The sequence below is a fragment of the Ascaphus truei genome, chromosome 5 (genome assembly GCF_040206685.1).
Source record: "Ascaphus truei isolate aAscTru1 chromosome 5, aAscTru1.hap1, whole genome shotgun sequence".
In the NCBI taxonomy this organism is placed as follows: Eukaryota; Metazoa; Chordata; class Amphibia; order Anura; family Ascaphidae; genus Ascaphus; species Ascaphus truei.
Window position 1 is genome coordinate 286,082,688 of NC_134487.1, and position 66,515 is coordinate 286,149,202.

The 66,515-nt window shown below is 49.9% G+C and overlaps 1 protein-coding gene across 2 annotated transcripts; it reads left to right on the top strand.

The window, feature by feature from the left end:
- The first annotated feature begins 35,058 nt into the window (after positions 1–35,058).
- On the top strand, positions 35,059–60,431 carry LOC142496090 (protein mono-ADP-ribosyltransferase PARP12-like). Of its 2 annotated transcripts, XM_075602480.1 has the most exons (11): positions 35,100–36,042; positions 41,551–41,686; positions 42,404–42,695; positions 44,303–44,408; positions 45,748–45,922; positions 46,806–46,926; positions 47,430–47,514; positions 47,907–47,988; positions 56,574–56,704; positions 58,795–58,946; positions 59,200–60,431. In XM_075602480.1, the coding sequence occupies exons 1-11, from the start codon at positions 35,360–35,362 to the stop codon at positions 59,460–59,462; spliced, it is 2,226 nt and encodes a 741-aa protein (XP_075458595.1). In that variant the 5' UTR covers positions 35,100–35,359; the 3' UTR covers positions 59,463–60,431. The 2 variants fall into 2 exon arrangements, with proteins under 2 accessions (XP_075458596.1, XP_075458595.1); XM_075602481.1 differs by lacking the exon at positions 59,200–60,431 and having other exon boundaries at positions 35,059–36,042; positions 58,799–58,941.
- The last annotated feature ends 6,084 nt before the right edge of the window (positions 60,432–66,515 follow it).

Here is a 66,515-nt window from a genome sequence, read left to right on the forward strand (position 1 = left end):
AGTGTCAGGACACAGAGGAAGACGCCGCGCGGTGATTGCGGCCTGCGGTCTGGGACCAGACCACTTCTACATACAGAGACTGTCAAAGGTGGGAACCTCCTACTGGAGCTCACCCCATGCAGTGGCGGATGCCTTCGGGGTATTATCCGACGTGTCATAATGCATTCCGCTGACCGCATTGTCCAACGTTGGAACGGATTACCCGTCACTCTTAACATTGGATTCGTAATCCAACGTTTTCAGCAGTGGTTAGGGTTGGGGTTATCAGCAGTGGTTAGGGTTGGGGTTATCAACAGACGTTAGGGTTGGGGTTATCAACAGATGTTAGGGTTGGGGATATCAGCAGAGTTTAGATTTAGGGTTATCAGCAGGGGTTAGGGTTGGGGTTATCATGCAGGGGTTAGGGTTATCAGCTAAATTTAGGGTTGGGGTTATCAGCAGAGTTTATATTTAGGGTTATCAGCAGAGTTTAGATTTAGGGTTATCAGCACTGGTTAGGGTTGGGGTTATCAACAGGGGTTAGGGTTGGGGTTATCAGCAGTGGTTAGGGTTGGGGTTATCAACAGGGGTTAGGGTTGGGGTTATCAACAGGGGTTAGGGTTGGGGTTATCAGCAGTGGTAAGGGTTGGGGTTATCAACAGGGGTTAGGGTTGGGGTTATCAGCAGTGGTTAGGGTTGGTGTTACAAAGGGAAAGGAGATGAGTAACACCACTCTACAGATAACAAAGTACAATTAATACAAATCCATGGAAGTATGTAACATGATTATTGCCTCTGTAATGGAAATGGGGTCCTTCCTATCTACTGGAAGACATAGTGTTAACGAACAAGAAAATCACATGACAGGAGTCACAGATCTTTAAAAAACAAAAACATATATTTGTCCCAATAGTTAACATATACCCCCTTCATATAATACAGTTTGACATGGAATTGTCATGGTGCATTCAGATATGACTGTACCTATGGATTTACAACCTTAATATGAGTGTCTATTGGCACCTAGAGGTCAGACATCTCTACACAGACTCTGTATTCAAAATGATTGCACTCGATTGTCGGTCCATGCAATCTACCTCTGCAATTACTACCACTCTTTGCAATGAAATATTGTATTTTATGTTATATTGGACTACTATCCACCAAACAGTCATTGAGTATGTATATCCCTGTACACTATTAGAAAAGTGTTGTAGTAACAACAACATAAAGAAAACAAATAATTTAAAATCATTTTTACCATGGTTTGTCACATCACTAGAATCACATTTTGAGAATCGGGTGATTTTATTTAACATTTGTTTTAATATTATGCTAAACAGGGGGGTTATCAAGGTTATCCTGCACCTAACTACACCGTGATCAGCCTCTGAGTGACAGCGGTTTGCACCATTATCAGTCGCCATAGCAGCGACAATGCTATTTAAAGCAGGGACCTGGATCCCTCCGCTTGCCCACCCCTGAAGAAGCTCCGTTAGGAGTGAAACGCGTAGGACATAGTGACCTGTTGACGTCACTCCAGGAAATGTTGGCGGGGAGCAAGTTTGTTTGAGCACTGAGGGCTGAACTCGGTGGATCAGCTACTATTCCCTTAATACCATATTATTAGTATTAGACTACTATAGTCAGTTAGACCAGGGGTGCTCAACTCCAGTCCTAAAGCTCCCCCCCCCCCCCAACAGGTCAGGTTTTCAGGATATCCCAGCTTCAGCACAGGTGGCTAAATCAGAGGCTCAGTCGAAGCAGGGACGGATTGACCCACCTGTGCTGAAGCAGAGATATCCTGAAAACCTGACCTGTTTGGGGGGGCTTGAGAACTGGAGTTGAGCACCCCTGAGTTAGACCACAATAGTCAATAGGCAGCATGTTAAGCTGCGTTTTTTAGGTTCTGGCAGGTTACACTCATACCATTGGTTTAATAACGTGAGTCTAGCTCCTATTATAACTGCAGGTCGCAAGGATTTGTGAGTGCTATGAGGGGTAACTGTAGATATGCTGGGTCGCACTTCCATCCAAGGCTGCGCTTATAGTGCCGGCGACGCGACCGATGACGTCACCCATCGCCGTCGCCATTGCGATAGTTGTATTTGAAGTTTAGGCGACGTCGCTGGCTACAAGGCCAGTGACGTCAGAAAGGGGGAGGGCAGAGGGACGAAGAAGCTCTCCGATTGGCCACAGTGACTACCAGATTTTTGGTAGCGCTGTCACTTGGTTGCGCCGTCGCATGCACTATAAGCGCCGATGATGGCGACAATGCATTTGTTTTTGATGCGACGTCGCTGTCACCGGCACTATAAGCGTAGCTTTAGGCTAAGGCCCCGGTATCTCCGCTGCAACGCGCGCCCGCGAGATTGGCGGCGCGTGCAGCCGATTACCTGGTCTCCAGCTCACTGCAGGAAGAGAGACCGGGGGGGGGGGGCGTGGCGGGGGAGTGACGGGGGCGCGGCCATGACGTCACCTGGCAGGTTCGCCCTCATTGGCTGAACCGCCGGGGGCGTGCCTAATCGCTCGACGCGAGTCCTGCTCTCAATTCTATTGAGAGCAGGAGCAGCTCTCGCCCCAGCGCTGCGGCCCCCCCTCGCAGCGGGCCCGGCGCCATTGAGGGGAGGGCTCTCGTCCCTGCAGCGTCCGCCACAGCGGACGCTGTAGTAGGCAGCGGGGACAAGCCCTTAGTGACAAATCAATCACTGCCTCAGCCAGCTATATATACTCACTAGCGACTCAGCAGCATGCTAGAGCTGGATTCCATTTATAGCCACAGATATTGCATACATAGGGGGGGTGTGAATGCTGAATATCTGCAGATTTATTATCTGTATACTGTATACCATTTAGGTAAACCAATCAGTTATTAGTCACATGCTGTGATTTCACTGATATATTATTTTTTTTATCATTATTACTTTATCCATACAGCTGTAGGGTTTATCTATTGATCTAGCAGCCTGTTAGAGCTGTATCTTAATATCAATTACTTAGAGCTAATTAATCAGCATCAATTGCCCACAGCCACATTCATCTGCCTTCTTTACTATATGTTTCATAACCATAGTTGTCTATTGCAGGAGTGCGCAAAGTGGGGGGCGCTAGATTTTGGGGGGGGGGGGGCAGCTTTTACAGAGGCCCCGCGCTTCCCGGAATGCATTTAAAATAAATGCCGGGGATCGCGTGAGGCCTCTGTAACTTCTTAACTTACCTTGGTTCCAACGACGCGTCTCAATGGCAACTGGCGTCAAATGCAACATGACGCCACATGACCCAGCGACATCGGGTCTGTGCAGGGGGGGGGGGGGGCGCATGAAGGTAAGTTTGCGCACCCCTGGTCTATTGAATGAAACTAAGGCCTGGCACATAGTGCTATGACCCGGGCTGAGGCACGCTGAGGCTCAGGGAAAGCGGTGCTTTCCCTGGCCTTACACAGTGCGCCGTCAGGGGCGGGCCAGTGATGTCACGGAGCTGGTTCGCCCTCATTGGGCGAACCGCTCACGTGACCGGCCCTGCGCACCGACAAGCAGGAAAATCTCAAGACTCGGTGAGACACACGCTTCCGCAAGCGTGCGGAAGCGTGTGCGAGCCCCTGCTAAAGCCGCTCTCATTGCGGCTGCAGGGGCTCAGTGCCGAGCAGCAGCGCGTCTCAGCATGGGTCAGCGCATAAGCGCTGACCATGCCCGAGGCCTAAAGCTGCTTCCAGACATGAGTCTAATATGTAACTAATGTAACCAAACAGAGACTTTGCTACAGATCCGAGAAGTGACCATATACATTTGGATACATTTGGTGCGCTCAGGGGACCAATGTCACGGTGAGATTATGGCAGGCTGTATAAGGTCACATAAATATATATAACAGATGATATATATTTATCACTGGGTCTGAACTGAAACGAGTCTTAGATATAATAAAGTAAATTTATTCCTTTGGATAGGTGAACACACGAATAATACAGTAACAAACAAGAAGTACACTTACTTTGGGGTTGGGGAATGAGAAGTATATAGCATAGCAATTCTCTCGCAATCAGGTAGCCATCAGATGATAAATTGAAGACCAAAGATACAGGGTGAACATCAGTTTATAAACCTTTTGTGCCCTATCCTTAACCTTGCGTACCGTGGATTGGTTTTCAATTAACTCCAGCCAGTGGTTAACGTGGGAACACTTTTTGACCCATGCCCCCCGGCCAGTTGGGATATGCGCAGTAGAGCTCGGGGGTCCCATTTCTATAATCCCTCCTCTATCTCAGGAATGCCAGCTAGTCTATCAAATGGAGTACAGGGCAGGAAATCCTTTGTTGTGAGGTGTGAAATGGAACACTTGAAGACTACTCTGGTTTGAGGAGTCTCCACCCTCATGCATACAGTGGAGGTGACAAAATCTTTGAAACATACTCAGGTCCTAGACATGGGGTCGCCTTTCTGGCCATATGCTACTCTGGTATGCAAAGGAATTTCCTCTGAGTTTTACCCATATCTGGGAATACAGTATGTTGGATAAAACATGAACATTTTAAAATATCCGGTTCCTTTGGGTCCAGCAGGTCCAAACTTCCCAGTTCTCAATGCCGGAACTGGGACAACCTATGGTCCAATTTGCGACCTGCTACGACCTGGGAAACCGGAGATACACAAATACACTTAAAACCGTTTTACATTTTAATACAAAAGTCTCCGCTAAAAGAAATCACGATTTTTCACTAAATCCCCATTGAAAACAACGGGTTCCGCCGAAATAGACTTTCAATGGCAAACCACCGCCATTGGCGGCTATGGGAATCGCCGCCATAGACTTTCAACGGGGCGATGCCGCCGTTGAAGTCAATGGGAGTTTTCCGCCGTAGCCGGTCAATGGGGTTTGGCCGCCATTGAAGTCTATGGGAGAAATCCCGAACTTTCAAGGGGGTCCATACTCCGTCGGGTTGGTCTCAGAGGGTCAAGGATGGTTCTGCAGCGATGCCGGAGCAGTGGCTACAGATACCCCAAACCCTGACTCTCTGGACCCTCCGGAACCGGAGCTATGGAATACCAAACTTCAGCTTTTCACACTTAGCCGTTTTCCTGAGCCGGTTCGGCCGCCGCCATTGGAACCTATGGCGCGGCCCGCTCTTATGGGTTCGACCCTTATCAGGTGTCCAGGATACGGGGACCCGGTTGTGGTTGAGTGGGGGGAAGTCTAGGAACTAGGAACAGAAAGAATTTTATTCCTAGGGGCCCTAGAACTGTTTATTCCCACGCCACTTGTCGTTGAACTTGACTTGTAAGTGATCAAAGCTCTTCTATTGAAATTGTATCCGCTTTGCGGTTAAGCGGTTTGGACGGCAGCCAACTTGTTCGTGGAAAGCTCTCTCGAGGGTTTCTCCATTGAAGTCAATGAGCCCATTGACTTTCAATGGGAAACCGCCGCTCTCCCTCTCGGACGCCATCTGCTGGTCTTCTCAGGAACCAGACTCCCCAGCAAGATTCACCATTAAGAAGCATTGAGCCCTAATGGCGGCCTATGGGAACCTGCAAAATGGTGCCTGAAAAGGCGGGAAAATTACACAAAGGGCTATAATCACTATACCACTATTAACCCTTGTGCTCCCGGATCCCAGTGTGTGTGCTGCAGACCAGATGTTACAATAAAACAGGAAAAAACAGGGGAATACACATGTACATGTCATTACAGGGGTTAAATCACCGTTCTGGGTCTTAGCCCAGTTAACCCTTTGACTCCCGGGGGAGGTCAGGGGATGGCCAAATGGGGTGTAACCCCTTTAATCTCGGGCCACCCCCTTTCTCCCTCTACAACCACACCAGTTGGAGCCAGGACGGAGAAGGGGAAGGTAGGGTCTGAGTGTCAGTGGCACTCAGACTAGGCCAGAGTACCCCCTTAGGTCCCAGATAGGTCCCACTCAAGTGAGCTTGTGGTTGCTTCAGGGAAGGCCCTAGATAGGGACGCTTCCCCATTTACTGAGTAGTGTCAGGACACAGAGGAAGACGCCGCGCGGTGATTGCGGCCTGCGGTCTGGGACCAGACCACTTCTACATACAGAGACTATCAAAGGTGGGGCCTTCCTACTGGAGCTCACCCCATGCAGTGGCGGATGCCTTCGGGGTATTATCCGACGTGTCATTATGCATTCCGCCGACCGCATTGTCCAACGTTGGAACGGATTACCCGTCACTCTCCGCAGATTAACATTGGATTCGTAATCCAACGTTTTCAGCAGTGGTTAGGGTTGGGGTTATCAGCAAGGGTTAGGGTTGGGGTTATCAGACAAGCTCACGTGACCGGCCCGGCGCACCGACAAGCAGGAAAATCTCAAGACTTGGTGAGACACACGCTTCCGCAAGCGCGCGCAAGCCCCTGCTAAAGCCGCTCTCATTGCGGCTGCAGGGGCTCAGTGCCGAGCAGCAGCGCGTCTCAGCATGGGTCAGCGCATAAGCGCTTGCCAGTCCAGTCTAATATGTAACTAATGTAACCAAACAGAGACTTTGCTACAGATCCGAGAAGTGACCATAGGCTTACAGCTATTGCTGTTGTCTTCATACAATGACACATTAACACATCTACCAGAGACATTGTGTCAACCCAATGGTTATACATTTCTGTCTCTCAGAGAAATGGAAGCAATAATTGTTTCTCTCAACATTCATTGTACTTCCCAGTCACACACTCCTATGTTTTAATTATAATTTAATTTGTACAGATGTGGCCTGTCTGTTTTCCCGCCACACCTTGCGGTTTCCTGAGCCGAGCCTGCGCCTTTTGCGATATTTCGACCACAATTTCCGCGAGTTATCCGCGGTATAACCTGGGTTAACAGTGGGCACAATGCAGGCAGACACTGAAAATTGGCGTCGTCCGCAATACCGTCCGGAAACCCAAGTTGACGACCAAGAGTTTTTTGTGTCTTTAAAATCTAATTCCCTAGACCTCACAGAACCGCTTTCTTTTAAAGGCTTCCCCCATGAGCCCCCCAGCCCCCCCTAGTATTTTATATGTACAGTACTGATGACATACAGTATATATTACAGTATGTGTGTGTATAACTGTACTGTCCCATCACCATACAGTATATATGTTTAAAAATGCAAGGATTAGAACACATTTCACCCCATACATTGGGGGGGGGGTTATTGTTGTAAAACCCTTTGTAAACGTGAGACTTATTGGATCTACCAGCTTGGCACTATGGCACCTGGAGATTTCAATGAGTCTCTCGATACCAGCACTATCGTCTAGGTGTTCTTCTCCTTCCTTTGAGAGATGGGGGGATACACTGTGATCTCTGACCCTGTCTACCTCTGGCTCTTTGGGCTTTCTGTGCTCGTTGTTCTCTCTAAGACCCGTGGGTCTGGTATTATAACTAATACTGGTGTGTGTATTGGTGTGGACGTTAGTGGTTTAGTGCCTATTGTTTTTTATTTGGCTCTTTGACATGTGAGATATTGAGTCTAGCTATCTATCTATATATTTCTCAAAACGTATGTCTGTCCCAAAGGCCAATCTGATAAGGCCAATCTGATTGGTCAGTTGGTCTGTCACTAACCCTCTGGCCAATCAGATTGGTCCGTGGACCAGCCCCGACACGCACGCCTCATTGGTTACACTCACCCGTTGGTACTAATGCTGCCCGCTCCTTGGTGCCGCCACCACCTCCTCTCCCCACATCCCCCAGCAAACCCCAGCCTCTGCACCGCTACCCACGGCCAGCGGCGCCACAGCCTCACCTCTCCCCACATCCCCCCCCCCACAGCAAACCCCAGCCTCTGAACCATGGGGCCAGCGGTGCACGCTCCTCGGCGCCACAGCCTCACCTCAAACGCCCCCCTCCTCCACCTCCACCTCACCTCTCACCGCCTACCGCCGAGTAACCGACGCCGCCGCCTCTCACACGTGGTGGCCGCCGCCTCTCACACGTGGTGGCCGCCGCCTCACATACAGTACTACCGCCGGGAGCACCAACAGCCAGGTACCTTATCCCCCCCCCCTCCGCGGCCGGGCCGGGAAGCCGGGTGGCGCCAGCAGCTATCACCACCCCACACCCCCCCCCCCCACGGCCGAGGTGGCGCCAGCAGGTATCGACCCCCCACCCGGACCAGCGGCCAGGCCGGGAAGCCGGGAACGTGAGCAGGTATCAACAACCACCCTCCACCCCCCCCCTTCGTGACAGGGCAGAGGAAAAAGCAGAGGGGGGGGAGCAGAGGAAAAAGCAGAGGGGGGGGGAGCAGAGGAAAAAGCAGATGGGGGTGCACACAACAACAAACACAAACTGACTGACACACGAACTGCCTGTCTGAAACACACACACACTGACTGACGCACACACACTGACTGGCGCGCACACACACACTGACGCGCACACACAGACTGGCGCGCGCACACACACCCACTGACTGACACGCACACCCACTGACTGACACACACACACACACTGACTGACGCACACACACACACACTGACTGACACACACACACACACACACTGACTGACGCGCACACACACTGACTGACGCGCACACACACTGACTGACGCGCACACACACTGACTGACGCGCGCACACACTGACTGACGCGCACACACACCCACTGACTGGCGCACGCTCACACACCCACTGACTGGCGCACGCACACACACCCACTGACTGGCGCACACACACACCCACTCACTGGCGCACGCACACACACACACACCCACTGACTGGCGCACGCACACACACACACACCCACTGACTGGCGCACGCGCACACACACACCCACTGACTGGCGCACACGCGCAGACACACACCCACTGACTGGTGCACGCACACACACACACACACTGACTGACGCACGCACACACACACACACCCACTGACTGGCGCACGCACACACACACCCACTGACTGACTGGCGCATGCACACATACACACCCACTGACTGGCGCACGCACACACACACACACACACACACTGACTGACGCGCGCACACACACACACCCACTGACTGGCGCACACACACACACACCCCCACTGATTGGCGCGCGGACACACACACACCCACTGACTGGTGCACGCACGCACACACACACACACACCCACTGACTGGCGCACGCGCACACACACACCCACTGACTGGCGCACACACACACACCCACTGACTGGCGCACGCACACACACACACCCACTGACTGACGCACACGCACACCCACACCCACTGACTGGCGCACGCACACACACACCCACTGACTGACGCACATGCACACACACACCCACTGACTGACGCACACACACACACCCACTGCCTGACGCGCACACACACACACCCACTGACTGGCACACGCACACACACACCCACTGACTGGCGCACGCTCACACACACACACACTGACTGGCGCACGCTCACACACCCACTGACTGGCGCATGCACACACACACACCCACTGACTGGCGCACGCACACACACCCACTGACTGGCGCACGCACACACACACACCCACTGACTGGCGCACGCACACACACACACCCACTGACTGGCACACGCACACACACACACACCCACTGACTGACTGGCGCACTCACACACACAAACACCCACTGACTGGCGCACGCACACACACTCCCACTGACTGGCACACGCACACACACACACCCACTGACTGACGCGCGCACACACACACACCCACTGACTGGCGCACGCACACACACACACCCTCTGACTGGCGCGCGCACACACACACACCCACTGACTGGTGCACGCACACACACACACACAGACTGGCGCACGCGCACACACACACCCACTGACTGGCGCATGCGCACACACACACACCCACTGACTGGCGCACGCACACACACACACACACCAACTGACTGACGCACGCGCACACACACACCCACTGACTGGCGCACGCACACACACACCCACTGACTGACGCACGCACACACACACACACACCCACTGACTGGCGCACGCACACACACACCCACTGACTGACGCACGCACACACACACACACCCACTGACTGGCGCACGCGCACACACACACCCCCTGACAGACGCACGCGCACACACACACACACACTGACTGGCGCACGCACACACACACCCCACTGACTGGCGCACGCTCACACACACACCCACTGACTGGCACACACACACACCCACTGACTGGCGCATGCGCACACACACACCCACCACCTGATGCGCACACACACACCCACTGACTGGCGCACGTGCACACACACACACCCACTGACTGGCGCATGCACACACACACACCCACTGACTGGCGCACGCGCACACACACACACACCCACTGACTGTCACACGCGCACACACCCACTGACTGGCGCACGCACACACACACACCCACTGACTGTCGCACGCGCGCACACACCCACTGACTGTCGCACGCGCGCACACACACACCCACTGACTGTCGCACGTGCACACACAAACCCACTGACTGGCGCACGCGCACACACACACACCCACTGACTGGCGCACGTGCACACACACACCCACTGACTGGCGCACGCGCACACACACCCACTGACTGGCGCACGCACACACACACACCCACTGACTGGCGCACGCACACACACACACCCACTGACTGGCGCACGCACACACACACACCCACTGACTGGCGCGCACACACACACACCCACTGACTGACGCGCACACACACAATGCCTGACGCGCACACACACCCACTGACTGGCGCACGCACACACACACGCCCACTGACTGGCGCGCACACACACCCACTGCCTGACGCGCGCACACACCCACCCACTAACTGACGCATGCCCACACACACCCACTGACTGGCGCACGCACACACACACACCCACTGACTGACGCACACACACACACACACACCCACTGACTGGCGCACGCACCACACACACCCACTGACTGGCGCACCCACACACACACACACACTGACTGGCGCGCACACACACACCCACTGACTGACGCGCGCACACACACAAACCCACTGACTGGCGCACGCGCACACACCCACCCACTGACTGGCGCTCACACACACACACCCACTGACTGGCGCACACACACCAACTGACTGACACGCGCACACACACACACACCCACTGACTGACGCGCGCACACACACACCCACTGACTGGCGCACGCACACACACACACACCCACTGACTGCCGCACGCACACACACACACCCACTGACTGGCGCACGCACACACACACACCCACTGACTGGCGCATGCACACACACACACACACACACTGACTGACGCACACACACACACACACTGACTGGTGCACACCCACACACTCACCCACTGACTGGCGCACACACACACACACACACACCAACTAACTGACACACGCACACACACACACACACCCACTGACTTGCGCGCGCACACACACACCCACTGACTGACGCGCGCACACACACACCCACTGACTGACGCGCACACACACACCCACTGCCTGCCGCGCACACACACACCCACTGACTGCCGCACGCACACACACACACCCACTGACTGACGCACGCGCACACACACACCCACTGACTGGCGCACGCACACACACACACACACACACACTGACTGGCGCATGCACACACACACACACTGACTGGCGCACACACACACACCCACTGACTGGCGCACACACACACACCAACTGACTGACACGCGCACACAACCACACACACACACACACACACACACACACACACACACACACACACACACACACACACACACACACACACTGACTGCCGCACGCACACACACACCCACTGACTGACGCACGCACACACACACACACACACACACACACTGACTGGCGCACGCACACACACACACCCACTGACTGGCGCACGCACACACACACACACACACACACTGACTGACGCACACACACACACCCACTGACTGGCGCACACACACACTCACCCACTGACTGGCGCACACACACACACACACACCAACTAACTGACACGCGCACACACACACACACCCACTGACTGGCGCGCGCACACACACACCCACTGACTGACGCGCACACACACACCCACTGCCTGACGTGCACACACACACACACACACACACACCCACTGACTGGCGCACGCGCACACACACACACACATTGACTGGCGCATGCACACACACACACACACTGACTGGCGCACGCGCACACCCACACCCACTGACTGGCGCACACACACACACACACACACCCACTGACTGGCGCACGCACACACACACACCCACTGACAGCCGCACGCGCACACACACACACACACACCCACTGCCTGACACACACACACACACACACTACCTGACGCGCACACACACACCCACTGCCTGACGCGCACAAACACACACCCACTGACTGGCGCGCACACACAAACCCACTGCCTGACACACACACACACACCCACTGCCTGACGCGCACACACACACCCACTGCCTGACGCGCACAAACACACACCCACTGACTGGCGCGCACACACAAACCTACTGCCTGACGCGCACACACACCCACTGACTGGCGCGCACACACACACCCACTGACTGGCGCACGCGCACACACACACACACACCCACTGACTAGCGCGCACACACACCCACTGACTGGCGCACACACACACACCCACTGACTGGCGCACGCACACACACGCACCCACTGACTGGTGCGCATACACATACCCACTGACTGGCGCACACACACACACCCACTGACTGGCGCACGCGCACACACACCCACTGACTGGCGCACGCGCACACACACACACCCACTGACTGGCGCACACACACACCCACTGACTGGCGCACGCGCACACACACACCTACTGACTGGCGCGCACAAACACACACCCACTGACTGGCGCACGCGCACACACACACACCCACTGACTGATGCACACACACAGACCCACTGACTGGCGCACGCGCACACACACCCACTGACTGGCGCATACACACACACCCACTGACTGGCGCACACACACACACCCACTGACTGGCGCACGCGCACACACACACCCACTGACTGGCGCACGCACACACACACACCCACTGACTGGCGCACGCACACACACACACCCACTGACTGGCGCACACACACCCACTGACTAGTGCACGCGCACACACACCCACTGACTGACGCACGTGCACACACACCCACTGCCTGACGCACGCGCACACACACACCCACTGCCTGACGCACGCACACACACAAACTGACTGGCGCGCACACACACACCCACTGACTGACGCACGCTCACACACACACCCACTAACTGGCGCACGCACACACACGCCCACTGACTGGCGCACGCGCACACACACACCCACTGACTGGCGCACGCACACACACACACACACACACCCACTGACTGGCGCACGCACACACACACACCCACTGACTGAGGCGCACACACACCCACCCACTGACTGCGCACGCGCACACACACACCCACTGACTGGCGCACGCACACACACACCCACTGACTGGCGCACGCACACACACACACCCACTGACTGGCGCACACACACCCACTGACTAGTGCACGCGCACACACACCCACTGACTGACGCACGCGCACACACACCCACTGCCTGACGCACGCGCACACACACACCCACTGCCTGATGCGCACACACACAAACTGACTGGCGCGCACACACACACCCACTGACTGACGCACGCTCACACACACACCCACTAACTGGCGCACGCACACACACGCCCACTGACTGGCGCACGCGCACACACACACACCCACTGACTGGCGCACGCACACACACACACACACACACACACACTGACTGGCGCACGCAGACACACACACCCACTGACTGGCGCACGCACACACACACCCACTGACTGGCGCACGCGCACACACACCCACTGACTGGCACACGCACACACACACACCCACTGACTGGTGCGCACACACACACCCACTGACTGGCGTACACACACCCACACACCCACTGACTGGCGTACGCACACACACCCACTGACTGGCGCACACACACCCACCCACTGACTGACGCGCGCGCACACACACACACACTGACTGGCGCGCACACACACACACACAAGGACTGGCGCGCACACACACACCAACTGACTGACGCACACACACACACCGACTGACTGACGCACACACACACCAACTGACTGACGCGCGCACACACACACCCACTGACTGGCGCGCACACACACACACCCACGGACTGGCGCGCACACACACACACACACCGACTGACGCACACACACACACCCATTGATTGGCACACGCACACACACACACCCACTGACTGGCGCACGCACACACACCCACTGACTGGCGCGCACACACACACACCCACTGACTGACGCGCACACACACACCCACCCACTACCTGACACGCGCACACACCCACCCACTGACTGACGCGCACACACACACACACTGACTGGCGCACGCACACACACACACACACTGACTGACGCACACACACACACCCACTGACTGGCGCACGCACACACACTCACCCACTGACTGGCGCACACACACACACCAACTGACTGATGCGAACACACACACACACACCCACTGACTGGCGCGCACACCCACACACCCACTGACTGGCGTGTACACACACACCCACTGGCTGACGCACACACACACACACCCACTGACTGGCGCACGCACACACACACCCACTGACTGGCGCACGCACACACACACCCACTGACTGACGTGCACACACCCATCCACTGACTGACGCGCACACACACACACACACACTGACTGACGCGCGCACACACACACACCCACTGACTGACGCGCGCACACACACCCACACTGACTGGCGCGCACACACACACACCCACTGACTGGCGCGCACACCCACACACCCACTGACTGGCGCACGCACACACACACACCCACTGACTGGTGTACGCACACACACACACACCCACTGACTGACGCGCACACACACCCACTGACTGGCGTGCACACACACACACACACACACACACACACTGACTGACTGTCACACACACTGACTGACTGACTGACTGACGCACGCACGCACGCACACACACACACACCCACTGACTGACGCACGCGCACACACACCCACTGCCTGAGGCACGCGCACACACACACCCACTGCCTGACGCGCACGCACACAAACTGACTGGCGCGCACACACACACCCACTGACTGACGCACGCTCACACACACACCCACTGACTGGCGCACGCACACACACGCCCACTGACTGGCGCACGCGCACACACACACACCCACTGACTGGCGCACGCGCACACACACACACACACACACACTGACTGGCGCACGCACACACACACACCCACTGACTGGCGCACGCACACACACACCCACTGACTGCGCACGCGCACACACACACACTGACTGGCGCACGCACACACACACACCCACCCACTGACTGGTGCGCACACACACACCCACTGACTGGCGTACACACACCCACACACCCACTGACTGGCGTACGCACACACACACACCCACTGACTGGCGCACACACACACACACACCCACTGACTGACGCGCGCGCACACACACACCCACTGACTGGCGCGCACACACACACCGACTGACGCACACACACACCAACTGACTGACGCGCGCACACCCACACACCCACTGACTAGCGCGCACACACACACACCCACGGACTGGCGCGCACACAAACACACACACACCGACTGACGCACACACACACACCCATTGACTGGCGCACGCACACACACACACACCCACTGACTGGCGCACGCACACACACCCACTGACTGGCGCGCACACACACACACCCACTGACTGACGCGCACACACACACCCACCCACTGCCTGACGCGCGCACACACCCACCCACTGACTGACGCGCGCACACACACACACACTGACTGGCGCAGGCACACACACACACACACTGACTGACGCACACACACACACACCCACTGACAGGCGCACTCACACACACTCACCCACTGACTGGCGCACATACACACACCAACTGACTGATGCGAACACACACACACACACACCCACTGACTGGCGCGCACACACACACACCCACTGACTGGCGTGTACACACACACCCACTGGCTGACGCACACACACCCACCCACTGACTGGCGCACGCACACACACCCACTGACTGGCGCACGCACACACACAACCACTGACTGACGCGCACACACACACCCACTGACTGACGCGCGCACACACACCCACTGACTGGCGCGCACACCCACACACCCACTGACTGGCGCACGCACACACACACACACCCACTGACTGGCGCACGCACACACACACACACCCACTGACTGATGCGCACACACACCCACTGACTGGCGCGCACACACACACACCCACTGACTGACTGTCACACACACTTACTGACTGACTGACGCACGCACGCACGCACGCACGCACGCACACACACACACACACACACACACTGACTGACGCACACACAAAGAGATAGGGGGTAGACAAGGGAAGAGGGGGGAGAGAGAGCTGGGGGGAGACAGGGGAAGGGGGAGAGGGGGGGAAGAGAGGGAGGGGGGAAGACAGGGAAAGAGAGAGAGAGAGGGGGGAGGAGAGAGGAGCAGGAACATTACATCCCGGGCAACGCCGGGTCTCTCAGCTAGTTATAGGGTGACCACTTGTACTGATTTTGCCGGGACAGTCCTGGTTTTTTCATTACTGTCCCGGTTGCCTGCCTGTCCCGGAAATGTCCCGGGTTGTGGCCTGTCATAGATGTGATGTGGAGCGGCGGCGGTGCGCTAATCTGCGGCGGCGGAGCTGCGCGAGGAGGATGCGGGACTCAGCTGGTGAGTTTTTTCACTTGTAGAATAGAATGCTGCCGGGGGGTTGGGCTTTAGACATCCTTCAACCAATCCCCTGCGTGCCGGCCGGCGTTCTACAAAGCCCTGCCCCGGCATACTCCTTCATAGTAGAATGCTAGGCTGCACGGGATTGGGTGAGAATGCCGAGGGGGCGGGGGCAGAGTATGAGCAGAGCACACCACACTACACTACCAGGGAGTAACGGTGCAGGAGATTGGTGGCCATTTGAGGAGGATGGGAGCAGCTCAGCAAGACCGCAGGGGATTGGACAGATGCCGGGTGGGAGGGGCCGCAGTGATCCATGGGATGGCAGTGATGTCACTGACCTGTGACAGTGACTGCCACGAGGAGCACAGGAGACGATGTGTCAGTCTGGAGCTGCTCAGAGGCAGAGCTGCCGCTGCACGTGTGACACAGTCTGTACAATAAGTACTGTAAGTGTAAGTAGCAACATATATATTTATAATAATGCACAACCATATTTCTGCTTTCCCCTGCTATTTATTTAGCAAATTTTATATTATATATACAAGCCCCAACGTCAGGTCAGGAATGACAATGAGGAATGTCCATTAATGTCTTCATTTTTTATTTAATTTTAATTAATGTCAATAAATTATTTATATAATTTTCTGGGTGTGTTTCTCTGTGTGTGTGTCTCTCTGTGTGTGTGTGTGTGTGTCTCCCCCTCCCTGTCATCCTCTCCATACCTGTCACCTCTCCCTCTCTCTCCACCTCCCTGTCACCTCCCTCCCTCCCTGTCACCTCCCTCCCTCCCGGTCACCTCCTCCCACCCTCCCTGTCACCTCTCTCCCACCCTCCCTGTCACCTCCCTCCCTCCCACCCCCCTGTCACCTCTCTCCCTCCCTCCCACCCTCCCTGTCACCTCTCTCCCTCCCACCCTCCCTGTCACCTCTCTCCCTCCCTGTCACCTCTCTCCCTCCCTGTCACCTCTCCCTCCTCCCTGTCACCTCTCTCCCTGTCGCCTCTCTCTCTCCCTCCCTCCCTGTCACCTCTCTCCCTCCCTCCCTGTCACCTCCCTCCCTGTCACCTTTCTCCCTCCTCCCTGTCACCTCCCTCCCTGTCACCTCTCTCCCTCCCTCCCTGTCACCTCTCTCCCTCCCTGTCACCTCTCGCCACCCCTCCCTCCGTCACCTCTCTCCCTCCCTCCCTATCACCTCCCTCCCCCCTCCCTGTCACCTCCCTACCTGCCTCCCTCCCTTTCACCTCCCTCCCTCCCTGTCACCTCTATCTCCCTCCCTGTCACCTCTATCTCTCCCTCCCTCCCTGTCACCTCTATCTCCCTCCCTGTCACCTCTATCTCTCCCTCCCAGTCACCTCCCTCCCTCCCTGTCACCTCTATCTCTCCCTCCCTCCCTCCCAGTCACCTCTATCTCTCCCTCCCTGTCACCTCCCTCCCTGTCACCTCTCTCCCTCCCTGTCACCTCTCTCCCTCCCTCCCTGTCACCTCTCTCCCTCCCTCCCTGTCACCTCTCGCCACCCCTCCCTCCGTCACCTCTCTCCCTCCCTGTCACCTCCCTACCTCCCTTTCACCTCCCTCCCTCCCTGTCACCTCTATCTCTCCCTCCCTGTCACCTCTATCTCTCCCTCCCAGTCACCTCTATCTCTCCCTCCCAGTCACCTCTATCTCTCCCTCCCAGTCACCTCTATCTCTCCCTCCCTCCCAGTCACCTCTATCTCTCCCTCCCAGTCACCTCTATCTCTCCCTCCTTCCCTGTCACCTCTCCCTCCCTCCCTGTCACCTCTCTCTATCCCTCCCTCCCAGTCACCTCTCTCTATCTCTCCCTCCCAGTCACCTCTATCTCTCCCTCCCAGTCACCTCTATCTCTCCCTCCCAGTCACCTCTATCTCTCCCTCCCAGTCACCTCTATCTCTCCCTCCCAGTCACCTCTATCTCTCCCTCCCTCCCAGTCACCTCCCTCCCTCCCAGTCACCTCTATCTCTCCCTCCCAGTCACCTCTATCTCTCCCTCCCAGTCACCTCTATCTCTCCCTCCCAGTCACCTCTATCTCTCCCTCCATCCCAGTCACCTCTATCTCTCCCTCCTTCCCAGTCACCTCTATCTCTCCCTCCCTCCCAGTCACCTCTATCTCTCCCTCCCTCCCAGTCACCTCTATCTCTCCCTCCCTCCCAGTCACCTCTATCTCTCCCTCCCTCCCAGTCACCTCTATCTCTCCCTCCCTCCCAGTCACCTCTATCTCTCCCTCCCTCCCAGTCACCTCTATCTCTCCCTCCCTCCCAGTCACCTCCCTCCCTCCCAGTCACCTCTCTCCCTCCCTCCCAGTCACCTCTCTCCCTCCCTCCCTGTCACCTCTCTCCCTCCCTCCCTGTCACCTCCCTCCCTCCCTGTCACCTCCCTCCCTCCCTGTCACTTCCCTCCCTCCCTGTCACCCCTCTCCCTCCCTCCCTATCACCCCTCTCTCCCTCCCTCCGTCACCTACCTCCCTCCCTGTCACCTCCCTCCCTCCCTGTCACCTCCCTCCCTCCTAGTCACCTCTCTCCCTCCCTCCCTGTCACCTCTCTCCCTCCCTGTCACCTCTCTCCCTCCCTGTCACCTCCCTCCCTCCCTGTCACCTCCCTCCTTCCCTGTCACCTCCCTCCCTCCCTGTCACCTCTCTCCCTCCCTCCCTTTGGGGGGCGCGCATGATTTCTGTTGGCGGCAGTGATGGGGGAGAAGGTAGAGAGAGAATGGGAAGAGGTAGAATGAATAATACAGCATCAATGGTGACACTATTAGATAAATATCATTATAATATTCTTTTTTAGTAATGTTTTTTGTTGTATTAATAATTTTTATTGTGTCCCGGTTTTTCATTTTCAAAATCTGGTCACCCTAGTTATATATATTTTGCTAAGCCGTTATTTGCAAACTGCAAGTTTATTAAGGATATGTGTCCAAATTTTAGAACTACTTTCAAATTACTATTCCAATCAATGGAGCCAATTCTTCTTTGAACCATTTCAAAACTATTATAGTGTTATGCAGTTGTCTCTCTGCGTTTGTCTGCCACTGAATTTCTGGGGTTCCGAATTTATACTTTTTATGTTTGTAACAGTCATCTCCCTCCGTTTTTATTTGATTGTATGTCTAGAATGCTTAGGACTAATTACTAATTATGCTGAGGGCTGTGAACGGGTTGCTAGGCAACACTGAGGGTATTTAAGACCATGTGCTATTAGAATCTAGTATCCTTTGAAAAAGTTATCTTGGAGTGACGAAACGCGTCAGGACGCACGCAGCGTCACTACGTCATCACTGAAGGACGGTGTATGGTGGCCGTATCGCGTCTCTGAAGCTGCAGGAAGCTGACAGCGTTCATTGCTCACTGGAGCTAGCTGTTGTGCTGGGACTTCAACTTTAAGGACCCTGCTTCTTCCCGGAGCTGTTTAAAGTTTGCTGAGGATCCTGTTTGTGGACACAGACGGCTGACTTACCTGATGTGGCGGTGACAATATATGTTCACAACTGTTTATATGTGCTTCGCTTGTGGGTGAGCCTGTTTCTTCCCCCCCCCCCTTTTCCATGAAATGTAAATGATTTTATGCTATGGGCCGTGCGCTTTCTTTATATATGTAACGGGTTTCCCCCCCCCCCCCCCAATCTCACATTGGCCCGGGTACTTTAATAACCAACTCCCATTACGTGTGTGTTTGGTGGTGCACCTGTAGGCAACAGAACTCCTGAGTCTCCCGCTTGATGTTAGTAGGGGATTTTCAACAGAACAGGTAGCTGAGGTAGTGGGTGCGAGTTCAACTTACATCATGTGCAGCGCCTCCACCTCATCAGGGTCTATGCTTCCGCAGGGAGATGGTCCTGGTGAGGAACTCCTTCTTGGTGGTGCCATCCACTTGCGAGTAATTTCACACTCACACAGTGGGGGTATCTTTAACAAGGTCATCTTTATTGTAGACGGTGATGTAGCAGACTGCCCCATGCAGCTGCCGGCTCCAGCCGCACATCCCTCCGTGCTGTCCCTTTGCCAGGTACGCCCTCCTGAATTGAAGTCGGGTTCCCCCTTCTCCTAGGGAGACCCTCTCTGTGCCAGGTCCATGGACACAGAGTGGCTTAGACAGGCTGATTGGTCAACCTGGACCGCTAGTTACTTCACTAGGGTCACAAAGTGTTCCTACAATCCCTTATGCAGGCCATACAACTTCCTAACAGCTTTCCACAGCTGCCAGAACACTGCTAGAACACACGACTTCCACACTGTAACTAACTGTGTTGTGCCTTATATACTTTAGGAGGCAGGCGCATCCCTGATGTCACTATCCAGGGACTCAGAGCATACAGCCACTCCCCTCCATACATAGGGCACCTCACCATTGGATGAGGGAAAACCTCCATAACTACTTCTGGCATACCTGTTCTTACCAGGACTTACTGCCAACAGAGAGGAAAGCAATATACCATTATTATGCATGGCTATATACTCCCCCTGGTGAATCCCCACCGTCCCGGCTGGGTCCTAAATTTGGTGTACCTTGCTCCAGGAAACACTGAAAAAGAACACACAAACTTAGCATTTAAACATCATCACTTTACATAATAATGACGTAACATCCGCTCACTGACCAGCAGTAAGCAGTAAAGAAAAAGGCAGACCACTCGTTAACGGACCTAATAGTAGTGCCGAGGGTCTGGTTTCTTCACCTCCCGCCCCGCTGCATCATGAACGGTTAAGAGCTGGAAATTATCTTTTCTGGCGCTGAGGTGAGGTGTTTGAAGAATATACTTGCAATCTCTTCTGTTGAACAGTGACCTCAGGAAAAGGAAAGAAAAAAGACAAAACATGCAGGGAACCTGCAATGGTGTATTACCCAAGGGATGACAGGGTTATGCAATGAAGGAGCAATTTATTAAATTAAAATAGCAAGGTTAAAATAACCATGGATGGCATTGTTATACACACATATTTAAAAAAACATATAAAATACAGATTAAACTATTAGAATGATGGACTCGTGCCTCAGCACTCTCTTGCACTGCGGTGCTTAGTCCAGCAATTCTTTTTCTTTGCTCCGTCTGGTATAAAATTGGAATCCTACTCACCAGAAGTGAATAGGAAATAAGCACTTGGTTTATGGTCTTTGCCGTTGATATCGCCTTTCGCCTGGTGCTGTGTTTGCCTCTGATGCCGGGGATCCGATTCAGTGCTTCCACAAGCCTTGCTTCCTGGATTGCACACGATCTGCACGGCTCGATGACGTCACCAGTGTTGAATTTCAGCTACGGTGGCTCAACGGTGCTAAAAAACCTTCCAACGCGTTTCGAAAGTACAAATGATGTCTCTCTTCGTCAGGGATTGCCAGTCCTTCAGTGAGCGAAACGCGTAGAGTTAGAGTTTGGAGAGAATTTGCTCACTGAAGGACTGGCAATCTACTGCAGACACCAGACCCATTTTGGCTTCCTGCCCTCACCTGTGACGCGAAACCGGAAGTGACGCGACGGCAGAGACTGATGCGGAACTACACTGTGAGGTGTAAGTGAAAGTGAAGCACCGGGCAGCAGCCTTACACCCCACCACCCTTCTATCGGCGGTTCTCTCCACCACCTATTTAATTTATGGAAAATGTGAGTTTCCTTAATATTTGTGACTAATACATATTTATAGTTTATACAGTATGCACTATTTGTGGTTTCTTTCACTTGCATATCATCCACTCCACTGAGAGGCATCCTGACCCCAGCTACACAAAGGGCTCCAGTCAGAGAGAGATGGATCTCTGACATGCAGTAATATAATACGATTTTTGTGAGTTCATTTCATTTATTGATTATCTTTTTAGCAGTGATATACCATCTGCACTCCTCCTCAACCCCAAGAAAAGAAAATTCTACATCCTGGGACTTGGAACTGTCCCACCTGAGGAAGTTGAGCTGCACTTGTACACTATTATTTTTATTATCACTTTGTGGTGTAAGGTTTATTTTGTGTATCTAAGGTGTGTCACTAATTACACCAATCTAACATTAATTGGGAAGCGCCCAGTCCATCCACATTCCCCACTCCCCCACCCACTGTAACAGAGAGGAAAGCAATATACCATTATTATGCATGGCTATATATATATATTAATATATATATTTATAAATAGTGCCCCAGAAGAAGTCTAAACTCAGACGAAACTAGTAGGGTGAGGGTCTCTTAGTAGATCTCCCTATTTTCTGTTATATTCAGGACTTTTAACTGTCTTTATATTTGCTACAAAGCCTTATTTAAAGGCTATTGGGACTGTTATATCAATCTCGGAATTGAGCCCTGTGGCTAATCTCACCGAGTGACGGAGGCAGCGGTATCCCCGTTTAGGGGAGTGACGTCACCATCAGAGGACCCGCGCAACTGCTGATTACAGCTGAGCAGTGAAGCTTCCGCGTCCGAGCACACAGACAGAGTGAGCGGTTCCTGAGATTATCAGCCCCTTTGATGCAGCGATCTGAAAGCATTTGACTGATGTGCCTGTTATTTCTGCTACATTGTAAGTAGCCTCTGTTGCTTGCGCAATAATTTTATTTATAAATGTACTTCACCATATTGGTATCTTTTTCATTTATAGGTACATCTCGTTGTGAAATTCGAATATAGGACTTGTACACGTATTTATCCTTCAGGTGTTATATATCCATGCACCTGTGTCTCTGATTTGCGCTTTTTGTGTTTTTTTGTACTTTGTATTTTTTTTGGGGTGGTGTACACCCATTACATTGTGGCAGCACTCATAGACATCATTGCAACACTATTTAAAATCAGTTTTGCACAACTAATACTTTTTCTTTTTATATATATATATATATATATATATATGTATAACTGAAAATGTTGTTTGTGCGTCCCTGTAGAAAATTTGATTGGTCCGTCGGTCTGCCCGCTCTCCCATGGCTCTCATTGGCCGGTGTGTCCCGTCCCCCCACGGCTCTCATTGGCCGGTGTCCCACCCCCGTGTGTCCCGTGTAGCCATACCGTCCTGACCTGCCTCAGCCGAAGCCGCCTCACCTCCACCCCCTCAGCCAAACTACCACCGCTGCGCCTCAGCCAAACTACCCCCGCCACCCCCTCCCCCAAACTACCTCCGCCGCGCCTCAGCCAAACTCTTCACACCCCACACCCGCCGACTACCGCCTCTCCCCCACCCCTGCGCCCATCTCCACCACGCAGTCCCACCACCTGCTGTGCCAGTACACCCCCCCCCAGCACCGTCCCCTCTGGGACCGTATCCACCTCAGTACCACCTGGTCCCCCCTGAATCACCGCCGGATGTCCCGCCAGAAACCGCACCACCCCCGCACTTCCGCCGGCCCACCCGCATCTAAGCCCGTCCCGTCGGCTACCCACCCCCCACAGTACCGCCGGGTCCCCGCATTACCCACGGACGTCCTGCCAGCTACCGCCCCATCCCCGCACCGCCCCGCGTCCGGCACCACCACAGTTCCGCCGGGAACCCCGCCATCACCCACAGCCGTCACACCGGCTCCTACTCCAGTGTCTCAGGGGCACCTCACCCTCTCTTCACTCGCCCCTGGCTGCCTCTTCTCAAAGGTAACAAAGCGGTTGAGCCGCCGGAACCCCCCCATACCTGCCGAACCCCCCTTCACCTGCCGAACACCCCCTCCCCCCATACCTGCCGAACACTCCCCACCCCTCAGCTGCCGAACACCCCCCCTCAGCCACCCAGTCACCTGATTTGAATCCTAGCGCAAGCTTTCTGAAACAAGACCCTTTATCTCTCTCTGAATCAGGCACCAGAAACCAGTGTGACCTTTGCATGGGACTCACAAAGGCTACGGCCCCAGTTCTCACAGCTGCGCGCGCGCCGGAGCGCCCGGCGTCTCGTGCACCCATTTCAGCCGCGACCTGTGGTCTAAGGTTGAAGAGCAGGAGATCCAAAAGGAAGAAGCGGGGGGGGGCGCGGCCATGATGTCACGCAGCTGGTTCGCCCTCATTGGCTGAACCTTCGCCGTGACGTCGCCAATGCTCGGCCGCCGCGCCAACAACAAAAATCGTGTCTTTTGGCCAAGGCGGTCGCGCATCGCTGCTTGTGCACACGACGACTGGGGCCTGCCCCAAAATCCGCTGCACACCCCTTGCATTACTATACGTGAGACATATACAGCGTGATAAACTTGTATTTCTACAGTAACTATCACAAGTGACATTCAGACAGGGCAGATGTCTAAAACCAGCATCATACTGCACACAGTTTCTGCTGCCAGAGGTGCTCATTACCTTAGTGATACATACTGTATGTAAATGTAGGTGTGTCCTTTAGCTCACGATCTATTTATAGTGTTCCTTGCCGCCAGGTATTTCACTGCACAAGTAAGAATCAGCTGCTTGTGACTCATCTCAGAACAATGTGTTATGTCTCCTCTAACATTTAGAGACAGCTTTGTTTGCAAATGAAAGCCATGGACCCATCCTGTAATAATACATTAAAAGAGGGGCCGGGATTGCTGCTTTAAATCTTGGGAATAGTATTAAGTGTAAATCATGTTTCTTCAACATTATTTGCAGTTTCATGTATAATGTAAGTTTCTATGTGCATTTAAATGGGCAGCACTTAGCCCAGTCAGGTTTTTTTTATTGTTACCTATGCTTAGCACTTCCGATTTAGTCATATTTATTTTATACCCTTAATAAGGAACCAAATAGGTCCAGAGAATCCAGTACTAGTGGGAATGCCCGGGAGGGATCACTTAGAAATACTATATGGAAAAGCGAATACAAGCTCCAGGAGGGCAGACAATGGTCTCAAATAATACATTGAAAGTACATCTAGAACGGAGCGTGTATCTGGTTGGGAGGAGGGTAAAGTAAATCCCTCTTGAGCTAAAGATATATAGGAGGGTAGGAGGAGACACATAAGCGGGGAATTTGAAATTACAAGTACAATACTCATATGAGGGCTAGAAATGGTCCTCAGTGAATAACATGACTTGAGCCGTAACCCGGTGTCTCCGGCTTGCCCGGTGTGGAGCAACCGCTACTCGCCGTCATGTTCCTTCCTACTTTTTGCCAGGAGCAGCAGTCTCCATCTTTTTCTCCATCACTTATAAATAGTCTGATCTGCATAACGCGAAACATTAGATTCAGTATCAGCTATGTTTACGGCTTCTAAATCATTCGTATTAGCTATATTGCAAGGCATTCCCAATAAATAAGGGCAATAGTGGGCAAAGCGTCTCTCCAATTGGAAAACCAGGCAACAGACACCATCGGTCCAGACTGTAGCATTAGGATTTGTCTACATATTTCCCATCATTCCAAATGTATTTTTGGCATTATGCGTGAGGTCCCAAATCACCATGTCAAAGGTCTTTTCAACATGAAGGCCCAATAGACGTAGAGAAGAGGGATTATGGGATGTATTATATTCTAGAAAATGTATTATGGCAGTAACCTTACGGATGTCAGAAGTGGGGCTTCTTCCCCACATTGAGCTAATTCGTTCCGGGGATGTAACAGATGGCAGGAAACATTTCAATCTATCTGCCAATAATTTGGTGTAATGAGATATGGGTCTGTAGGAAGAAACATCCTCTAAATCTCTGCCTGGTATGTAAATGACTTTGATATCAGCCGTGATAACATTTTCTAGGCAAGAAACCGTAACGAGGTTCAGCTCCGCAGACCCCCTGCTTTAATCCTATCAAAAAAAAGAAATGCATCGCTTGTACTGCCTCTTTAATTAAGCTGCATTAGGCTGCGGCCACGCTGCCGCTGAGCGCGCTCAGGCTTGAGAGCGGTGACGTCCCCAACTGTCCAAGCATGAGCGCAGGCTGCCCTGCAGAATTTTACAAGCGCGAGCGGGTGGCATGGCCGGGGGCGTGTCATTGACTGGATTGGGTTTATTTCTGTGTCTAGTGTGTGTGTTTGTGTGTGTATGTGTGTATGTGTGTCTGTGTGCTGTGTGCATTGACATGCTGACTGGTTGCTGAAGGGTCATGTGACCCTTCAGCACGCTTGAAAATTTATTTTCTCTGTCTCCCTAAGCGCCTAGCTTTGGAGAGCGTACGTGCACGAGAGCGCGCCACGGGAGCATGGCCTTACATATTGACTTTAACTGTAGATACTCAGCACGTTACCTGTCTGGGATACGCGCCACGTTACCTGTCTGTGATACGCAGCACGTTACCTGTCTGGGACACGCAGCACGTTACCTGTCTGTGATACGCAGCACGTTACCTGTCTGGGATACGCAGCACGTTACCTGTCTGGGACACGCAGCACGTTACCTGTCTGGGACACGCAGCACGTTACCTGTCTGGGACACGCGCCACGTTACCTGTCTGGGACACGCAGCACGTTACCTGTCTGGGACACGCGGCACGTTACCTGTCTGGGACACGCGGCACGTTACCTGTCTGGGACACGCAGCACGTTACCTGTCTGGGACACGCAGCACGTTACCTGTCTGGGATACGCAGCACGTTACCTATCTGTGATACGCAGCACGTTACCTGTCTGGGATACGCAGCACGTTACATGTCGGGGATACGCAGCACGTTACCTGTCTGGGACACGCAGCACGTTACCTGTCTGGGACACGCAGCACGTTACCTGTCTGGGACACGCAGCACGTTACCTGTCTGGGATACGCAGCACGTTACCTGTCTGGGACACGCAGCACGTTACCTGTCTGGGATACGCAGCACGTTACCTGTCTGGGATACGCAGCACGTTACATGTCGGGGATACGCAGCACGTTACCTGTCTGGGACATGCAGCACGTTACCTGTCTGGGACACGCAGCACGTTACCTGTCTGGGATACGCAGCACGTTACCTGTCTGGGATACGCGCCACGTTACCTGTCTGGGACACGCAGCACGTTACCTGTCTGGGACACGCAGCACGTTACCTGTCTGGGACACGCAGCACGTTACCTGTCTGGGACACGCAGCACGTTACCTGTCTGGGATACGCAGCACGTTACTTGTCTGGGACACGCAGCACGTTACCTGTCTGGGACACGCAGCACGTTACCTGTCTGGGACACGCAGCACGTTACCTGTCTGGGACACGCAGCACGTTACATGTCAGGGATACGCAGCACGTTACCTGTCTGGGACACGCAGCACGTTACATGTCAGGGATACGCAGCATGTTACCTGTCTGGGACACGCAGCACGTTACCTGTCTGGGACACGCAGCACGTTACCTGTCTGGGATACGCAGCACGTTACCTGTCTGTCATACGCAGCACGTTACCTGTCTGGGATACGCAGCACGTTACCTGTCTGGGACACGCAGCACGTTACATGTCAGGGACACGCAGCACGTTACATGTCAGGGACACGCAGCACGTTACCTGTCTGGGACACGCAGCACGTTACCTGTCTGGGACACGCAGCACGTTACCTGTCTGGGACACGCAGCACGTTACCTGTCTGGGACACGCAGCACGTTACCTGTCTGGGATACGCAGCACGTTACCTGTCTGGGATACGCAGCACGTTACCTGTCTGGGACACGCAGCACGTTACCTGTCTGGGACACGCAGCACGTTACCTGTCTGGGATACGCAGCACGTTACCTGTCTGGGACACGCAGCACGTTACCTGTCTGGGACACGCAGCACGTTACCTGTCTGGGATACGCAGCACGTTACCTGTCTGGGACACGCAGCACGTTACCTGTCTGGGATACGCAGCACGTTACCTGTCTGGATACGCGCCACGTTACCTGTCTGGGACACGCAGCACGTTACCTGTCTGGGACACGCAGCACGTTACTTGTCTGGGATACGCAGCACGTTACCTGTCTGGGACACGCAGCACGTTACCTGTCTGGGACACGCAGCACGTTACCTGTCTGGGATACGCAGCACGTTACCTGTCTGGGACACGCAGCACGTTACCTGTCTGGGACACGCAGCATGTTACCTGTCTGGGACACGCAGCACGTTACATGTCAGGGATACGCAGCACGTTACCTGTCTGGGACACGCAGCACGTTACCTGTCTGGGACACGCAGCACGTTACCTGTCTGGGATACGCAGCACGTTACCTGTCTGTGATACGCAGCACGTTACCTGTTTGGGATACGCAGCACGTTACCTGTCTGGGATACGCAGCACTTTACCTGTCTGGGATACGCAGCACGTTACCTGTTTATGACACGCAGCACGTTACCTGTCTGTGATACGCAGCACGTTACCTGTCTGGGATACGCAGCACGTTACCTGTCTGGGACACGCAGCATGTTACCTGTCTGGGATACGCACCACGTTACCTGTTTGGGACACGCAGCACGTTACCTGTCTGGGACACGCAGCACGTTACCTGTCTGGGATACGCAGCACGTTACCTGTTTATGACACGCAGCACGTTACCTGTCTGGGATACGCAGCACGTTACCTGTCTGGGACACGCAGCATGTTACCTGTCTGGGACATGCAGCACGTTACCTGTCTGGGATACGCAGCATGTTACCTGTCTGGGACACGCAGCACGTTACCTGTCTGGGATACGCAGCACGTTACCTGTCTGGGACACGCAGCACGTTACCTGTCTGGGACACGCAGCACGTTACCTGTCTGGGACACGCAGCACGTTACCTGTCTGGGACACGCAGCACGTTACCTGTCTGGGACACGCAGCATGTTACCTGTCTGGGATACGCAGCACGTTACCTGTCTGTGATACGCAGCACGTTACCTGTCTGGGACACGCAGCACGTTACCTGTCTGGGATACGCAGCATGTTACCTGTCTGGGATACGCAGCACGTTACCTGTTTGGGACACGCAGCACGTTACTTGTCTGGGATACGCAGCACGTTACCTGTCTGGGACACGCAGCACGTTACCTGTCTGGGACACGCAGCACGTTACCTGTCTGGGACACGCAGCACGTTACCTGTCTGGGATACGCAGCACGTTACCTGTCTGGGACACGCAGCATGTTACCTGTCTGGGACATGCAGCACGTTACCTGTCTGGGATACGCAGCACGTTACCTGTCTGGGACACGCAGCATGTTACCTGTCTGGGACATGCAGCACGTTACCTGTCTGGGATACGCAGCATGTTACCTGTCTGGGACACGCAGCACGTTACCTGTCTGGGATACGCAGCACGTTACCTGTCTGGGACACGCAGCATGTTACCTGTCTGGGATACGCAGCACGTTACCTGTCTGTGATACGCAGCACGTTACCTGTCTGTGATACGCAGCACGTTACCTGTCTGTGATACGCAGCACGTTACCTGTCTGGGATACGCAGCACGTTACCTGTCTGGGATACGCAGCACGTTACGTGTCTGGGACACGCAGCACGTTACCTCTCTGGGACACGCAGCACGTTACCTGTCTGGGATACGCAGCATGTTACCTGTCTGAGACACGCAGCACGATACCTGTCTGGGACACGCAGCACGTTACCTGTCTGGGACAAGCAGCACGTTACCTTTCTGGGATACGCAGCACGTTACCTGCCTGGGACACGCAGCACGTTACCTGCCTGGGACACGCAGCACGTTACCTGTCTGGGATACGCAGCATGTTACCTGTCTGGGATACGCAGCACGTTACCTGTTTGGGACACGCAGCACGTTACTTGTCTGGGATACGCAGCACGTTACCTGTCTGGAACACGCAGCACGTTACCTGTCTGGGACACGCAGCACGTTACCTGTCTGGGACACGCAGCACGTTACCTGTCTGGGATACGCAGCACGTTACCTGTCTGGGACACGCAGCATGTTACCTGTCTGGGACATGCAGCACGTTACCTGTCTGGGATACGCAGCACGTTACCTGTCTGGGACACGCAGCATGTTACCTGTCAGGGACATGCAGCACGTTACCTGTCTGGGATACGCAGCATGTTACCTGTCTGGGACACGCAGCACGTTACCTGTCTGGGATACGCAGCACGTTACCTGTCTGGGACACGCAGCACGTTACCTGTCTGGGACACGCAGCACGTTACCTGTCTGGGTCACGCAGCACGTTACCTGTCTGGGACACGCAGCACGTTACCTGTCTGGGACACGCAGCATGTTACCTGTCTGGGATACGCAGCACGTTACCTGTCTGTGATACGCAGCACGTTACCTGTCTGGGATACGCAGCACGTTGCCTGTCTGGGATACGCAGCACGTTACGTGTCTGGGACACGCAGCACGTTACCTGTCTGGGACACGCAGCACGTTACCTGTCTGGGATACGCAGCATGTTACCTGTCTGAGACACGCAGCACGATACCTGTCAGGGATACGCAGCACGTTACCTGTCTGTGATACGCAGCACGTTACCTGTCTGTGATAAGCAGCACGTTACCTGTCTGGGATACGCAGCACGTTACCTGTCTGGGACACGCAGCACGTTACCTGTCTGGGATACGCAGCACGTTACCTGTCTGGGATACGCAGCACGTTACCTGTCTGGGATACGCAGCACTTTACCTGTCTGGGACACGCAGCACGTTACCTGTCTGGGATACGCAGCACGTTACCTGTCTGGGATACGCAGCACGTTACCTGTCTGGGACACGCAGCACGTTACCTGTCTGGGATACGCAGCACGTTACGTGTCTGGGACACGCAGCACGTTACCTGTCTGGGACATGCAGCATGTTACCTGTCTGGGATACGCAGCACGTTACCTGTCTGGGACACGCAGCACGTTACCTGTCTGGGATACGCAGCACGTTACCTGTCTGGGACACGCAGCACGTTACCTGTCTGGGATACGCAGCACGTTACCTGTCTGGGACATGCAGCACGTTACCTGTCTGGGACACGCAGCACGTTACCTGTCTGGGATACGCAGCACGTTACCTGTCTGGGACACGCAGCACGTTACCTGTCTGGGATACGCAGCACGTTACCTGTCAGGGATACGCAGCACGTTACCTGTCTGGGATACGCAGCACGTTACCTGTCTGGGATACGCAGCACGTTACCTGTCTGGGATACGCAGCACGTTACCTGTCTGTGATACGCAGCACGTTACCTGTCTGGGATACGCAGCACGTTACCTGTCTGGGACACGCAGCACGTTACCTGTCTGGGACACGCAGCACGTTACCTGTCTGGGACACGCAGCACGTTACCTGTCTGGGACACGCAGCACGTTACCTGTCTGGGACACGCAGCACGTTACCTGTCTGGGACACGCAGCACGTTACCTGTCTGGGATACGCAGCATGTTACCTGTCTGGGACACGCAGCACGTTACCTGTCTGGGATATGCAGCACGTTACCTGTCTGGGACACGCAGCACGTTACCTGTCAGGGATACGCAGCACGTTACCTGTCTATGATACGCAGCACGTTACCTGTCTGGGATACGCAGCACGTTACCTGTCAGGGATACGCAGCACGTTACCTGTCAGGGATACGCAGCACGTTACCTGTCTGGGACACGCAGCATGTTACCTGTCAGGGATACGCAGCACGTTACCTGTCTGGGACACGCAGCACGTTACCTGTCTGGGACACGCAGCATGTTACCTGTCTGGGACACGCAGCACGTTACCTGTCTGTCATACGCAGCACGTTACCTGTCTGGGACACGCAGCACGTTACCTGTCTGTCATACGCAGCACGTTACCTGTCTAGGACACGCAGCACGTTACCTGTCTGGGACACGCAGCACGTTACCTGTCTGGGACACGCAGCACGTTACCTGTCTGGGACACGCAGCACGTTACCTGTCTGGGACACGCAGCACGTTACCTGTCTGGGACACGCAGCACGTTACCTGTCTGGGACACGCAGCACGTTACCTGTCTGGGACACGCAGCATGTTACCTGTCTGGGATACGCAGCACGTTACATGTCAGGGATACGCAGCACGTTACCTGTCTGGGATACGCAGCACGTTACCTGTCTGGGATACGAAGCATGTTACCTGTCTGGGATACGCAGCACGTTACCTGTCTGGGATACGCAGCACGTTACCTGTCTGGGATACGCAGCACGTTACCTGTCTGGGATACGCAGCACGTTACCTGTCTGTGATACGCAGCACGTTACCTGTCTGGGATACGCAGCACGTTACCTGTCTGGGATACGCAGCACGTTACCTGTCTGGGACACGCAGCACGTTACCTGTCTGGGACACGCAGCACGTTACCTGTCTGGGACACGCAGCACGTTACCTGTCTGGGATACGCAGCACGTTACCTGTCTGGGACACGCAGCACGTTACCTGTCTGGGAAACGCAGCATGTTACCTGTCTGGGATACGCAGCACGTTACCTGTCTGTGATACGCAGCACGTTACCTGTCTGGGACACGCAGCACGTTACCTGTCTGGGACACGCAGCACGTTACCTGTCTGGGACACGCAGCACGTTACCTGTCTGGGATACGCAGCATGTTACATGTCAGGGATATGCAGCACGTTACCTGTCTGGGACACGCAGCACGTTACCTGTCTGGGACACGCAGCACGTTACCTGTCTGGGACATGCAGCACGTTACCTGTCTGGGACACGCAGCACGTTACCTGTCTGTGATACGCAGCACGTTACCTGTCTGGGACACGCAGCACGTTACCTGTCTGGGACACGCAGCACGTTACCTGTCTGGGATACGCAGAATGTTACCTGTCTGGGACACGCAGCACGTTACCTGTCTGTGATACGCAGCACGTTACCTGTCTGGGACACGCAGCACGTTACCTGTCTGGGACACGCGGCACGTTACCTGTCTGGGATACGCGGCACGTTACCTGTCTGAGATACGCAGCACGTTACCTGTCTGGGACACGCGGCACGTTACCTGTCGGGGATACGCGGCACGTTACCTGTCTGAGATACGCAGCACGTTACCTGTCTGAGATACGCAGCACGTTACCTGTCTGGGACACGCAGCACCTTACCTGTCTGGGACACGCGGCACGTTACCTGTCTGGGACACGCGGCACGTTACCTGTCTGGGACACGCAGCACGTTACCTGTCTGTGATACGCAGCACGTTACCTGTCTGGGACACGCAGCACGTTACCTGTCTGGGACACGCGGCACGTTACCTGTCGGGGATACGCGGCACGTTACCTGTCTGAGATACGCAGCACGTTACCTGTCTGTGATACGCAGCACGTTACCTGTCTGGGACACGCAGCACGTTACCTGTCTGGGACACGCAGCATGTTACCTGTCTGGGACACGCAGCACGTTACCTGTCTGGGACACGCAGAACGTTACCTGTCTGGGACACGCAGCACGTTACCTGTCTGTGATACGCAGCACGTTACCTGTCTGGGACACGCAGCACGTTACCTGTCTGGGACACGCAGCACGTTACCTGTCTGGGATACGCAGCACGTTACCTGTCTGGGACACGCAGCACGTTACCTGTCTGGGATACGCAGCACGTTACATGTCAGGGATACGCAGCACGTTACCTGTCTGGGACACGCAGCACGTTACCTGTCTGAGACACGCAGCACGTTACCTGTCTGGGATACGCAGCACGTTACCTGTCTGTGATACGCAGCACGTTACCTGTCTATGATACGCAGCACGTTACCTGTCTGGGATACGCAGCACGTTACCTGTCTGGGACACGCAGCACGTTACCTGTCTGGGATACGCAGCACGTTACATGTCAGGGATACGCAGCACGTTACCTGTCTGGGACACGCAGCACGTTACCTGTCTGGGACACGCAGCACGTTACCTGTCTGGGATACGCAGCACGTTACCTGTCTGTGATACGCAGCACGTTACCTGTCTGGGACACGCAGCACGTTACCTGTCTGGGACACGCAGCACGTTACCTGTCTGGGACACGCAGCACGTTACCTGTCTGGGATACGCAGCACGTTACCTGTCTGGGACACGCAGCACGTTACCTGTCTGTGATACGCAGCACGTTACCTGTCTGGGACACGCAGCACGTTACCTGGAGCACCTCCACTTATGTATCATGTTAGCTTATGTTACTGTGAACCCTGACAATGTAAATTGCTGTATATTATGTTTTGCTATGTACCCCTTCGTACCATGATACATACATGACTGAGGGCTACATAACAGAAGAGGAAAGAGACCACAGACGGCAGCACGCAGGAGCAGTGGAGGTGAGCTGGTCCCAGACCGGAGAGGCAGTTGAGGTAAGGATTATACATCCCCCCACACTGGTCAACACTGTGGCCACGCTGAGCTCCCTCCCACATAGCTCCATTGACTTTGACACTAAGGTGCAATTGCTGATACACGGAAGCGCAGGACAGGCTTCTGGTAATTGGTACATAACAGAAGAGGAAATATTTTGCCAGTGAGTACACTGTGACAAGTGACTGCAGAAGAACAGGGGTTTTGGTTTCGTTTCTTTGTAATAATTTAGAAGTGGGTGTGGAAGGAAATAGGAGGACTTAATATTGACAGAGTGGAGGGAGGAAGCTTAAAAAGGAAAGACTCCCCATCGGCGGCCTTAAAGGTGGGAAAGAAAAGAGAAGCAAAGAGGGAAGAAAGAGAGAGAAAAGGAGGAAGACCCCATGCAAAATTAGTGAAAGGGAGTGATGGGGTCAATGGCAGAGACATGTATAGAGAATGAGAGCTTGGAAGAAGGCGAGCTTCAGGAAGAGCGATTAGAAGAGGGCGAGATCGAGGAAGAGTTTGAGAAAGATGAAGAGAAAGAGAGAGATAGAAGGAGGGATACAGGGAGACAGAAAAGAGACCCAGAGAAAAGTGAGGCAATAGAAAAAGAAACAAAGAGAAGAAAAAGAGAGAGCAGGAGTGAGAGTCACGCAGAGAAAAGAAGAGAGAGAGGCAAAGAGCGCAAAGACAGACGGAAAGAGAAAAAGACAGATAAAAATGGCGACGCGAGAGACAGAAAAAGAAATGGCAAGTGTGGAGCCCAGCACCATTCCAGAGACAGACAAGCAATAAGTGCAGAGGCAGAGCTCGGGGTCATGCCCGACTACTCAGCACTCTCTCTGCGGGCAAGGCGGCTGCTCTGCTCCTCCGGGGGCAGCATGGAGCTGGGGCAGCTGGGCCGCTCCCTGGGGCTGGATGCGCAGCAGGTGGAAAAGTTGGTGGAGGAGGAGAATGGCCGCAGCCTGATGCTCCATGTACAGGAGGAGGCGCGTGTGGCCGTGTCCCGCAGCGCTGTGCGCGTGTGCACTGACCGGAAACAGAAGTGCGGGGGAACCTGCGAGAGACTCCACCTGTGCCGCTACCACGTGCTGGGGAGCTGCAGCAGGTAACTGGGTGATTACTGGGGCCCCTATTAATTATTGTGAAACAATGCAGAATGAAACCCTTATTATCCATCTCTGGAAGGTCATCCCCACTGCTGATGCAAAAATACTGCACCAGAAGAAAATCCCACTGGTTTCAACGCTTTAAAGATTGTCTTTAGTACATTTGGTGCTTTCCCCCCACTATTTTGAATCCGAGAGAATTTGATAATGACCCTCCCCCTATTATTATTATTATTATTAGTATTATTACTACTATTACTGTAGTGCCGACGAGTATTCTAAAACAAATCTGGGGCAATCACCAACAAGACCCAGGTACATGCTGGGTACATCCTAGGTACGTGCTGGGTACAAGCTGCAACATTTCAGTGACATTTCTGCAGACAGACTAATGGCCCATCGGATTAACAGCGGGGGTCCCTGGCAGTCCCATTCAAACTGAATGCGACTGCCAGGGACCCCTGCTGTGTTAATCCGATGGGCCATTAGTCTCTGCAGAATTGTCACTGACATGTTTGCAGCATGTACCCAGCATGTACCTGGATCCTGTTGGTGATAGCCCCAGGTTTTCCAAGGCAAGTTTAAGGCAAATTTTAGAATACTCGTCGGCGCACCTGTATATAGCAATGTTAAGTAACAAGCATTATTGCCCCTGGTGAAGGAGCAGCTCAGTGAGTAAGGACACTGACAACGTAAACAATAACACAGTGGGGGTTATGCACAAAGAGGTGATAAGTGTTTTTAAGTGAGATAAATGCTTTATGGCGCAATTTATGGCGCAAATTTTTTAGCAATGACTGTGTTTTGATGATAAAAAGCCTTTTAAGCGCGATACTGCAGTGTTATCACTGCTTTGTGAATCGCGCTGCTAAGGCATTTATCTCACTTAAAAACACTTATCACTGCTTTGTGGATAACCCCCAGTGTTTGAATCAGGGGACCCTGGTTCGATTCCCAGTGTCAGCTCGTTGGGACCTTGGGCAAGTCACTTTATCCCCCTGTGCCTCACGCCCCGAAAACACAGCATGTAATCTCACCTGGGCAGGGACTGCATCTGTAACAATCCTACAGGTTTGTACCATGTTGCTTTTCATGCCCTATATTTTAATTGCCCTTTGGGAGAAAAAATCTATATGAATTGAAAAGTGATTAATAATAACAATATTTCCCAGCATTGTAACTGAACAAACCAGACATGAGCAGGAGGGGGAGGCTGAGGGCTCCAATTAGCAAAGCAGTGATAAGTGGTTTAAAGGGTGATAAATGCTTTTATAGTGCGATGCTGCTAGTCACAAAGCAGTGATAACGTAATCATACTATAAAAGCTTGCCTCCTTTTTCTACCAGCTAAAGGCTGACGCGAAAGAGATTGAGACAAGGATTTAGGAGTGCTTGTAGACAGCAGGTTTAGCAATAGTGCCCAATGTCATGCAGTAGCTGCAAAGGCAAACAAGATCTTATCTTGCATTAAACGGGCAATGGATGGAAGGGAAGTAAGCATAATTATGCCCCTTTACAAAGCATTAGTAAGACCCCCCCAACAACCCCTTATAAGACCCCCAACACCGCTTGTAAGACCCTCACCCACAACAACCCCTTATAAGACTCCCAACACAGCTTGTAAGACTCCTCCAACAGCCCGTTATAAGACCCCCAACATCACTTGTAAGTCTCCCCCAACAACGCCTGGTAAGATCCCAAAAACATTTACAAATAAATAAAAAATAAACAATGTCACAAACGCCACACCCATGTGCACGTGAAAGGGTTAAAACCTCCAGCTACCCGGCTGACTCACTCAGCTTCCCCGCAGGGCGCTAACAATGAACAATAACTCTTACGCCACTGCCAAGAATAACGATATTTATATGTGGATAGTTTCATAAAATAATAAAACAGAGAAACCACACGTTACCAACGAACAATATTAGATCGCTTTAAAGAGGTCTTGAAATTGAAGATATGAGAACTCCGGTGGGATAAATGGAACATCCCTCTCAGATTAAGTCTACTTTTTTTTGTATCAAACTTTTTTTATTGGCATCAACACTTACAGACATGGGTACAATATAGTCATCGGCACATGACTGCATGACTTCAGTTGGTTCAATTTCGTGTTGGCCAATAGGGTTTTTTGTTTTGTGGTGAGGGAGGGGGGGAGATATAAGGGGGGGGGGGCAAGGGGAGAGCGGAGGGGTAGACAAACAGAGGGGGGAAGGGAGATGGGGAGGGGGGGACTGGAGTGGATGGGGGGAGGCATAGGGGTGAGGGGGTCTCTGTGGATCTCCATCTCCTCCTCCAACCATGCTATGAACTAATCCCTTCTGGCCTAAGGCAGACGTAGGCCCTGTGGTCCTATCCAGGGATCCCACTTATTCCAAAACGGCAGCATTTTTTTGTGGAGCATGGCTGTGAGCTTCTCCATAGACATTACTTCGTCTATCCTCCTAATTACCGTATTTCTCGTGGGGGCTTTAGTCTGCTTCCAGGCTGCCGCAATTGAGCATCTAGCCGCAGTCAGGATAGATGAGACCAATCTACTCATCGGCGGGGGCAGGTCATAGAAGGGTTTGCTCAGCACCAGGGCCAGCGGGTCCAGGGAGAAGAGAATCCCCGTGGTCTCGTGGAGCAATGTCTGGATCTTTGCCCAGAACCTCTGTATCTCTGGACATGACCACCAAATATGGGCCATGTCGCCTTTTTGACGACATCCCCTCCAGCACAGGTCAGGTGTGCCGGGGAAGGTCTGGCTCAGTCTAGCCGGGGTCAGGTACCACTGGAATAGAATTTTGTAGATATTCTCTTTTGTTACTGTGCAGATTGAGATTTTTGCAGCCATCTCCCAGATGTCCTCCCACTCGTCCCTCTCTATTTGTACATTAAGGTCCTCAGACCATTTTTGCATATAATGGTGGGTCGGGGTGTATGATGTTGACTCTATCCCCCTATAGATCTCGGATATTAGTCCTTTTTGGTAACTGCCTTTACTGCATAGGGTTTCGAATCTAGTGGGTGGGGGGAATTTGGAGTTTTGGGAGAGAGAAAGCAGAAAATGCCTGATTTGTAAGAACTTAAACAAATGGAGGTTTTGTGGAAGGATAGGATCTCTCCATTCTTCAGCAGATCGGCAACCAGTCTTATGCCAAGACCCTGAAATTGGTCAAATTGTTTTTTAGAACACCCGGGCAGGAAGTTCGGGTTTCCAAAGATAGGGGTGATTTGAGACGGGGTAGCTAGCAGGCCATATTTCCCTTTGTTTTTGAGCCATATGTCCCACGTGCATCTCATTGCTCCTAGCTCAAACCTCCGCGGTCCTCCTTCCCCTTCTCCCTGGGACCACAGCAGGACCTGAAGTGTGGATGGAGCTGCATAGTGTGATTCTATCTCAAGCCAGCAGGTGGAGGCCGGGTCGTAATTCCAAACTACAGCCTGCTTCAGCTGAGCTGCGAGATAATACCTGACCACATTGGGGACCCCCAGACCCGCCCTCATTTTTGATGAGAGCATAACCGATCTGGGGACCCTCGGTCTTCTATCATTCCAGATGAAATGGAACATGAGGGACTGTATGTTTTTCAGAGCTGTTAGTGGGACGGCTACGGGAGTGTTTGGAAGAAATAAAGTAGCCTTGGAAGGACATTCATTTTGATCGAGACTATTCTTCCAAACCATGATATTTGGAGTTTTTTCCAGTTTTTTGATCTGGTCAAACAAAGGGGGATAGTTATATTGATAGAGGGATCTGTGAGAGTTCGAGATTCTCACTCTGAGGTATTTGATATAAGTGGTACTCCACTTATATTTGTAATTAGATTGTAGGAGTTTCCACGTTGTACTTGGGAGGGATATATTGAGTGCTTCAGACTTGTCTATGTTTACTTTATAGTCAGAGACTGTACCAAACTGGTGTAGTAACCTTTGTAGGTTAGGGAGGGAGATATGGGGGTCAGCGAGGGTCAGGATCACATCATCAGCGCATAGGGAAATGTTGTATTCTTTTTTGGAGACCCTGATCCCCTTGATGCTTTTTTCCTCTCTTATTTTGGCCGCTAGGGGTTCAATTGTTAGGGCAAATAGTAGCGGCGAAAGCGAGCATCCCTGTCTGGTCCCATTTTGATTAAGTCTACTTTTGATACTCAAATGCATTGTTTATCTGCGTGTAACGCTGTGCTCGCCACAAACAAGGCGGGACCCCGGTACTGAGGTGGGAATGGGTAGAGACGCCACCCACAGCCACGGGGGCACTTCTGGAGAGTGGATGGTCGAGGTAGCCGGGTCAGGATTGGAGAGGTTAGATAGTCTTGATACTTGCCGAGGTCAGATGTAGGAGCCAGTAGAATAGTCAAAGTCCGATAGCCATGGTCAGGGGTTAAAGCCAGTAGAATTGTAGAGGTCCTTAAGCCGTGGTCAGGATTGGAGAGATGTGGAAGGTCAGAGTGAGCCGGCGTCAGTATGCCAGAGGTGCGGAGTCCAAGGGTCAAGCTGGGTTGGTACACAGGAGATCAATCTGAAAGAGCATGGCAACGGGAGACAAGGCAAGGCTAGGAACCAGGAAGTGGGAGAACAACGCAACTGGAACTATGCTCAGCCAAAGTGCAAGTGGCACAGCTGAGCATATATAGGAGGACAGGACAATGGGAGAGAGGGGAGGAGTAGAGGTGTGGCCTCATCGGAGGCAAAGACAGGTGGAGTGGTGCAGGAGAACGTTGACGTGCAGCTGGGAAGCGGTGCACGCGCGTCACGTAACGCTGACACACGCCGTATCCGGGGGGCGGAGCCAGATGCCGCAACATCCACACGGTTCCTCCATGAGCATGCGTGTGCTGTGTAAACAGCGGGGTTGTGCGAGGCAGCAGGTAAGGAGAGAGTGCGCCGCGGAGGACTCGCTCCCTGATTCCTTACAATGAGCAAACGTTTGCGCTGTGACAAGGACAGGCCAAGCTTTTCTGGGTTTGTCTGATCTCCCACTCATCAATCTTTCGTGACATTTATGGCTAGTAGAGAGAATGATTTTAACCCCAAATGACTCAGAGTATAAAATACCCTATAACTCTCTCCCTATCACCCCTAGAATAATGCTGCCATCATCATTGCATTTGTATGATTTTAATACACGCATGGACATCTGTGTTGACGGGGCTACTTCTAACTGTCAGAGGGCCACAAATATCTGACATATTTCACCCAGACACCCTATCATGATTAATGTTCATACATTTCTGGCATAAATCCTATATATTTTTTATCCTTGTGAATTAGACAAGATTCTAATTATCTTACATTATCTTCAATAGGTATCATAACCTCATTAGGGCAGAGTGGCCTACAAGGCATCTATGAAGCAATGCATTGTGGATCGCTCTGGCCGTAAAGAGGCTTATTTGTAGGAGGTGTATATTTGTTGATCCGCAGATAAGAAGGAGATCAGCATATATGGGAGGAAGGGAGACTGCCAGCATCAGAGGGAGGTGGGTTCTAAATAATGTCTGTGTGTTTGCTTTACTGCAGGACTCCATGTACTTTTAGTCATGACATTCAGTCTGGGCAGAACCTCCAGCTGTTACAGATGTATGAGCTGGAAGGGCTGACCATGGATGAGCTGCGGCAGCTGCTGTTACAGAACGACCCCAGTTTCCTGCCAGAGGTGAGACATACAGCAATATTAACCTATTAGCGCATTCCCCAAATCACACACTGACGCCCACGTGGTCGCCAAACTGGGCCGGATTTCAGGACATTAGAACGATGGGAACCACTGAGGCGAAGTGACCGGGTTTGTAAAAGTTTGCTACAATATTTATACTTACAATACTAATCATTAATAATAATAATAATACAATTTAAAAAAGAGAAAGTGGGGCAAGAAAACAGCATCAGATTTGTTAAAGCAACAATCCCAGCAGTGAACTTTTATTTTAATCTTCCCTGAATGTGGGGGTTCCCCATATCTTATCGGTGGTTCCCCAGCATTTTGGGTACTGCAGACGACCGCCGAGGCCGTCAATAAAAAGCTTAATGACGTTGTGTTTCCCCAATTTGCTCGGTGGCTCCCCGGTCCATCCCAGGCTCGCTACTCCTGAAAGGGGGGGCATGGGACATTGGGGCACCACCGATGACCTCCAGGGGACTCCCCGGGACAGGTATGATCTCCCTATTTATCTGGGATTGTGGATTTAACTAAAGAAATCAAAATAAAAGCAATTTGATTTAAAAAAATAAAACTGGATGTTTTTGCTGCAGTTTTGCAACAGGAGGTGCAAGCTCAATATTCCTCTGTGTGAGGTCTGTCAGGGTTGGGGACATCCTGGGCAGCCCATGTGGGTTTAACACTAAAGAGTGCTTCATCTCTCTCCCTTGTAAGGTTTGTGCGCATTATAACCGAGGGGATGGTCTGTATGGATCCTGCACCTTCAAAAGCAGTTGCCAAAAGCTTCACACCTGCCAGTATTTCCTGAATGGGAACTGCAAGTATAGGAACAAGTGCAAAAGGTCCCATATACTGAACAATGAAGAGACCCTGAAAAAGCTCCACAAATGGGGTGTGAAGGATAACTTGGTGCTCACTCTCCAGTGCATATACAGGAATGCCAGTGTGCTCAGGGACAACACAATACCTCTTCCAAAGAAAAAGGCAGCAACTTCTGTGAAGAGAGGCAAGTACAGGCATAGTGACACAAAATGGACCAAAGGGGGGTATATTTGTAATTTATAAAAATGTTTTACCAGGGAGTAATACATTGAGAGTTACCTCTCGTTTTCAAGTATGTCCTGGGCACAGAGTTATAAAAACTACATTCTTACATTGTTTCAGTGATAAGTACAGTTGCGATCATCTGAATCTTTAGGCTCCTTATCATGGATGTGCTAAATGTGGCAAAGCGTGGTGACTTCATTGTCTCATCCAGCATCTACAGTAGTTTTCCTGATGCTTCTGCGTGAGATTTTCCTTTACATCTCACTTTTAACCCTTGATCTGCAGACACGCATGATGCACCCTTATTTGCTGCTGTTGTGACATGCTGCATCTTTGAATCTATATGCCGAGCGTTGGCGCTGGCCCCGAGAAGAATTAGGGATGGGTGGCCATTTGCAGTGACATAGTTTAGATTAAATTTTCATTGCTGTGATGATTATGTACATGGTATATTCTTGATTGGGACGTACGGCATGTACATTGGTCCCTGCAATGCTAATTTCTTTGGCGTGCAGTGATGTCGTGTCAAAGGCTGTATGGTCTTTTCTTCCAAAAGGGATATGTGTGTGAGAGACACACAGAAAGATCCCCACTAGGGCGCACCGCAGACCTGAGTTGTATTAGATCCTGGTCTATAGATGCGCTAGACATACAACATATAAACTTTATTGATAATTAAAATAATTCTTAAAAACCCGGAAGCTATTAATATTGCTATGGTGTCTGGCCTCTAAGTACAAAAAAAAATAAATGTATACCTTCTAGCATGCCACTAGTCACTGATACTCCTCTTGAAAATTCCCGTTGGATGAGGTATTAATATACCTTTATTTAAACCATATAATATGAAGAGGGAAGTCAGTTAGTGGCTAGGTATACATGAGTGCGTTACTCAATGTTAGTGAATAGATAGTGATATTTAATAGAAAGGTTGTCCCATGAATGCTGGTATAGGGATGCACCTAGCCTGTGAGTATTGGAGTCTAAGAAAAACTCTTGACATGCGCTTTGTAGATGTAGTGCTAGTATCTAGACAGTCATACCACTTCAAGACATGCGTGGGTAAGTATGCGTATAAAGAATGTGTCCCAGTGTGGTCATTTTCTGAAGATGCTTGTTGCACGATCACGTTTCCTTGCCTGCACAGCTCCCCAATCTTGTTCCTCAGTCCTCAACACCAGCAGGAGACCATCCTCTTCACTACAAATGTGCTGGGTATACGCGTGGCGAGTTCGTGCTCAGTCACAAGCAAGCAGTTACAGACTGATTCTGATTATCAGGAACCGATAACTAGAAGTGTACCAGAGAAAGAAAGAAAGAAAGAAGAGCAAGAGAACTTCTAAGAAGACACACATTCACTCTACATGATACAGCGTCCTCTGTCCACACACAACAGTTATATTACTTCATCATAGGCAGAGGGGTTTTGTATTTTGGGTTCGGGTTGCAGGACCCTCTGGCACTGAAAGGGTTAAGTTATGACTTGACAGACGTCCTCTTTGGGTTTGTTCTAGGATTCTTGTCAATAACGCCAATATTATATATGTGTGTGTTTTATACTTCTAGAGAATTGTGACCGAGTTCACAATCACTCGACATACAAGTGGCAGAATCCACTCAGGAGCCAGTCTGTGGATTCAAAGGACAAGGAATACTGCAACGCCAATGGCATGTATGTTATGAACACGGATGAACTCAGCCCTGGGACACACATGGAACAGTACTGGGCATGTGTGGGTTGGTGGTGTTAATGCTAGAAATCAGTTCTGGATCAGTAATTGAGTTATCCAATATGATAAAGTTGGGTCCATGGCTACAGGAAAATAATAATTCAGAGACATAGCCCACCCGGTCAGTTCCTCTCAGCGCAGGGTGACACTGTATCCTCTTATTGCTCTATATAACCACTCCCTAAAACTCTTCCCTAACTCCTGCTACTGCTCCAAATAACCATTCCATACAACGCCTCCCTAACATCTCCTATTGCTCCATCTACCACTCCATGCTACCCAACATCATAACTCTTCCCTAACACGTCTTACTGTTCCATCTATCTGCTCACTCCTCCCTAATGCCTCCTCCTGCTCCATACATGTGGTGCAGTACAACTTTCCCCCATTCCTCCATATAATTTCTCGCTATCACTTCCCCCAACTGCTCCTAATGCGCCATATAGCTCAGCGGTGCTCAACTCCAGCCTTCGACACCCCCCCAACAGTTCAGGTTTTAAGGATATCCCTGCTTCGGCACAGGTGGATCAATCAGTGGCTCAGTCTTGGGCTGCACCCCCTGTGCTGAAGCAGGGATATCCTGGCAAACCTGACTTGGGGGGAGGGGGGGGCTGAGTGGAGCACCCCTGATATAACTTGTCAGTGTAACTCCTCCCTAAAACCTTCCTTGGCTCCATACAAATGCTCTGTAATCCTCAGTTGTTGCTGCGTACAAGAGTGAAGGAAAGGAAACCCCTCCCTGTAAGTCCTTCATAACCCCTCCAACTGCTTCATTTATCAAATGAGTCTAAGTCATTGCAATAGTTTGTATCAATGCTTAAACAGTTAGGGCCATATTGGCTAAAACACCTTCCAGTATTGCTTACAAAATATGCCCCTTCATGTCCCGTTCAAGTGAATAGTCTGTAAGGTGTCTTCCAACAGGGAAGGTGCCTTAGAGCGTAGCACTGCTTAGTCAATGCGGTCCCAAATGTTTCCAGGTTAACCAAACGGTTTGGAGGGTTTTTACAACCTCTCCCTAATCTTGTGATAAGACTATCAGTCCTAGAACCTACAAGTAAATGTGACTTGTGTTTGTTTTTCTAGCGTTTCTGTTGCCCTCGCTAGCTAAAGAGATAAATAGGACAATAGGTATGTGATTTATGTGACATAAATGATGGGAGATATTTGACTGGATTCAGAAAATAGAAATATATATTTAAAAAAATCACAGAACACAAACAAGTAAATTCTTTCTTTAAAGTGGATAAAACGATATATATATATATCTTTCCCCTGCAGGATCCAGACAATAGTCTCGGACCCTGACACCATGACCTCTAAATCCAACAAGGTCAGACATCTCTATGCCCCATCCGGTGATTCCAAACCCGCGCACTTTATCTTCACCAAGAATTGGTTGTCGACCTGGTACTGGAGGGAGGGATTTAACAAGTGGATTGAGTATGGACAGGAGGTAATTACTATGTTCATGAGGGCTTCATATAATAATATTTAACGAGGGAATCTTTTTTTCCCCTATACCGCTGACAGTGTATGCTGAGCTGTACGCAGCTTTTGGCAGCCGCAATGAACACCCACCTCAAGAGCTTACCATCTGACAGGGCAGTTTAAACTATAGTAAATCAGTAGTTCAATCGGACCATGCTGGCTCAGGTATTAGTATACAGAAACACAGAGTAACAAAAAATGAGCAGGCGCAGTGTACCATAGGTATTACAGTAATAGAGATAACAATTGAAAATAATCAAATAAACTCTGCTTCCTTTCACCACAATATGAGAAAAAGGGATATCTGCTGCACACCATACAAGTAATAAGCATACATAATTACCGGTGCTCTGGTGCTGAAGGGTGGCCTGCTGGAAATCCAAATAGGATAATAGAACCAGAATAACACAAGGCACTGCGGATGCTCTAATGCTCTTTTAATGAGCCAAAAAACAAAGTGACGTTTTGACCTGAGCGGTCTTTTTCAAGTGGTAAGTGGCTTGTGTTATTCTTGTTCTATTATCCTTTCACCGCAAAACACATCAGGGCTACTTACCTCAGATTAAATGACACTGTGTTCTTAATAAGGATATTTTCTGTACGTTTGATGCCTGAAGCACAGGGAGATAGAGCGAGCTGCTAAGATCACAAGGAGCTAGGTTGGCCCACTTCAGAATGTGGTGATCTTACCACTAAACGCCTCCTTCAGTCCGCTTGGTAATAACTACTGTCCATCTGTGACTGGCAATGTAACAAGGGAGAAATGGCTGAGTTCCCACCTTGTGTATAAGCTTTGTGTTGCAATTAGTAACATAGTACTAAGCAAATACTTATTTCATCCCAAGCAGAGCACCTTCCATAAAGCTGCCAACGTCTGCAGCAGTGAACTGGAGAAGGCGTACCTGTCAGGCGAACGTGCAACACTGCAGTTCAAAGTTGGGAGAGAGACATATGAACTCAGGTTTAAAGGTACAGTACATCTCACTGTTTTCCCTGTATCCTCCAACACCTCTTTCTCTGTTTTTGAAGGGTTGGTTCAACCTGGTCATTTTTTTCCTTTTTAATCTAATATCTACACTCTTCTGCCCCTCCTTACATCTCAGCCCTAGTTTCTCACTATACACCATCCCGAGTCCTGCGTTCTGCTCAAGGATGTCTTCTCTCTACCCCCTTTGTATCTAAAGCCCTCTCCCACCTAAAACCTTTCTCACTCACTGCCCCGCACCTCTGGAATGCCCTTCATTCTCAATATTCGACTGGCACCCTCTCTATCCATCTTAAAGTAAGCGCGACGTGCCGGAGCGACGGTTTGGTCGCGATCGCTGGAAGTCATCTCTATTGGATTTTTCCAGCGACCGTAGCCTGACCGTTCGCGTTGCCGCCATCGGCACTATAAGCGCAGCCTAATGCAGCATTAATCCTGATACTCTGATACCAGGGCCGAGTGTAATGTCTGATCCTTGATTTCCCAGACATGGTCCAGAGGAACCTGCGAACTGGCGCAGTGAGGCGTGTTGACAGGAAACACACGCTTGAAGTGAAGAGGAAGAAAACCAGGTGAGTTCTGAGAGGGGGAGAGACAAGAACTACAGAGTATGACAATGAGGGCAAAATGCATGTGTAATGGGGGGACTGAGAGGGGGAGAGAGCAAGATAAAGAGGGAGACAAACTCCTGTATTGAATATACTATGAGGCTGCCTTCCCAGTGCTGGAGAAGCGTTGAGCTCAATTTAAATGAATGGGATTAAACTGTTCTCCGGCTCTGGGAAGCCGCTTCATATCTTATTGAATGAAGGGCAGAAGGATATTCCATATAGTGGGAAGAGTCTAATGAATCTAATTGTGTATGTTTGTACCAACAGCAGATAGTGAGATATCAGTGTGTAGTGTTAGAGAGAGACCTCTGTTTGTGCCGGTGTCTTGAAACCCTGTTTATTCTATTTCCCAGGAAGCCTGACTCATCGCAGGAGGATAAGAAATCCATCCCCCCACATTGTGACAGAGCTCGACTACCAAAGGTGGACTACAAGGTATGAGAAACAATGAAAGTGGGCAGAGGGGGGTGAGACAGTAAGGGGAGAAGCAAAGTTCTGTGTACAGGGATACTGTTTGGGCTATTATCTCCCTGACACAAAGTTCTGTGTATAGGGATACTGTTTGGGTTATCTCCCTGACACAAAGTTCTGTGTACAGGGATACTGTTTGGGTTATCTCCCTGACACAAAGTTCTGTGTATAGGGATACTGTTTGGGCTATTATCTCCCTGACACAAAGTTCTGTGTACAGGGATACTGTTTGGGCTATTATCTCCCTGACACAAAGTTCTGTGTATAGGGATACTGTTTGGGCTATTATCTCCCTGACACAAAGTTCTGTGTATAGGGATACTGTTTGGGTTATCTCCCTGACACAAAGTTCTGTGTATAGGGATACTGTTTGGGTTATCTCCCTGACACAAAGTTCTGTGTACAGGGATACTGTTTGGGTTATCTCCCTGACACAAAGTTCTGTGTATAGGGATACTGTTTGGGCTATTATCTCCCTGACACAAAGTTCTGTGTATAGGGATACAGTTTGGGTTATCTCCCTGACACAAAGTTCTGTGTATAGGGATACTGTTTGGGTTATCTCCCTGACACAAAGTTCTGTGTATAGGGATACTGTTTGGGTTATCTCCCTGACACAAAGTTCTGTGTATAGGGATACTGTTTGGGTTATCTCCCTGACACAAAGTTCTGTGTACAGGGATACTGTTTGGGTTATCTCCCTGACACAAAGTTCTGTGTATAGGGATACTGTTTGGGCTATTATCTCCCTGACACAAAGTTCTGTGTATAGGGATACTGTTTGGGTTATCTCCCTGACACAAAGTTCTGTGTATAGGGATACTGTTTGGGTTATCTCCCTGACACAAAGTTCTGTGTATAGGGATACTGTTTGGGTTATTATCTCCCTGACACAAAGTTCTGTGTATAGGGATACTGTTTGGGCTATTATCTCCCTGACACAAAGTTCTGTGTATAGGGATACTGTTTGGGCTATTATCTCCCTGACACAAAGTTCTGTGTACAGGGATACTGTTTGGGTTATCTCCCTGACACAAAGTTCTGTGTAGAATTATACTGTTTGGGCTATTATCTCCCTGACACAAAGTTCTGTGTATAGGGATACTGTTTGGGTTATTATCTCCCTGACACAAAGTTCTGTGTATAGGGATACAGTTTGGGTTATCTCCCTGACACAAAGTTCTGTGTACAGGGATACTGTTTGGGCTATTATCTCCCTGACACAAAGTTCTGTGTATAGGGATACTGTTTGGGCTATTATCTCCCTGACACAAAGTTCTGTGTATAGGGATACTGTTTGGGTTATCTCCCTGACACAAAGTTCTGTGTATAGGGATACTGTTTGGGTTATCTCCCTGACACAAAGTTCTGTGTATAGGGATACTGTTTGGGTTATCTCCCTGACACAAAGTTCTGTGTAGAATTATACTGTTTGGGTTATCTCCCTGACACAAAGTTCTGTGTACAGGGATACTGTTTGGGCTATTATCTCCCTGACACAAAGTTCTGTGTATAGGGATACTGTTTGGGTTATTATCTCCCTGACACAAAGTTCTGTGTATAGGGATACTGTTTGGGTTATCTCCCTGACACAAAGTTCTGTGTATAGGGATACTGTTTGGGCTATTATCTCCCTGACACAAAGTTCTGTGTATAGGGATACTGTTTGGGCTATTATCTCCCTGACACAAAGTTCTGTGTATAGGGATACTGTTTGGGCTATTATCTCCCTGACACAAAGTTCTGTGTATAGGGATACTGTTTGGGTTATCTCCCTGACACAAAGTTCTGTGTATAGGGATACAGTTTGGGCTATTATCTCCCTGACACAAAGTTCTGTGTATAGGGATACTGTTTGGGTTATCTCCCTGACACAAAGTTCTGTGTATAGGGATACTGTTTGGGTTATTATCTCCCTGACACAAAGTTCTGTGTATAGGGATACTGTTTGGGCTATTATCTCCCTGACACAAAGTTCTGTGTATAGGGATACTGTTTGGGCTATTATCTCCCTGACACAAAGTTCTGTGTATAGGGATACTGTTTGGGTTATCTCCCTGACACAAAGTTCTGTGTATAGGGATACTGTTTGGGTTATTATCTCCCTGACACAAAGTTCTGTGTATAGGGATACTGTTTGGGTTATTATCTCCCTGACACAAAGTTCTGTGTATAGGGATACTGTTTGGGTTATTATCTCCCTGACACAAAGTTCTGTGTATTGGGATACAGTTTGGGCTATTATCTCCCTGACACAAAGTTCTGTGTATAGGGATACTGTTTGGGTTATCTCCCTGACACAAAGTTCTGTGTATAGGGATACTGTTTGGGTTATTATCTCCCTGACACAAAGTTCTGTGTATAGGGATACTGTTTGGGCTATTATCTCCCTGATACAAAGTTCTGTGTACAGGGATGCTGTTTGGGTTATTATCTCCCTGACACAAAGTTCAGTGTACAGGGATACTGTTTGGGCTATTATCTCCCTGACACAAAGTTCTGTGTATAGGGATACTGTTTGGGTTATCTCCCTGACACAAAGTTCTGTGTACAGGGATACTGTTTGGGCTATTATCTCCCTGACACAAAGTTCTGTGTATAGGGATACTGTTTGGGTTATCTCCCTGACACAAAGTTCTGTGTACAGGGATACTGTTTGGGTTATCTCCCTGACACAAAGTTCTGTGTACAGGGATACTGTTTGGGTTATCTCCCTGACACAAAGTTCTGTGTATAGGGATACAGTTTGGGCTATTATCTCCCTGACACAAAGTTCTGTGTATAGGGATACTGTTTGGGTTATCTCCCTGACACAAAGTTCTGTGTACAGGGATACTGTTTGGGCTATTATCTCCCTGACACAAAGTTCTGTGTACAGGGATACTGTTTGGGCTATTATCTCCCTGACACAAAGTTCTGTGTACAGGGATACTGTTTGGGCTATTATCTCCCTGACACAAAGTTCTGTGTATAGGGATACTGTTTGGGTTATCTCCCTGACACAAAGTTCTGTGTATAGGGATACTGTTTGGGTTATCTCCCTGACACAAAGTTCTGTGTATAGGGATACTGTTTGGGTTATCTCCCTGACACAAAGTTCTGTGTATAGGGATACTGTTTGGGCTATTATCTCCCTGACACAAAGTTCTGTGTATAGGGATACTGTTTGGGCTATTATCTCCCTGACACAAAGTTCTGTGTACAGGGATACTGTTTGGGTTATTATCTCCCTGACACAAAGTTCTGTGTACAGGGATACTGTTTGGGCTATTATCTCCCTGACACAAAGTTCTGTGTATAGGGATACTGTTTGGGCTAATATCTCCCTGACACAAAGTTCTGTGTATAGGGATACTGTTTGGGCTATTATCTCCCTGACACAAAGTTCTGTGTATAGGGATACTGTTTGGGTTATTATCTCCCTGACACAAAGTTCTGTGTACAGGGATACTGTTTGGGCTATTATCTCCCTGACACAAAGTTCTGTGTATAGGGATACTGTTTGGGCTATTATCTCCCTGACACATAGTTCTGTGTACAGGGATACTGTTTGGGTTATTATCTCCCTGACACAAAGTTCTGTGTATAGGGATACTGTTTGGGTTATCTCCCTGACACAAAGTTCTGTGTATAGGGATACTGTTTGGGCTATTATCTCCCTGACACAAAGTTCTGTGTATAGGGATACTGTTTGGGCTATTATCTCCCTGACACAAAGTTCTGTGTATAGGGATACTGTTTGGGCTATTATCTCCCTGACACAAAGTTCTGTGTATAGGGATACTGTTTGGGTTATCTCCCTGACACAAAGTTCTGTGTATAGGGATACAGTTTGGGCTATTATCTCCCTGACACAAAGTTCTGTGTATAGGGATACTGTTTGGGTTATCTCCCTGACACAAAGTTCTGTGTATAGGGATACTGTTTGGGTTATTATCTCCCTGACACAAAGTTCTGTGTATAGGGATACTGTTTGGGCTATTATCTCCCTGACACAAAGTTCTGTGTATAGGGATACTGTTTGGGCTATTATCTCCCTGACACAAAGTTCTGTGTATAGGGATACTGTTTGGGTTATCTCCCTGACACAAAGTTCTGTGTATAGGGATACTGTTTGGGTTATTATCTCCCTGACACAAAGTTCTGTGTATAGGGATACTGTTTGGGTTATTATCTCCCTGACACAAAGTTCTGTGTATAGGGATACTGTTTGGGTTATTATCTCCCTGACACAAAGTTCTGTGTATTGGGATACAGTTTGGGCTATTATCTCCCTGACACAAAGTTCTGTGTATAGGGATACTGTTTGGGTTATCTCCCTGACACAAAGTTCTGTGTATAGGGATACTGTTTGGGTTATTATCTCCCTGACACAAAGTTCTGTGTATAGGGATACTGTTTGGGCTATTATCTCCCTGATACAAAGTTCTGTGTACAGGGATGCTGTTTGGGTTATTATCTCCCTGACACAAAGTTCAGTGTACAGGGATACTGTTTGGGCTATTATCTCCCTGACACAAAGTTCTGTGTATAGGGATACTGTTTGGGTTATCTCCCTGACACAAAGTTCTGTGTACAGGGATACTGTTTGGGCTATTATCTCCCTGACACAAAGTTCTGTGTATAGGGATACTGTTTGGGTTATCTCCCTGACACAAAGTTCTGTGTACAGGGATACTGTTTGGGTTATCTCCCTGACACAAAGTTCTGTGTACAGGGATACTGTTTGGGTTATCTCCCTGACACAAAGTTCTGTGTATAGGGATACAGTTTGGGCTATTATCTCCCTGACACAAAGTTCTGTGTATAGGGATACTGTTTGGGTTATCTCCCTGACACAAAGTTCTGTGTACAGGGATACTGTTTGGGCTATTATCTCCCTGACACAAAGTTCTGTGTACAGGGATACTGTTTGGGCTATTATCTCCCTGACACAAAGTTCTGTGTACAGGGATACTGTTTGGGCTATTATCTCCCTGACACAAAGTTCTGTGTATAGGGATACTGTTTGGGTTATCTCCCTGACACAAAGTTCTGTGTATAGGGATACTGTTTGGGTTATCTCCCTGACACAAAGTTCTGTGTATAGGGATACTGTTTGGGTTATCTCCCTGACACAAAGTTCTGTGTATAGGGATACTGTTTGGGCTATTATCTCCCTGACACAAAGTTCTGTGTATAGGGATACTGTTTGGGCTATTATCTCCCTGACACAAAGTTCTGTGTACAGGGATACTGTTTGGGTTATTATCTCCCTGACACAAAGTTCTGTGTACAGGGATACTGTTTGGGCTATTATCTCCCTGACACAAAGTTCTGTGTATAGGGATACTGTTTGGGCTAATATCTCCCTGACACAAAGTTCTGTGTATAGGGATACTGTTTGGGCTATTATCTCCCTGACACAAAGTTCTGTGTATAGGGATACTGTTTGGGTTATTATCTCCCTGACACAAAGTTCTGTGTACAGGGATACTGTTTGGGCTATTATCTCCCTGACACAAAGTTCTGTGTATAGGGATACTGTTTGGGCTATTATCTCCCTGACACATAGTTCTGTGTACAGGGATACTGTTTGGGTTATTATCTCCCTGACACAAAGTTCTGTGTATAGGGATACTGTTTGGGTTATCTCCCTGACACAAAGTTCTGTGTACAGGGATACTGTTTGGGTTATTATCTCCCTGACACAAAGTTCTGTGTATAGGGATACTGTTTGGGTTATCTCCCTGACACAAAGTTCTGTGTATAGGGATACTGTTTGGGTTATCTCCCTGACACAAAGTTCTGTGTATAGGGATACTGTTTGGGTTATCTCCCTGACACAAAGTTCTGTGTATAGGGATACTGTTTGGGTTATCTCCCTGACACAAAGTTCTGTGTACAGGGATACTGTTTGGGTTATCTCCCTGACACAAAGTTCTGTGTATAGGGATACTGTTTGGGTTATCTCCCTGACACAAAGTTCTGTGTATAGGGATACTGTTTGGGTTATCTCCCTGACACAAAGTTCTGTGTATAGGGATACTGTTTGGGTTATCTCCCTGACACAAAGTTCTGTGTATAGGGATACTGTTTGGGTTATCTCCCTGACACAAAGTTCTGTGTATAGGGATACTGTTTGGGTTATCTCCCTGACACAAAGTTCTGTGTATAGGGATACTGTTTGGGTTATCTCCCTGACACAAAGTTCTGTGTACAGGGATACTGTTTGGGTTATCTCCCTGACACAAAGTTCTGTGTACAGGGATACTGTTTGGGCTATTATCTCCCTGACACAAAGTTCTGTGTATAGGGATACTGTTTGGGCTATTATCTCCCTGACACAAAGTTCTGTGTATAGGGATACTGTTTGGGTTATTATCTCCCTGACACAAAGTTCTGTGTATAGGGATACTGTTTGGGTTATCTCCCTGACACAAAGTTCTGTGTATAGGGATACTGTTTGGGTTATCTCCCTGACACAAAGTTCTGTGTATAGGGATACTGTTTGGGCTATTATCTCCCTGACACAAAGTTCTGTGTATAGGGATACTGTTTGGGTTATCTCCCTGACACAAAGTTCTGTGTATAGGGATACTGTTTGGGTTATTATCTCCCTGACACAAAGTTCTGTGTATAGGGATACTGTTTGGGCTATTATCTCCCTGACACAAAGTTCTGTGTATAGGGATACTGTTTGGGCTATTATCTCCCTGACACAAAGTTCTGTGTATAGGGATACTGTTTGGGCTATTATCTCCCTGACACAAAGTTCTGTGTATAGGGATACTGTTTGGGTTATCTCCCTGACACAAAGTTCTGTGTAGAATTATACTGTTTGGGCTATTATCTCCCTGATACAAAGTTCTGTGTATAGGGATACTGTTTGGGCTATTATCTCCCTGACACAAAGTTCTGTGTATAGGGATACTGTTTGGGTTATTATCTCCCTGACACAAAGTTCTGTGTATAGGGATACTGTTTGGGTTATCTCCCTGACACAAAGTTCTGTGTATAGGGATACTGTTTGGGTTATTATCTCCCTGACACAAAGTTCTGTGTATAGGGATACTGTTTGGGCTATTATCTCCCTGACACAAAGTTCTGTGTATAGGGATACTGTTTGGGCTATTATCTCCCTGATACAAAGTTCTGTGTACAGGGATACTGTTTGGGTTATCTCCCTGACACAAAGTTCTGTGTATAGGGATAGTGTTTGGGCTATTATCTCCCTGACACAAAGTTCTGTGTACAGGGATACTGTTTGGGCTATTATCTCCCTGACACAAAGTTCTGTGTATAGGGATACTGTTTGGGTTATCTCCCTGACACAAAGTTCTGTGTATAGGGATACTGTTTGGGCTATTATCTCCCTGACACAAAGTTCTGTGTATAGGGATACTGTTTGGGCTATCTCCCTGACACAAAGTTCTGTGTACAGGGATACTGTTTGGGTTATCTCCCTGACACAAAGTTCTGTGTAGAATTATACTGTTTGGGCTATTATCTCCCTGACACAAAGTTCTGTGTAGAATTATACAGTTTGGGTTATTATCTCCCTGACACAAAGTTCTGTGTATAGGGATACTGTTTGGGCTATTATCTCCCTGACACAAAGTTCTGTGTACAGGGATACTGTTTGGGTTATTATCTCCCTGACACAAAGTTCTGTGTAGAATTATACAGTTTGGGTTATTATCTCCCTGACACAAAGTTGGTGCAAAAATCAATAGTGGATTTATCGAATAGATAAATGTCACTTCTTTTAATTGAATGTTTTTGGTAAATCTAGTGCTATTTTTGCTCTAGTTTTGCAGCCAAGAGTCTTAGATACATAACCCGAGTGTGAGAAGTATACTTACACTGCGGGTCTTCCTCAAAAATCACAAATGTATATCACTAATGGATATAACATTATGCCACATTTACAGGCTTAATCCTGAGATGTATAGATATAATGAATAATAATAACTTTATTAGATATAGCGCTTTTCTCCCAATTGGGACTCAAATCTCGTCAAACTGTATTGTATTGTATGTCTTTATTTATATAGCGCCATTAATGTACATAGCGCTTCACAGTAGTAATACATGTGGTAATCAAATAAATAACAGATAATATAAATAACAGGTCATGGGAATAAGTGCTTTAGACATAAAAGTAACATTAAGGAAGAGGAGTCCCTGCCCCGAGGAGCTTACAGTCAAACTACAGTATAGCACGCGGGACGCAGCACATAGGATGTTAACAGACACAGGCCCCTGACCAGGTGAGCTTACAATCTATATTTTTGGTGCCTGAGGGACAGGGAGATAAAGTGACTTACCCAAGGTCACAAGGAGCCGACACCGGTTCCCCTGCTTCACACCGGTGGTGTGGTTATCAGAGTCAGTGTCTTTACTCACCGAGCCGCGTCTTGAAATCCCCACAAGTAAGTGACAAAACAGGATTGTGCTAGGTCTTGGGATTTAATAAACCAAATAGGGACAGGACAAGGGCCAGAGATGATGTGAAAGGTCTGAAGGGGCTGGGCTCTAACGCACTGTTTGCTGTGGATATTTTGCAGCTAATCGTCTTGTCTCAGACATCGGAGGAATACAAACAGGTGAAGGATTTATTCCACAGCACACTACGCACAGTGTCCATCCTGAGCATCGAGCGCGTCCACAACCCCGCACTGACGCAGGCGTACCAGCGGTAAGAGCAAGGAAGCAAGCAAAGCAGGTCGTCTCTGTGCAGCCAGCCTACCGAGGAATGATTGTGCTATCCAGTGCTAAAAGAAGAATAATACTGAAGTATACAGTGCACCACTATTTTCTTATTTACACACCTAGGGTACCACCTAGTGATGGTCACTTGTCCGGGTGTTCTGGTTTGGGTTCTAAAGGGTTAAAGATAAAGTTCACACATACAAAGGCCCCTATTCACTAAGCAGTCTTCTGCCCCGTATCAGACTGGGGCATCTAACAGACTTTGCTTGTACCTGTCAAGTGGGAGGGGGTTCTCATGCAGTTAAAAAGAAAGGGAGGTAATAGAAACTGGGCAGGCAGGATTTCTGCTTTACGTATTGTAGTGAAAGTTGCTGGCTAAAGAGCTGACGCTCTAGTTGCAAAAACTGACATGTCTTCCACTTCTGCTGCCCTCCCTCCTTAGGCTGCGCTTATAGTGCCGGCGATGCGATGTGAACTCGCCCGAAAACAAAAGCATTGCTGCCGCCTCCGAGTGCCCTATAAGCGGAGCGACGTCGCCATCGCCAAAACCCGCCGCTGGCAAAATTTGATTTTTCAAGGGCCGTCACGTGACGGCCCTTTAACAAATCAAATTGCGGGAATCCCGCGATGCCGCCGACCGGCGAAACATAACTTTCGCTGGCGGCGACGGCGACGGGTGACGTCACCCATTGTGTCGCCGTCGCCATCGGCGGCACTATAGGCAAAGCCTTAGGCACGTTCTATAGTGCCGGGCGCGTGCTACGCCGTGCGTGCGCGCGGATTTTTAGTTGGCTGACGTTAGTCCGCCTTTCTATATAAGGGCCGCGCGCGCACGGCAGGGAGAGGGGAGCCGACAGACAGCGGCGAAGATGAAGAAATTCATCTTTTCGCGCCGCTGCCTGCGCTCAAATGTATGTATTGGTGTGTATGTGTGTATATGAAGTGGTGATCATTGGGAAGCGCAAACATGTGAAAACAGAAAATAATGTTCTGGTAGTGAAATATTGTTTAAATAATTAAAATGAGGATGTCTTCTTAAAGTCTATATATAGAGTACTCACAAATGTGAGGATGGATGTATATACGTAATGGTATCTTTAAGTGATGATCCGCCAGCTGCGATGGAGGTAGGTGTCTGCACGGGATTGAGAGAGCAGTCCCCCACTGGGTCACAGCAGCATCCAACGAATGTGTTGTATATTAACAATTGTTTTTTCACTATTGCACTGATATTATTCTGTTGCACACTGATAATTTGAGCGCCACTATTGATAATGTTTGTTCTCGTGTGTGTGTGTGTGTGTGTGTGTGTGTGTGTGTGTGTGGTAAATAAATGCACACACAAAAAAAAAATTATTAAACTTTTTTTTTAATTTAAAAAAATCTTACTTACACTCACACTCACACAACATATACACACACATACACGCATATACATGCACATACACTTAACTGCAGCTCCCGGCTCTATATACACGGAAAGCATGCGGCACGTGCACGCACGTTCGCATAGGAACGCGCGGCCGCATGCTGTACAGAACGGCCCTTATTTCTGTTGACGTATTTCAGCAGAACACTGGAATGTGGGAGCAGTAAGATAGGGTTGGTACAGAGACGGGAAAACACTGTGTCTTGTAACAAGGTCAGGAGGAGGAAGAGATCTGAGGGGCACGGGGACACCGTGACAGTTACAGACTATCTTGAACTTGAAAGAATGTACAAGGAGTGAATTTGAGTTGGTATAGATCCGGGGTATAGTCAATATGAATGATTGACAGGACGCAGATGACAATGTGATTGTTTTCTGTGAATTGCTGTATGACATTTCTGTTCATCGCGCTCTTTACCCGTGAGTCAGCACCCATATAAGCAATTAATTATTACTAATAGGCGAGTATTGAACTCCAACACCTTGTACCCGAACTACACTTCGACCAATGTCCACTGATGTAGTTCTGATATCAGAACCAAAATTGAAATCAAAGGTTCTGATCACCAGGTGTCAGCTAGGGATGGGATCAGCTAATTTAGGTGTTATGTGGGTGAGTGCTAAGGGCGCTGAACATCTCTCCACAGGCAGAAGGAGCAGATGAAGAAGCAGAATGGGGGGAAAGAGGTGGACGAGCGTCTACTTTTCCATGGCACCAACGACAAACTGATCGATGCCATCTGTCAGGAGAACTTTGAGTGGCGCATCTGTGGGGCGCATGGCAACATGTATGGGAAAGGTGAGAGTTACTGAATGGGTATGGATGCGCTTATAGTGCCGGCGACAGCGACGTGATGTTGCGTCAAAACAAATGCATTGCCGCCAGTAAGCGCGGAGCGACAGCTCGGTCGCGATCGCTGGAAGTCATCTCAATTTGATTTTTCCAGCGACCGTAGCCTGACGTCGCCGGCACTATAAGCGCAGCCGAAGAGAAGCGAGCGCGTGTGTGTACAATATGTGGGGGTCTCTGATGTTCTCTTCCCATTCTGCAGGGAGCTATTTCGCCAAAGATGCATCTTATTCTCACACCTACAGCCCCCCGATATTCTCGGAAAGCCGCATCATGTTCGTTGCCCGTGTCCTGGTGGGGGAATTCACAACTGGGAAAGCCTCTTATTTAGTCCCACCTTCCAAGAACCCGCAGACTTCCTCCTGCTTGTACGACAGCTGCGTGGATAACGTCCGCAATCCATCTATCTTCATTATATTCGAAAAGCGTCAAATCTGCCCAGAATACCTGATCAAGTACTCGTAGAGGCTGCTGCCAACCGAGTGGTCTTGTATAAGTAGCAGACCCCCTAAGAGTGTGACCCGTATTCTCAACTATCCGTTTAACTACTTTGCAGAGCATTGCAGGCCCCTCTGTCAGAGAATGGGTTTACTGAACACTGCCCCGAGGAACATAGGTATAAATACTGGATGCTTTCTTATTATAAACTCTTCTTTTTTTTTTTTTTAAAGTAAAGCGTTAATGTAGATTTGTAAATAAAACTAGCAGTACCCCGTGACCCATTATTCATCCCCCCGTCCCCAAAAATAATGTTTGTTAATTTGTTACAGAAAGGTACAGGGAAGTCAGAAACCGCCGAGAGGTGTGTTAAGGGTTACAGCAAATAATCATGGCTTACCCAGGAAAACAAGTGAGTTGATTACCATGTGTGGCCACCAGATGGTGCCGTGAGGAAAGTGGTCTGTGCATGCGTGCTTTCTTCACAATGGTAGAGAGCACACACACGCACACACTACATGTACAGGCACAGTACATGCTATGTCTTTGGTATGACAATGATAGTATCATAACAGTGTAGCAAATGAGAATCCCTATTTAACAGAACAAAATTAAACACAAGAAGGTAGCTGCACAAAACCTGCATTAATGGTCACAATGAAAATTGGTTAGTGCCTTCTGGGGAGTGAGCCCCTAAATACTAATGTATTTGAGCAAATTAATTTGTACAATTTTAGTGTAGTCTAGAACCGATGAGGTGTACACGGAATCAAATGCTTTTTCGGAATCTACAAATTCTAAGCTGTGGTAGATCATATTCATTACTTCAGGAAATAACTTGTGCGACTTGGATGTGTTCCATTGTGTTCTGTAAACTGCGAAATGGTGCTTGTTCTCTAGGCTGGAAAAAGTACGGGGTCTGTTATAGCCAACACAAGAAAGGATACAAGAAGACCTCAAGAAATATATATATATATATATATATATATATATACTGTATATACTATATATATATATATATATATATATATATATATATATATATATATATATATATATATATATATATATATATATGTAAGTGAGAGCAAGCAATCCAGGTCTTTCAAAGAAACAACAAACATTTATTAACAAACGATCAGCATTTCAGCTCACTACGGAACCTTTCTCAAGACAATTACACGTGTACAATACATAACCTTATATACCCTTCCCTCCAACTCTGTGAACAATAAAAAAAAGCATTAGGCAGAATAGGTGCCACTCACACCTGTCGTTTCCTAGCAACTAAAGACAACAACACCAGCATACAGGAGATAAAGAATCATCCCAGCATACAGACCGGAGTCTGTAAGGAAATCAAGTGCACACCGAGTGACACAGAATAAATCGGTGAAAAACTAAAACTGTTTCCATGCTTCTCATTGAAAATATTGTGGACGGAGCATCCTAGGGATAGAGGCATATTAAATAACATAAGTTGTGTAGAATTGTATCCAGACATGGAATCAAACAGTGATGTGCTGAAGCAGGGGCGGGCAACGCCAGTCGTCAAGGGCCACCAACAGGTCAGGTTTTCAAGATATTAATGCTTCAGCACAGGGGGCTCAATCAGTGGCTTAGTCCAAGACTGCACCACCTGTGCTGAAGCAAGGATATCCTGAAAATCTGACCTGTTGGTTGAGCTTGAGGACTGGAGTTGCCCACCCCTGAGCTAAAGTGATACAGAGTATCAAGGGAAAATGCAGTATGAGGGTTTAAACGAACCACATCGCTTATGCTCCTAATCGACGCCTTTATTACTAGTTCGGTTCGCTAGAGAACGTACTGTATAACCAGCCAATGTATCCTGGTTTTTCGTTACATACTGTAACATAGCAAAAATAAATAACATGCAAAATATTTCCTATCAAACTTTAAAAGACCATATGGTCGTAGCAATCAAAACGTAGAACTCCCCTTAGTGACCGACAGGACAGGAAACTGTTCTCTGTTGATTGCTAAGTAACTCCGTGTATAGTAACATTTAAACTGACAAACTGGGATCCTTGCAACCTTGACACAACAATTATGAGACACAGTGTTTCATTTTGTATTGCATTTCGACATGATACTGTGTTTCTCTTAGTGTAAAATACTTACCAGTGACTGTGTCTCGTAATCACATATTAACTTGTTATTTGCAGCCGTGGGAAACGTTCATGTGTATATAAGCAAGGGATGTCAGTAACAAGTAGTTAATATTCTGTATGCCTTTTTTTTTTACCCCAAATATGTAGCGAGTACCAGTTAGGGGGTAACTATTGGTATGGACGATTGCGACTATATAGGGCAGAGGTGCGCAAACTGAGAGGCGTGAGATTTTCAGGGGGGGGGGGGGGGCGCGGCGCTTGCAGAGGCCCCGCGCTCTTCCCCACAACATTTAAATTAAATGCCGCGGGAGCGCACGAGGCCTCTGTAACTCCCTCTCACCTGCTCTCAGCTGGTTTCTGGCGACGCATCGCCATGAGAATGCGGCGTCAAATGGTAACGCGTTGCCATGGCAACGTGATATCACATGACGTCGTGACATCAAATGAGGCCACCGATACCGGAGAGAAGGTAAGAGGGGGGGAGGGGGGAGAGGGGCGCGAGCAAGCAAGGGGGTGCAAAGAAAAAAAGTTTGCGCACACCCTGATATAGAGGGCAGTAAATAAAAATATCACTTGTTAGCACATTCACACGTCTCCTTAATTCACCTCTCCCGCCTTAAACCTTTTTCACTGACTGCCCCACACATCTGGAATGCCCTTCCCCTCAGTACCCGACTAGCACCCTATCTATCCACCTTTAAGACCCACCTTAAGACACACTTGCTTAAAGAAGCATACGAATAGCACTATGAACATTCTGAACACATGATACATAAAGCTTGGCCCCTTGCAGATGCACTTACCAGAATTCCCTACTACTGTCTCTGTACGTTCTCCCTACCTACCAATTAGACTGTAAGCTCCTCGGGGCAGGGACTCCTCTTCCTTCATGTTATGTTTATGTCTAAAGCGCTTATTCCCATGATCTGTTATTTATATTATCTGTTATTTATTCGATTACCACATGTATTACTACTGTGAAGCGCTATGTACATTAATGGCGCTATATAAATAAAGACATACAATACAATACAAATCGAACTGCCTGGCATGACCCTACCTCAGGGTCTGACATTTGTGTTATCCCGGTATTCAGAAAGAGTTATCGCAAGTCAGAGACCGTGAGGTTGAAAAAAGGTCCAAACGGCTCCAGTTAGCAGTGTCTATGGCTGTCATTTTCTAAGTTCTGCCCGTGTGATCTGCCAGCAGTCTAAGAGCTGCATCTCTCTGCACAGCCCTTAGGCCGCGATTATACAGCGCGCGATGGCGCTCGCCCGCTCACGTGTGCATGCGCCAACCACAAATTGCTGAATGCCTAGGAGGCACGCATGCGCGCACATATGGGAGCGAGCTCGTTTTGAAAAGACAAATAATTTTGTCTTTTCAAGCGATGGCCACGTCACGAGAGGCGCCCGCGATGTGATGAGCGCGTGTGGGTGTGCGCCAATGGGGTGTATAATCGCGACCTTACAGACGATCACACTGTTTTTCTTTGATTTTAATAACACAGTATTTAAGCCGGGGTCTCCGGAGCTGAACCGCATTCATTTCCCCCATTAACTTCCCCCATTAACTTCCCGAGTTACAGGCCCTGGTATGTGGGGCCGGAATCTCCCTGCATTATTCAAATCTCCCACGTCACGTAACTGGGACATTTAAACTTTGCAGGGATACCGGCACCCCATACTGGGGCTCGTGGAGGCTGAAATTAAAGCTGTTCAGCTCCGGAGACACCCTGCTTCAATACTGTGTAAGTAGAGTTAAATCAAAACAGTTTTAGTCGTTAAGGTAATTAAACAGACTAGCCGCTATGGTAATGAAGGGGTTAAGCTAGAGTACCTGGTTTGTTGGGGATAGAGGGGGGTAGGTGAAGGGGATAGTTGCCCCAGGGTGGGTGGTTAGGCCTATCGGGAAGGTTGCGGGAGGAGTTAACCACTTCATTGCTGTAGCGGTTACTACCGCTAAGGTGATGAAGGTGTTATCCCCTCCGCTACCCACCCTGAGGCAACTACCCCCTTTACCCCCTCTACTTCCAATAACCATTAAAATACAATACAAACAGCAATACTAGCCAATACACCCAATGATTGCCGGTGTGGTTACCTATGCCCTCAGTGGGAGCAAAGATAACCCCAGAACAATGAATGGGCACCGTACTACCCACCCCCTCTACCCCCAACAATCCCCACCCCACTACATACAGTACAGTAATGGGCAAAACCCCTATTATCTAGATCTGGAAAATAGTGCATTTGCCTTTTAAAAATAAAACATAATCCAGCCAGCATAAAGTAAATTAAAGTTGCATTTACCCCTGCCAGGATGAAGGCCGCCCTCGTCCTCATCACCGTCCTCTTTGTCTTCCATGGGAAGCAGCATTAAAATAAAAAAAAACTAAACTACTGGCCACTAACCCCTTAATTACCTTAGCGTTTAATAACCGCTATAGTAATTAAGGGGTTAACATCCCCCTTGCCGATACCCACCAAAGAGGCCTAACCACACTCCCCAGGGCAACTACCCCTACCCCCACCCCCTCTACCTCCATTAGCACACATACAAATGGGCAAATGTACTATTTATTTATACAATGTGTTACCAGGAAGTAATACATTGGGAGTTACCTCTCGTTTTTAAGTATGTCCTGGGCAGAAAAAATTAAGAAACTGCGTTGGTCGGTGTGGCAGGACGGCCTGTAGCCGAGGTCAGGGAACAGTCCACACGTGTAGTTTCAGGATAAATTAAAACGTTCAGTGGCTTTATTTCTCCACAGCAACATAACATGCGGGTACACTGTCCCTTTAAGCAAATAAATCCTGCTCCACGTTGGGAGAAAACTGACTAACACAGCAGTCCTAGCTAGCAGGCTGGCTGGCTAAACCATACCCAAACCGTAAGAGTCTTTTTAAGCAGTCATGCAAACAAATGAAAGAAATCTTACTTTGGCTGTAGTAAGTAGTGTATTGTATCCTTCTGGCTAGCAGCACATCTATCCATGTGCTCTCATCTGACACAGGCAGCTACTGCTGGTAACAAGATCCTTTATGTACCTTGCTGGCTCTCAGGTGTCAGCTTACATCATGATTAGCTAGCTTCCACCTGAGTTAACCCTTATGAGTGCTGGATGAAGCACTCAGACATATGTTTCCCAGGCATAACTGATAGGGGTTGACTTCACCCTGTCACATACCTCCCCTGTTTGTGTGTGGCTAGTGTCCCACACGGCTGAAGCCCGACCCTCCACTCCTTCTCTTGACAAAAAATCAGCATTTCCATGGTCTTTTCCAGGTCTATGCTGAATATCAAAAGAGAAGGGTTGGAGGGCCATATACCACCTGGTCAACCTTGGATTTGTGTCCTTCATGGTGTTTAACCACTTCAAGGGCGCATGGTCAGTGACCAGGGTGAAGTGTACTCCGGCGACATAATGTCTCAAGGCCTCAATTGCCCATTTTACAGCGAGGCACTCCTTCTCAATAATGGAATACCTCACTTCCCTTGGGAACAGCTTCTGGCTGATGAACAGTATGGGGTGTTCAACACCATCAAATTGCTGAGACAGCACTGCTCCCAGTCCTACCTCTGAGGCATCCATCTGGATGATGAAGGGCTCTTTAAAATCTGGGCTCCGAAGAGCGGGGCCCTCTGACAGGCACTTTTTTAGCATGTCAAAGGCGTCTTGGCACTCCCAAGACCATTTAATTTGGTTCGGGGCACTCTTTTTTGTCAGATCTGTTAGGGGTGCAGATATTTCTGAAAAATTGGGGATAAACCGCTGGTAATACCCTGCTAACCCCAAAAGGGAGCGGACCTGTGTCTTTGTCTGTGGGGTGGGGACTTCCTTTATGGCGGCCACCTTGCTAGCTAGTGGCCTTACTATCCCTCCCCCAACGGCACAGCCCAAGTACTTTGTAGTGGATTTACCCAGGGCACATTTTTTTGGATTTGCAGTGAGCCCTGCTTCTCTTAAGGACGTTAGGACTGCCCTTAACCTTTTTATATGAGACTGCCAGTGTCTGCTATAGATGACAATGTCATCCAAGTAGGCCGCGGCATATGCCCTATGGGGTCGTAGTACCTTGTCCATTAACCTTTGGAATGTGGCTGGAGCCCCATGTAACCCAAATGGCATAGTGACGAAGGCAGTTTTGCATTTGGATTCTTCCGCTAGAGGTATCTGCCAATATCCTTTCGTGAGATCTAGGGTAGAGATATACTCTGCTTTCCCAAGCGAGTCAAGCAATTCATCCACCCTAGGCATTGGATATGCATCAAATCTGGATACAGCATTTACCTTTCGCAGATCCACGCAAAACCTCACCTTCCCATCTGGTTTAGGGACCAACATGATAGGGCTACACCATTCGCTGTGGGACTCCTCGATCACGCCCAATTCCAACATGTCTATTATGTCCCTCTCTACCAGGTCTTTTCGGCCCTCTGGCAATCTATAGGGACGGGACCGTACTTTTACGCCAGGTTCTGTCTCAATCCTATGGGACACTAAATTAGTCTGCCCTGGCAGCTCCAAAAAAACATCTGGGAACTGGTCACATATTTCTAGTAGGTCTGACCTTTGTTCCGTTGTTAACTGCCCTCCCATGGGAACCTGATGGTCATTGTACGTACTACCCTTTGGAAGCTGCGGACCCAAATCCGTCTCTCCTTCCCGAGGGTGGATGAACAGCGATCTCATCGTTTTCCAGGGTTTCAGGAGGTTCACGTGGTAGATTTGTTTACCCTTCCTGGACCCTGGTTGAGAGATCTCATAGTTCACCTCCCCGGTGCGGCGGAGAACTTGGAAAGGACCCTGCCACTTCGCAAGGAGTTTACTCTCTGATGTCGGTAGTAGTAGCAGCATCACTTGGTCCCCAGGTTGGAAGACCCTCAAGCGAGCATTTTGGTTGTACTGCCTCTCTTGACGTTCTTGGGCAGATTTGAGGTTTTC

Bases quoted from the DNA above. Each gene is read 5' to 3' on its own strand.
- LOC142496090 (XM_075602480.1), top strand. From the start codon at position 35,360: ATGGGGTCAATGGCAGAGACATGTATAGAGAATGAGAGCTTGGAAGAA. The intron at 36,043-41,550 runs GTAACTGGGTGA...GCTTTACTGCAG, and splicing joins GTGCTGGGGAGCTGCAGCAG to GACTCCATGTACTTTTAGTC. The intron at 47,515-47,906 runs GTGAGTTCTGAG...TCTATTTCCCAG, and splicing joins GTGAAGAGGAAGAAAACCAG to GAAGCCTGACTCATCGCAGG.